We start from the raw sequence: 72089 nt of genomic DNA on the forward strand, positions 1-72089 counted from the left end.
GGGCCGGCAGCCTTGCGAGGGTTAACACGTTTAAATGTTTCACTTACGTCGGCCACGGAGAAGGAGAGCCCACAGTCCTTGGTAGCGGGCTGCATCGGTGGCACTGTGTTATCTTCAAAGCGGGCGAAGAAGGTGTTTAGCTTGTCCGGAAGCAAGACGTCAAATGCATTGTAACAGAGTTTTACTGTAATGTTATACATGTGTTGAAAACAAAAAGTGTTCAGAAAATAGGCCACATGGTTGAACGTTTATTTTCCAGAAAAGGAGGGACGTCATGTACTGGGTTTGGGTTTGGCACCTGTGGGCATCCTTAATGTATGACATCACTATTTGATGTGTGATATTCTGGGACTACGGAAAAAGATACACATTGTGTGCCATGCTGTATAGTGGACATACATGCAGTCATGCGGTCTGAGTGTCACGCCCTGACATAGAGATCTTTAGTTGGTTTGGTCAGGGTGTGAATTTCTATGTGTAAGATCTAGAATTTCTATTTCTATGTTGGCCGGGTGTGGTTCCCAATCAGAGGCAGCTGTCGATCGTTGTCTCTGATTGGGGATCATACTTAGGTAGCCATTTTGCCTACCTTTAGTTGTGGGATCTTGTTTCTGTTTCAGTTTGGCTTTTTGGATGTTTAGCCTTTTGAACTTCACGTTCTGTTGGATTTTGTTATTTTGTCGGTGTTTAAATAATAAATGACTATGTACGCATACCACGCTGCACCTTGGTCCAATCCTTTATACGATGAACGTGACACTGAGTCTTATTTGATTCATTCATGATTTAATTCAGTCCGTCTAATTAAGTATTAAGATGGAGACAAAACAGGAATCATTACCTGATACTCTCCTGTCATTTGGGTGCTCCATAAGACTGATCCTATATCGTCAAACCAACCCCAACAGACTGCTGTGTGTAAGTACCGCATATGTACTGCATAGTGTAGTCGTATAAACACTATCACATTATCCTCTCTCTAAGAACCCAGCATCCCACTGGCAGATCTGAAAATTCCCTCTATGGGTGTCTAGTGTAATGCCTAGAAATTAGCTTCATAGCATCTTATTTATAAACCCCCTCAAATTTTGGTAAATCAATTTTCAATTAAATTGCAGGGCATAATCAGTGTGATTGTCGTTTTTAAAGCCACCTACTGAGTAGGAAAGAGGAGGAGTGAGAGAGAAAGTCTGATTGAAAGAGCAATACAAGGAGGAATCGATATGTAGCTTTTGAAAATACACTAGGCACAAAACACCTTTTAAAGACTTAAAAGGATAGCCTCGAAGCCTCAAAAACAGAATTATGGTCCAGAGCAGGGTCGGTGTAGATGATTGGAACCACGGGTCCACTCCTATGTGGGTCCACTCCCAAGGCTATAAAGTCAGCTACAAAGTCAACAAACACCCCCAGTATCATCAAAGTGTGGGTGTCATCATACAAAAAAAAGTTTGACTAGATTTGACAACATAGCCATAAAGTGTTTTATTTTTATACATCTGAAAGCCTTTTTTCATATTTCATAATTATATTTTTAAAGAAGTGAATAGATTATTTGCATTTCTATGTTGGAAAATATTCAACAGTTTTCTTCTTAATATTCATGTAGCTGTAAATCCCATTTTAAATGAGTGTGTGATGATTCACCAGGGGTAGCAATATACTGAACACTGAGTGTACAAAACATTAAAAACACCTTCCTAATATTGAATTGCACTCCGTTTTGCCCTCAGAACAGCCTCAATTGAACGGGGCATGTGTCACGCTCTGGCTCCGGGACTTTGTATTATTGAGCCAGGGTGTGTTCATTTTTGTTGTGTTTGGGGATTAGTTGGGTTGTTATTGGTGGTTTCATTGTTTGGTCCAGTGACTCCCAATCAGTGGTAACGAGTGTCAGCTGTCGGCTCGTTATCTCTGATTGGGAGCCATATTTAAACTGTCATTGTTCACCTTGGGGTTGTGGGTTTTTGTTCTATGTTCAGTCGTTGTCACTGAGGACTTCATGATCGTGTTTTGTTTTGTATTCTCGTGTATTGCATTAAAGTCAATATGTTCGCTACCAACGCTGCGCTTTGGTCCTACTTCATAGACGATCGTGACAGAAAAACCCACCACAACGAGACCAAGCAGCGTTTCCAGGAGTTGGATGACGAGTGGTGGAGACAGAAGAGCGAAGGTTGGGAGAGGACTATAGAGGCCTGGTCCACGGAGAGGAGAGACCCCCAGAAAATTTTTAGGGGGGGGCTCACGACGTCGGGGCAGCAGGAGTACGGGGTAGAGGAGTGCAGTAGGTTGGCAGAAAAGGCCGCCAGGTTAAGGGGGCCACTGGTCACGAAGGGGAAGGAAGGTGTGGAGGCACGGCGAAGGGTACTGGGGTGTGTTACCAGTCCGGTCCGGCCCGTTCCTGATCCCCGTGTAGGGCCAGGGGTGTGTGTCCTCAGTGCGGTCCTGTCTGTTCCTGTTCCTCGCATGGAGCCTGTGGTGCGCGCCGCCAGCCCGACTCGGTCTGTTCCTGCTCCCTGCACCAAGTCTGTGGTGCGTTTCGTCAGCCCTGTTCGGCCCGTCCCTGCTCCCCGCACCAAGCCAATGGTGCGCGTCGCCAGCCCAGCCCGGCCTGTCCCTGCTCTACGCACCAAGCCAAAGGGGTGCGTCGCCAGCCCAGCCCGGCTGGTTCCTGCTCCACGCATCAAAACTACGGTGTGCGTCGCCGGCCCAACCCGGACTGTTCCTGCCACTCGCACCAGGCTAAGGGTGCGAGTCGTCAACCTGGGTCAGCTCGTTCCGGCTACTCGCACCAAACCAAGGGGGCGAGTCGTCAACCTGGTTCAGCCTATTCCTGCTACGCGCACCAAGCCAGGGAGGCGAGTCCGTCAGCCTGAGGAGGTCCGTTCCGGCTCCACGCACCAAGCCGAGGATGCGTATCGTCAGCCAGGTCCGGTCCGTCCCTGCCTCACGCGCCAAGCTAGGGGTGCGCGTCATCAGTCCGGATCCAGCCAGCTGGGTTGGATCGGACCGGGGCCATTACGGGGGGATGGATGTAGGATGGTGGTCAAGCCCGGAGCCAGAGCCGGAGCCGCCTCCGAGGAGCAACATCCACCCAGCCCTCCCCTATTTGGGTTCTTTGAGGCGCGGTCGCAGTCCGCGCCTTTAGGGGGGGGTACTGTCACGCTCTGGCTCCGGGACTTTGTATTATTGAGCCAGGGTGTGTTCATTTTTGTTGTGTTTGGGGATTAGTTGGTTGTTATTGGTGGTTTCATTGTTTGGTCCAGTGACTCCAATCAGTGGTAACGAGTGTCAGCTGTCGGCTCGTTATCTCTGATTGGGAGCCATATTTAAACTGTCATTGTTCACCTTGGGGTTGTGGGTTTTTGTTCTATGTTCAGTCGTTGTCACTGAGGACTTCATGATCGTGTTTTGTTTTGTATTCTCGTGTATTGCATTAAAGTCAATATGTTCGCTACCAACGCTGCGCTTTGGTCCTACTTCATAGACGATCGTGACAGCATGAGTTCTACAAGGTGCCAAAAGCGTTCCACAGAGATGCAGGCCCATGTTGACTCCAGTGTTTCCCACAGTTGTGTCAAGTAGGCTGGATATCCTTTTGGTGGTTGACCATTCTCGATACACACGGGAAACTGTTGAACATGAAAACCCAGCTGCGTTGCAATTCTTCAGATTAAGTGTACAGGGTTGCAGGTGGTGATTGCATAGTACAGTGAAAATCTTAGGCTCCGAGCTCCAACTGACACACTCAAACCGGTGCACCTGGCACCTACTACCAGACCCCGTTCAAAGGCACTTACATCTTTTGTCTTGCCCATTCACTCTCTGAATGGCACACATACACAATCCATGTCACACTTGTCTCAAGGCTTAAAAATCGTTCTTTAACCTCTCCTCCCCTTCATCTAAACTGGTTAAAGTGGATTTAACAAGTGACATCAATAAGGGATCATAGCTTTCACCTGGATTCACCTGGTCAGTCTATGTCATGGAAAGAGCAGATGTTCCTAATGTTTAGTACACTCAGTTTATAACATTTTAAAGAGATAGCTTGGTTTGGGTTTGATGGTGAAAGATATATGAGTTCCTATAGCTTCTAGAACGGCTGTGTTTTACTTAACAGTGAAAAGATTATAGGCATGGCTTTAAATTAACATGAGGTTGGTCAACTATTTTGCAACAACTCTAACCTAACCATTTCTTAGCAATTGTTGTGTTTTTCAACCTTTGCTCTTGAAATTCCAAACCAATGTCAACTTTTACAATTATCTCTGTAAAATGAGTGTTACGAAGGCGCTAAGAGTTCATCCTGCTCCTCTGTTTCCCAGGGAGGTGGCTAGGGTGAATCACACACTAGATTAGTTCCTTTGTGTTTTAAATTGCTGGTTTAATATTAAACTATTAATTTGCTATTATAATGTATTCCTCAGTGTAGTCATTCTTATTGAGGAATGGGATAGTTATAATGAATTACTGGTGCATTAGTAATACAGTATCTAAGCTTGAATTATTAATTACACACCATCCTGCCGAGGGTTTTTACGAGAGTTGCTGAAGAGCAGAGTAATAGCACTTTAGACTCAGTGAGATATGTTGGAATAGTGTCTGGTTGGTCTGGGAGCATGCTAATGTGAAATGGGATAGCAGGCACTTTTATTGAAGGCATCACACCCACTGAACTCTGATGTTGCGAGCACCACGCTCTAACCAACTGAGCCATCAGCAGCACAATGTGTCAGTGTTTGTGAGTGTGGCACCTGTGTACAGTATTCTGTGTGTTTGTGGTCCTGTATAATGCCTGTATCGGGGCCACAGTGGGCATGGATGCATTGATTTCACAGGGATCTCTCTTTCTCTCTCTGAAAAGGAGCAGATAGCAGGAATAAGAGCAAGGGAGATGAGCAGCAAAGTGAGTGGAAATGAGCTAACCCCCCCCCCCCCCCCCACCCCCCTCGGCCGTTTAGGTCAATGGGCTAGGTGAGCCTATTATCATCATGGTCTTTACTGATACCCATCATTCAGGCTGTATACAGGTTGATTCTATCATCCATGGTTTACAGATCAATCTGTTTGAGCACGTGCCTGTGTGCGTGCGTGTGTATGAGAGAGAGAGAGAGAGAGAGAGAGAGAGAGAGAGAGAGAGAGAGAGAGAGAGAGAGAGAGAAGAGAGAGAGAGAGAGAGAGAGAGAGAGAGAGAGAGAGAGAGAGAGAGAGAGAGAGAGAGAGAGAGAGAGAGAGAGAGAGAGAGAGAAGAGAGAGAGAGAGAGAGAGAGAGAGAGAGAGAGAGAGAGAGAGAGAGAGAGAGAGAGAGAGAGAGAGAGAGAGAGAGAGAGAGAGAGAGAGAAGAGAGAGAGAGAGAGAGAGAGAGAGAGAGAGAGAGAGAGAACCAGTATGACTAGAATATATTTATAGGCTCTACACTGACTGAGAAACAGATCAAATTAAGGGAAGTGGAAATTGTGTTTCTCCTCTCCACATATGCCATATATTCCATTGGCTTCGGTTGTGAGGTAATAACAGCAATCATCTTGATAGCTAGCTTTCCCGCTCTTTCTCTCTTTCCCGCTCTTTCTCTCTTTCTCGCTCTTTCTCTCTCTCTTTCTCTCTCTCTCTCTCTCTCTCTCTCTCTCTCTCTCTCTCTTTCTCTCACTCTCTCTCTCTCAGAGTGGAATTTAAGATTTAACAGTGATTGATGAGTTGTCCCCAACTGTCTCTGATATTTGGTATTTAAAACTTGAAATCCTACAAATGAGATACTTACCATTCTCTGATAGCGTTATCTGGAATGATGCTGGTAAGAGAAGACTGAATCATAATCTCTTACGAGTGTCATCAGCGCCCATAGACAACCCACCATATGTCACTCCAAGATAAATCACAGTTTCAATTCTGAGCCGCTATCAAAACGACAGTAGCCTATATTGCATTACATTTACATTATTTAGCAGACGCTCTTATCCAGAGCGACTTACAGTTAGTGCATACATTATTCTTTTTTATTTTCACACTGGCCCCCCATGGGAAACAAACCCACAACCCTGGCATTGCAAACGCCATGCTCTACCAACAGAGCTACCTCCCTGCCGGCCATTCCCTCCCCTACCCTGGACGACACTGGGCCAATTGTGCGCCGCCCCATTGGTCTCCCGGTTGCGGCCGGCTACAGCAGAGCCTGGATTCGAACCAGGGCTAGCACTGCGATGCAGTGCCTTAGACCACTGCGCCGCTCGGGAGGCATTCATCCTAAGAACATTGAGAGGGGGGTATTTCTGTGCACCCTGAATGGGGAAGTTGAAATGCGGTTGGATATCTTGTCAAATCCCTAATTTCTCCCTAAAATGCAGTATGTAAATCAGTTAATATCCTGGGCTGGTTAATGTGATATCATGTTCCAGTGTCTGCTGGCCTAGTCTGTTTGAGAAGCATCTGCCAAATATGGCAGTTACTAGTGAATTGTTATGTTTTACTACTGTCTGTTGAGGGTTTGTAGATGCTGTTTTGCTGTCTGTGCTTACTGCAATAGGAAAAAGTCAATCCAAAACGATGAGTTTCTTTTGCACTAATCTACCAATACAAAACCTCCCAGATGAACTGCTAAAAGACAAGGCAGATACTGACCTCTGGTGGTGGGATGCCTATAGAGCCTACTTCTCTTGAGTGAGGCGTGACACAGCTTTTTACTATAAGGACAGAGAGACCTGCATAGCTGCATTTACCACCAATGGTTAAGTTGCTTGGATGTGATAATCAAAGCACCAACTACTCTCAAAATGTCCATGTTGATGTTTATTTGTCCTTTTGGCAACACATTACATAGGCCTTATACCAGGGTAACTACCAGTAGAATAACATGTTCCATAACATAATAATGGAATAACAGTATGTTACATTGGATTACCATAAGGTCATGTAGGTATCTGTAAACCTATCTTGATTAATGCCACAATACCACTGAATCAACAGTGCTAACTACAGCGTAATTGTCTGTTCCACTTTGTACAAGGTAATTACCCTAGTTATTCCCTTATAGTTATCCCTTGAATAACGGCTACGTAATAGCTATATTGCTCTATTTTGGGGGGAAAACAGCTAACTTCCTGCAATTCTTTTTTTAAATGTATTTATTAGCATCTGCTTTTGATGTTATAGAAAATCTTGTCCAAAGGGATGTAGCTAGATATTGTATTTATCCAGTGTGTTAGAGTAGGGGGACTGTCTGATTTCTAGAATAATGTTATGTATTTATTTGCTGCGAGCATTGACATATCAATATATTTTGCTGATACTTGTTCCATGGATCTAGATTACTAGCACAAAGCAGACACAATCGAGGCATGAGGGGGATAGAAATCTGTAAACATTCTGAAATTGTGTTGATTACTGATTCCCAAAACATTGAAATAAGATTGCATGTCCAAAATATGTGATAAAAAGTAACCGTTTGCCTCTCACAGCGCCGACAAAGGAAAGTCATTTCAGTATTCATTTTGTGAAGTTTTTCTGGTGTATAATAAAATCTGAGAATAGTTTTAAACTGGGAGAGCTTGTGTCTGAGGTTGTAGGAACATCTTTGCGCTTTCTACCCCCAAGCCATAAGACTCCTGAACAGCTAATCATGGCTACCCGGACTATTTGCACCCCCACCCCATCTTTTTACGCTGCTGCTACTCTGTTAATTATTTATGCATAGTCACTTTAACTCTACCCACATGTACATATTACCTCAACTACCTCAACTAGCCGGTGCCCCCGCACATTGACTCTGCACCGGTACCCCCCTCTATGTATAGCCTCCCTACTGTTATTTTATTTTACTTCTGCTCTTTTTTTCTCAACACTTTTTTGTTGTTGTTGTTTCATTTTACTTTTTTATTAAGAAATAAATGCATTGTTGGTTAAGAGCTGTAAGTAAGCATTTCACGGTAATGTCTACACCTGTTGTATTCGGCGCATGTGGCAAATAAAATTTGATTTGATTTGAACATATATAAAACCATTCTTCTCTGCTTATTTCAACCTGTAAATCTTGATCAACAATCTAGTAGCATCTGTGTCTACTGGCATATGATAAACAATTGATAAACCTTAGAAATACACTTGACAGTTGTTTCACTATTATTCAGTAAGACATCAAGTTTAGATGATTTGGGTTCCACAAGAGAACCATGTTTCAATTGAACCATACACTGAGTGTACAAAACCTTCGGCGGGACGGTGTGTAATTAATAATTCAAGCTTAGATATTACTAATGCACCAATAATTCATTATAACTATCCCATTCCTCAATAAGAATGACTACACTGAGGAGTACATTATTATAGTAAATTAATATTTAAAACACAAAGGAACTAATCTAGTGTGTGATTCACCCTAGCCACCTCCCTGGGAAACAGAGGAGCAGGATGATCTCTTAGCACCTTCGTAACACTCATTTTACAGAGATAATTGTGAAAGTTGACATTGCTCTTGAAATTCCAAACCAGAGGTTGAAAAACACAACAATGGCTAAGAAATTGTTAGGTTAGAGATTTGTTTGCGAAATAGCTCCCCAACCTCATGTTGATTTAAAGCCATGCCTATATTTCTTTCACTGTTAATGCGATTACATTTTTTAGTGAAAGTGAAAACCAGCAGTTCTAGATGCTATAGGAACTCATAATATCTTTCACCATCAAACCTAAACCAAGCTATCTCTTTATAATGTTATACACTGAGTGTACTGTACATTAGGAACATCTGCTCTTTCCATGACAGACTGACCAGGTGAATCCAGGTGGAAGCTATGATCCCTTATTGATATCACCCGTTAAATCCACTTCAATCTGTGTAGATGAAGGGGAGGAGACAGGTTAAAGAAGGATTTTGGGCAAGACAAAAGATTAAAGAAGGGTGAATGGGCAAGATTAAAGAAGGGTGAATGGGCAAGACAAAAGATTTAAGTGCCTTTGAACAGGGTATGGTAGTAGGTGCCAGGCGCACCAGATTGAGTGTGTTAAGAACTACAATGCTGCTGAGTTTCTCACGCTCTACAGTTTCCTGTGTGTTTCAAGAATGGTCCACCACCCAAAAGACATCCAGCCAACGACAGGCCAGTGGTAAAAAATGGGTCATTGATGAAAGAGGACAAAGGAGGCAGACACAAATTGTGCAGAGCAACAGACGGGCTACAGTTAGTCAACTGACAGTCCAGTACAACATTGGTGCCCAAAGACCCATAAAATTATGCACAGCCCGTCGTACCTTGACACGAATGGGGTATGGCAGCCGACGACCTTACAAAGTTCCACGTCTTTCAGCAAAAAACAAGAAACTGAGATTGCAGAGGGCTAAGGAATGAAAACACTAGACACTGGCGAATTGGAAAAACATTGCCTGGTGTGATGAATCTTGGATCCTGATGTTTCACTGTGATGGGAGGACTAGGGTATGGAGAAAACCAATAGTACATGCATCCATCATGCCGCATGTCAACATTGCAGGCTGATGGTGGTGGTGTGAGGGTGTGTTTTCATGTTACACATTGGGAGAAACGTTTGAATGACGCAGGATATCTGAACATAATTGCCAATCAGGTGCATCCCTTCATGTCAGCAAATAGTTTTTTCAGCAGGATAATGCCCCGTGCCACAAGGCTAGGTTTGTTCAGGAATGTTTCCACAAACATTAATGTGAATTCAGCTTACTGCAGTGGCCTGCCCAGTCACCAGATTTCAATCCAATTGAGCATCTGTGGGATGAGATGGAACGAGCTATTCGGAGTAGAAATCCACTACCAGCCAACTTGACACAACTGTGGGAAGCATTGGAGTCAACATGGGCCAGCATCGCTGTGGAACGTTTGACACCTTATAGAGTCCATGCCCCCGACGAATTGAGGCTGTTATGAGGGCAAAAGTGGGTGAAACTCAATATTAGGAAGGTGTTCTTAATGTTTTGTACACTAAGTCTATGTCAGACTTCAAGAAAATCTAAACAAATAGGTAGATGGAATAAAGAATTTCTCTCCTACTTGTTGAAAACAACAAAAAGTACCATCCTGGAAGAGATGGTACATTTCCCTTATACCCTTGTTGTATCAGGATTTAAATGTATTATCGTTAAAACATGATGAAAAGCAAGGATTACTCCACATGGGAGAGAGATACATTGTAACACAGTAATTTCTGTGTTGCTTTCCATACTTGTATACTGTTCAAAATTACTGGGTTATTCTTCTTTATCTCTTGCAGGCCAAAATAGGGCAGGTACAGTATTTCAATGCATATGGTAATATGTCAAAGGATTCTGGTCTTGCCCAAGAACTTAATGAGGGAGAAAACCATTGCTTTACTTGGGCAAGTTGGGCTGCCTAATAGTAATGTTTTAGGTCATGTAAATTCAAACCACCTGCCTTATATGGAAGATACAGGGCCTGCAGACGAATTCTGAGTGATTCGTTATTCCAAATAAATGATGAAAAGAGGCTCTGCATGATTTTGGAAAAAAGGTGGTGGACGTGCATTGGAATATTCTGAAATAAATAAAGACATTTTGGTAATATTGACATGTTGATGACAGTAGCTTTGCCAATAAGATAAATGGGAAGTAAGTTGATCCCTTTCATGTCATTGGTAACCTTTTCAATACTGGAATGTAGTTAAAGTTATACAAATCATGTGCATTACTGCATGGGTTCTCAAAGTGGGGTCCGCGGACAGGTACTGCTGGGAGTCCACGGCAAGATCTCAAAATAGATGTTTTTATCTAAAAAATGTTTTACATAAAAAAATGTATTAATATTACTAACAACAACAGATTAAACACATTTTGGCCAAGGGATCTGTAGAGAAAGTTTAGAGGGTGTAATACAATACAATGTAATATACTTAATCTACAATGTCTATTCTTAACCCGGGGCAACATGGGCCTGGTAGGCTCACAGGGATATTGTTCTCTCTGCCAAAATGTGGCAAAATGTGTTGAATTGCAGGATATTAGCTTTAAAGCTGCAACAACAACAAAAATATATCTGCCCCATGATGAAATATGTACAATTGCAGGGAAAACTACAAAATGTTCTATCCAATGCCTAGAGACGGTCCTTTAAAATGTTCCCGCAGGGCCTGAGATTTGCTTCGTCCAGCCATGCACTGCCGAAGTCATAGTAAATGCTATTTTTATCTAACTCGAGTTGTGTTCTGATTATGAGTGGGGTCCCTGATGAATTTGTTATCCCAAAAGTGTTCCCCGACCCAAAAATGTTTGAGAACCCCTGCATTACTGGGTATGACAATTCCTAAGTACTTCATATTCTTCAAGGACCACTTCCATTTGAATTGGTCTTGTAAAGGTTTTGGGTTGAAGGTAGATATAGGCATAATCTCTGTCTTGGACCAATTGACTTTGTTAAAAACCCTCTCTCCTTAACCCTCTCTCTGGCCCTGGGAGTGACACAAACTTTGTATATTTTTACTGCTGACGCAGGAGAGAGACATTTTGGATCTTTACACAAGTCAATATTCCCCCCATGGACTTAACGAAGACTTTGCACTATCTCCCGTTCTATAACTTACACACCTCCCATCTTACATGCCTCATTACATTTATGAGCTATTTGATCTGAATATCAGCTTTATATCTAAGCAATGTTTTTGATCCACTTTATTACCACCTTCATTTTTATTTTATTTAAGTGTTTTACTTTTCATGGGCCCCATATTCTATTTTTTGTGAATGACACCTGTGGGTGATTGTTATGGGTGCCCCTCCCATTGGGATGGCCTTATTGGTTTATTGGTTTATGACATTGTTGAATTGTATTTCTTTACTTTTCTCACCACCAATAAGAGCTACACTCCTTTCACCAGGTACCCTTAAGCCTGTGTGGGCGAAACCTTTGTCCCTAATGGAATAAACCTTGTCATTTATCATTGCAAGTGAGTGTGGCGGATACCTTTTTCTGGCTTTATCAGGTCGACGCACCACAAACTTCACTGCAACTTAGTCAGTGCGCTAGGTGTTTAGCTTATTTTACAGGCTACCTCAGCCTAACCCCATTGTCAAGTGACCTGTTGTCTCGCTGCACCTCTGTATTAGGGACCAGGTTGCCAGGGAACTGAGTCAGCTGACCTGGTCAGCCAATCTCAGGCCCTATCAGGTGGGGTAACAGACCCCTATTCCTGCCTGTTCTTTAGTTGGACACAGAGGTGCAGAGAGACAACAGGTCAGAAGAACTTTGCACCACCTCAACACAACTCACCACTGGACCCTTCCTACTAGGAGAAGCCTCCACCCTGGACTTCCCAACTGTATGTTAGTGCGTCACTGACCATGTAAGTGGACTTTGTTAGGGTTCATGTGTATATTCTGCCTCTGTATATAATAGGCCCTTGGTACTGTGTAATTACTGCGTAATTACTATCTTGTGCTTCTTCATTTGAGGGTTACATGTTACCATCTCATGCCTGTGTACTAGCCACACTACGTTCTCCTGTTTATCTGGCCCTTATGGCATAGTTCAGGGTAGGCTTGGGCAGTATACCGTATACTGTATATCGTATACCAGGGTATATTTGTAGCTACTGTTTAAGTTAATACCTGCAGTCAACTTGTGCAATATGTTAGAAGATAAAGAAGATATCCTTCTTCATTTCACCTGTCACAATTTTTCATTATGAAGCTTACTAATAGTCCCCAGTCACATGGTGTTTGTCTGTCCTGAAATAGTTTAGGTCAGAAACTGTATAAAAATGTTTGCAATGCGCTCATTAGCATTTAATTACCATTCTCTATAGGATTTTGCATGTACTTGTTAGCATTGCTAATCTTCGGATAATAGAGACTGTGGCGTTGGACAATAGCGCCCCTTGTGTTCAGTGCCGTTATTACCGAATATCCCGGTATGGCAAAAGGTCTGTATGAAGGTATGACAATCTGAATACCGCCCAAGCCTAGTTCAGGGGTACTTTACATGTTCAGGTAAACTCTCTCCCCATTACACTCTATGGGTCATGATGGCTGCCAGCCAGTAATTGTATAATCTCACTTCAAATGGCCGACCAGTGACGTCATCACATCCAGAGTCCCTTCCTGGCCTCTACCAACATGGCTGGTGTTTACATGTGTAATGAGTCATAGTATTGTGAGGACAGAGGAAGAGTTAAGAGATGAGTGGTTTGGGGCCATGAAGTCTACATTCCATTATGTCAAAGGAGATTAGTGATGTTTAGGATAGCATGAGTGATGTTTAGGATAGTGACTTGGGGTAAAGAGTGATGAACATCAAAGACAGGGAGTGCCCATGGAGACTTGCCAGATGTATGCCAGGAAGATGGTAATAAAGGGTATATAAGGTAGAGTGTCTTTGTTCAAGTGAGTTCAACTGACGAAGGGCAAAGCCATGTCCATTAGTTAGATGAACCCACAAGCTCGTGATTCAATAAATACTTGGTATGAAATCTCCACAGAATGTCTAAGTATATCCTTGCATCCTTGATTCTTTGATACCCGAGAAACTCATCATAACATCATGTTAGCATGCTAGCATGCTACCGCTAATGCTACTCCTAGCCGCTAGCTGTACATACCCTTTCTACGGTTTGCTAGGCCGGCCTATAGCCCAAGGCCTACTATCCTGTAGTCTAGCGTGCTAGCCTACAACTATTGCCTATGTTTATCACTGCCCTTGGTCTACTAGCCTAGTGTGCTAGCTTCTACTGTATGTATTGTGTGCTAGGTTAGTCTAGCCCCATGTACATAGTGTGTTTATTCTGTGCTACATCCTGCTTATTAGCCCAGTGATATTAGCCGCTACATGCTAATCCCTTGCCATTACATTGTGTACATTACTGCTATATATCTGTGCTATTACTGTTAGCCTATGCTACACGTTACATTGCTATTAGCCTTCACTGTTAGTACTGTTGTGTAATATATTCCCTGTTAATTCTGTTCCAGTACAGAAAACCACTACAACACTATCACTTCCACCATTACTCTTTCTTGTTTGCCGTTTGTGTGTGGTAATAAAGTGTGAGTTGTATCCCTGTCTCCTGCTGCTCATTTCCATCCTCTTACGGGGGACGACAGCTGCACCTATACCTAAACCAGCACCTCTATCCGAGACCACAACAAGGTGGCACTCTTTTTCAGACATCATAACCAGATAGTTTACCAAAATATTCAAGCAGTGACAGGAGGACTGGAATTGAGTAAGAAGGGTCTTGGAGATAGACTATAACATCATACAATGATATAACATGGTATTCTTTTCCTATTGTAATTCTGTAGCTCAGCTGGTAGAGCACGGCGCTTGTAACGCCAAGGTAGTGGGTTCGATCCCCGGGACCACCCATACACAAAAATTTATGCACGCATGACTGTAAGTCACTTTGGATAAAAGTGTCTGCTAAATGGCTTATTATTAATTCATTTCATTTGGTAATGTGATCTAATGACTAACTTCTTGTTATCCTACACATTTTACCATTGGGCAGAGAGAAAAATTGACCGTTTTATAGCTAATCTCTTGCTATTTTACAAATTTTGCCATGAGGCTGAGAAAAAGTTTTGCCGTTTTACAGCTAATTTCCTGCAATTCTACATATTTTGCCATGGGGCAGAGAGAAAGATTTGCAGTTTTATAGCTAATTTCATGCTATTCTACACATTTTACCATGAGGCTAAAATAACACCACCAGGTCGGAGCTGACGTCTTCATATGCTACATGCTATCTGGGGGGGCCCCGACCACCAGGTTTTTGGGGGGGTTGGGGGCTCCCTGGAGGTCGGGGCCCCAGGGCATGTGCCCTGCATGCCCGGTGGGCAATCTGGCCCTGCCTCAACTGGCCTTTTCTAAGTACCATTAGCATGATAAATGTCCCCAGTTTTACACATGTTGATGTTTATATGTCCTTTTGGCAACACATCACATACAGTTCCAGGGTAACTACTAGGAGAATAACATGTTCCATAATGAAAAAGAGTGACCTGGTTCTACGTATTCTGCTGGTTTGTGACTACCAGTATTCAGACCCCTTGACTTTTTCCAAATGTTGGTAAATTACAGCCTTGGATTAAATAAATGTTTATCCTCATCGATCTACACAATACCCCAAAATGACAATGCGAAAACAGGTTTTTAGAAAATTTAGCAAATTAATAAAAAGTAATAAAAAGAAATACCTTATTTACATAAGCATTCAGACCCTTTACTATGAGACTCAAAATTGAGCTCAGGTGCACCTGTTTCCATTGATCATCCTTGAGATGTTTCTAAAACGTGATTGGAGTCCACCTGTGGTAAATTCAATTGTTTGGACATGATTTGGAAGGGCACACACTTGTCTATATAAGGTTCCACAGTTGACAGTGCATGTCAGAGCAAAGACCAAGCCATGAGGTCGAAGGAATTGTTCGTAGAGCTCCGAGACAGAATTGTGTTGACGCATTGATCTGGGGAAGGGTACCAAAAAATGTCTGCAGCATTGAAGGACCCCAAGAACACAGTGGCCACCATCATTCTTAAATGGAAGAAGTTTGGAACCACCAAGACTCTTCCTAGAGCTGGCCTCCCGGCCAAATTGAGCAATTGGGGAGAAGGGCCTTGGTCAGGGAGGTGACTAAGAACCCGATGGTCAATCTGATAGAGCTCTAGAGTATCTTTGTTTAGATGGGAGAACCTTCCAGAAGGACAACAATCTCTGCAGCACTCCACCAATCAGGCCTTTATGGTAGAGTAGCCAGACGGAAGGCACCTAAAGGACTCAGACCATGAGAAACAAGATTATCTGGTCTGATGAAACCAAGACTGAACTCTTTGGCCTGATTGCCAAGCGTCACGTCTGGAGGAAACCTGGCACCATCACTACGGTGAAGCATGGTGGTGGCAGCATCACGCTGTGGGGATGTTTTTCAGCGGCAGGGATTGGGCGACTAGTCATGATTGAGGGAAAGATGATTGAGCAAAGTACAGAGAGATCATTGATGAATACCTGCTCCAGAGCGCTCAGGACCTCAGACTGGGGCGAAGGTTGATCTTCCAACAGGACAACAACCCTAAGCACATAGCCAAGACAATGCAGCAGTAGCTTCGGGACAAGTCTCTGAGTAGCCCAGCCAGAGCCCGGACTTTAACCCGATCGTACATCTCTGGAGAGACCTGAAAATAGCTGTGCAGCGACACCCCCATCCAACCTTACAGAGCTTGAGAGGATCTGCAGAGAAGAATGGGAGAAACTTCCCAAGTACATGTGTGCCAAGCTTGTAGCGTCATACCCAAGAAGACTCAAGGCTGTAATCGATGCCAAAGGTGCTTAGTCCCCTATAGCTCAGTTGGTAGAGCATGGCGCTTGCAATGCCAGGGTTGTGGGTTCGTTTCCCACGGGGGGGGCAGTATGAAAATGTATGCACTCACTAACTGTAAGTCGCTCTGGATAAGAGCGTTTGCTAAATAACTAAAATGTAAATGTAAATGTGCTTCAACAAAGTACTGAGTAAAGGCCCTGAATACTTATGTGATATTTCCTGTTTTTTGTAAATATAAATTTGCAAACATTTCTAAGTACCTGTTTTTGCTTTGCCATTATGGGGTAGTGTGTGTAGATTGATGAGGGGGAAAAAACAATTTAATCAATTTTAGAATAAGGCTGTAATGTAACAAAATGTGGAAAAAGTCAACAGGTCTGAATACTTTCCGAATATACATACATACATTCATACAAACATACATACAGTGAGGGAAAAAAGTATTTGATCCCCTGCTGATTTTGTATATTTGCCCTCTGACAAAGAAATGATCAGTCTATCATTTTAATGGTAGGTTCATTTGAACAGTGAGAGACAGAATAACAACAAAAAAATCCAGAAAAACGCATGTCAAAAATGTTATAAATTCATTTGCGTTTTAATGAGGGAAATAAGTATTTGACCCCCCCTCAATCAGAAAGATTTCTGGCTCCCAGGTGTCTTGTATACAGGTAACGAGCTGAGATTAGGAGCACACTCTTAAAGGGAGTTGTTACCTGTATAAAAGACACCTGTCCACAGGAGCCATACTCCACTGGACCTCAGGTGGGCAGTGTGGAAAGTATCCTTTGTGGTCTCTGTGGACCGGCATAATGTAGTGGCACCTGAGAAAAAGTACCCAATTGTCATACTTGAGTAAAAGTAAAGATACCTTAATAGAGTAAAAGTGAAAGTCACCCAGTAAAACCCTACTTGAGTAAAAGTCTAAAAGTATTTGGTTTTAAATATACTTAAGTATCAAAAGTAAATGTAATTGCTAAAATATACTTAAGTATGAAAGTAAAAATATAAATCATTTCAAATTCCTTAGATTAAGCAAACCAGACAGCACAATTTTCTAGTTTTTTTAAATTTACAGATAGCCAGGGGCACACTCCAACACTCAGACATAATTTACAAATGAAGCATGTGTTTAGTGAGTCCGCCAGATCAGAGGCAGTAGGGATGACCAGGGATGTTCTCTAGATAAGTGTGTGAATAAGACCTGACTTTGCTAATACCTACTTATTGGGGAAGATTTTTTGCTTAATATGACTGTGATTTGCGGTTGTCTCTCTTAGCTACCTGAATGCACTAACTTTAAGTTGCACTGGATAAGAGTGTCTGTTAAATGGCAATGTACAGTATTTTTGACTATTGTTTTTCTGAAGAATACAAATGTTATTTGTCACATGTGCCGAATAAAACAGGTGTAGACCTTACAGTGAAATGCTTACTTACAAGCCCTTAACCAACAATGCAATTTTAAGAAAGAATACCAAAAAAAATGAACAAAAAATCATTACATAAAAAAATAATAAGAAATTAAAGAGTCTTATTGCTTGGGGGTAGAAGCTGTTTAGAAGCATCTTGGACCTAGACTTGGCGCTCCGGTACTGCTTGCCGTGCGGTAGCAGAGAGAACAGTCTATGACTAGGATGTCTGGAGTCTTTGACAATTTTTAGGGCCTTCCTCTGACACCGCCTGGTATAGAGGTCCTGGATGGCAGGAAGCTTGGCCCCAGTGATGTACTGAGCCGTACGCACTACCCTCTGTAGTGCCTTGCGGTCGGAGGTCGAGCAGCTGCCATACCAGACAATGATGCAACCAGTCAGGATGCTCTCAATGGTGCAGCTGTAGAACCTTTTGAGGATCTGAGGACCCATGCCAAATCTTTTCAGTCTCCTTAGGGGTTTCTTGGTGTGCTTGGACCATGTTAGTTTGTTGGTGATGTGGACACCAAGGAACTTGAAGCTCTCAACCTGCTCCACTACAGCCCCGTCGATGAGAATTGGGGCGTGCTCGGTCCTCTTCCTTTTCCTGAAGTCCACAATGTTTTCCTTTGTCTTGATCACGTTGAGGGAGATGTTATTGTCCTGGCACCACACGGCCAGGTCTCTGACCTCCTTGCTATAGGATGTCTCGTCGTTGTCGGTGATCAGGCCTACCACTGTTGTGTCATTGGCAAACTTAATGATGGTGTTGGAGTCGTGCCTGGCCATGCAGTCATGGGTGAACAGGGAGTACAGGAGGGGACTGAGCACGCACCCCTGAGGGGCCCCCGTGTTGAGGGTCAGCGTGGCAGATGTGTTGTTACATACCCTTACCACCTGGAGGCAGTCCGTCAGGAAGTCCAGGATCCAGTTGCAGAGGGATGTGTTTAGTCCCAGGGTCCTTAGCTTAGTGATGAGCTTTGAGGGCACTATGGTGTTGAATGCTGAGCTGTAGTCAATGAATTGCATTCTCACATAGGTGTTCCTTTTGTCAAGGTGTGATAGAGCAGTGTGGAGTGCAATAGAGATTGCATCATCTGTGGATCTGTTGGGGCGGTATGCAAATTGGAGTGGGTCTAGGGTTTCTGGGATAATGGTGTGATGTAAGCCATGATCAGCCTTTCAAAGCACTTCATGGCTACAGACATGAGTGCTACAGGTCGGTAGTCATTTAGGCAGGTTACCTTAGTGTTCTTGGGCACAGGGACTATGGTGGTCTGCTTGAAACATGTTGGTATTACAGACTCAGACAGGGAGAGGTTGAAAATGTCAGTGAAGACACTTGCCAGTTGGTCAGCGCATGCTCGGAGTACACATCCTTGTAATCCGTCTGGCCCTGCGGCCTTGTGAATGTTGACCTGTTTAAAGGTCTTACTCACATCGGCTATGGAGAGCGTGATCACACAGTCGTCCGAAACAACTGATGCTCTTATGCATTTTTCAGTGTTACTTGCCTCGAAGTGAGCATAGACGTAATTTAGCTCATCTGGCAGGCTCATGTCACTGGGCAGCTCGCGGCTGTGCTTCCCTTTGTAGTCTGTAATAGTTTGCATAGTCACTGGTGCTTCCTGCTTTAGTTTTTGCTTGTAAGCAGGAATCAGAAGTATAGAATTATGGTCAGATTTGCCAAATGGAGGGCGAGGGAGAGCTTTTTATGCATCTCTGTGTGTGGAGTAAAGGTGGTCTAGATTTATTTTCCCTCTGGTTGCACATTTAACATGCTGGTAGAAATGAGGTAAAATTAATTTAAGTTTCCCTGCATTAAAGTCCCCGGCCACTAGGAGCGCCACCTCTGGATGAGCGGTTTCCTGTTTGCTTATTTACATTTACATTTACATTTACGTCATTTAGCAGACGCTCTTATCCAGAGCGACTTACAAATAGGTGCATTCACCTTATAGCCAGTGGGATAACCACTTTATAATGTTTTTTTTTTTTTTTTGGGGGGGGGGGGGGGGGGGGGGTGGAGTAAAGGGGGGGGGTGGGGGTAGAAGGATTACTTTATCCTAAAGAGGTGGGGTTTCAAATGTCTCCGGAAGGTGGTGAGTGACTCCGCTGTCCTGGCGTCGTGAGGGAGCTTGTTCCACCATTGGGGTGCCAGAGCAGCGAACAGTTTTGACTGGGCTGAGCGGGAACTATGCTTCCGCAGAGGTAGGGGAGCCAGCAGGCCAGAGGTGGATGAACGCAGTGCCCTCGTTTGGGTGTAGGGACTGATCAGAGCCTGAAGGTACGGAGGTGCCGTTCCCCTCACAGCTCCGTAGGCAAGCACCATGGTCTTGTAGCAGATGCGAGCTTCAACTGGAAGCAAGTGGAGTGTGCGGAGGAGCGGGGTGACGTGAGAGAACTTGGGAAGGTTGAACACCAGACGGGCTGCGGCATTCTGGATGAGTTGTAGGGGTTTAATGGCACAGGCAGGGAGCCCAGCCAACAGCGAGTTGCAGTAATCCAGACGGGAGATGACAAGTGCCTGGATTAGGACCTGTGCCGCTTCCTGTGTAAGGCAGGGTCGTACTCTCCGAATGTTGTAGAGCATGAACCTACAGGATCGGGTCACCGCCTTGATGTTAGCGGAGAATGACAGGGTGTTGTCCAGGGTCACGCCAAGGCTCTTCGCACTCTGGGAGGAGGACACAACGGAGTTGTCAACCGTGATGGCAGGATCATGGAACGGGCAGTCCTTCCCCGGGAGGAAGAGCAGCTCCGTCTTGCCGAGGTTCAGCTTGAGGTGGTGATCCGTCATCCATACTGATATGTCTGCCAGACATGCAGAGATGCGATTCGCCACCTGGTTATCAGAAGGGGGAAAGGAGAAGATTAGTTGTGTGTCGGCAGCATAGCAATGATAGGAGAGGCCATGTGAGGATATGACAGTGCCAAGTGACTTGGTGTATAGCGAGAATAGGAGAGGGCCTAGAACTGAGCCCTGGGGGACACCAGTGGTGAGAGCACGTGGTGCGGAGACAGCTTCTCGCCACGCCACTTGGTAGGAGCGACCGGTCAGGTAGGACGCAATCCAAGAGTGAGCCTCGCCGGAGATGTCCAGCTCGGAGAGGGTGGAGAGGAGGATCTGATGGTTCACAGTATCAAAGGCAGCAGACAGGTCTAGAAGGACAAGAGCAGAGGAGAGAGAGTTAGCTTTAGCAGTGCGGAGAGCCTCCGTGACACAGAGAAGAGCAGTCTCAGTTGAATGACCAGTCTTGAAACCTGACTGGTTTGGATCAAGAAGGTCATTCTGAGAGAGATAGCAAGAGAGTTGGCTAAAGACGGCACGCTCAATTGTTTTGGAGAGAAAAGAAAGAAGGGATACTGGTCTGTAGTTGTTGACATCAGAGGGATCGAGTGTTGGTTTTTTGAGAAGGGGTGCAACTCTCGCTCTCTTGAAGACGGAAGGGACATAGCCAGCGGTCAAGGATGAGTTGATCAGCGAGGTGAGGTAAGGGAGAAGGTCACCGGAGATGGTCTGGAGAAGAGAGGAGGGGATAGGGTCAAGCGGGCAGGTTGTTGGGCGGCCTGCCGTCACAAGTCGCAAGATTTTATCTGGAGAGAGAGGGGAGAAAGAAGTCAAAGCATATGGTAGGGCAGTGTGAGCAGGACCAGCAGTGTCATTTGACTTAACAAACGAGGATCGGATGTCGTCAACCTTCTTTTCAAAATGGTTGACAAAGTCATCCACAGAGAGGGAGGGGATTCAGCAGGGAGGAGAATGTGGCAAAGAGCTTCCTAGGGTTAGAGGCGGATGCTTGGAATTTAGAGTGGTAGAAAGTGGCCTTAGCAGCAGAAACAGATGAAGAAAATGTAGAGAGGAGGGAGTGAAAAGATGCCAGGTCCGCAGGGAGTCTAGTTTTCTTCAATTTCCGCTCAGCTGCCCGGAGCTCTGTTCTATGAGCTCGCAATGAGTCATCAAGCCACGGAGCTGGAGGGGAGGACCGAGCCGGCCGGGAGGATAGGGGACATAGAGTGTCAAAGGATGCAGAAAGGGAGGAGAGGAGGGTTGAGGAGGCAGAATCAGGAGATTGGAGGGAGAAGGATTGAGCAGAGGGAAGAGATGATAGGATGGAAGAGGAGAGAGTAGCGGGAGAGAGAGAGCGAAGGTTGTGACGGCGCATTACCATCTGTGTAGGGGCAGAGTGAGTAGTGTTGGAGGAGAGGGAGAGAGAAAAGGATACAAAGTAGTGGTCGGAGACTTGGAGGGGAGTTGCAGTGAGATTAGTAGAAGAACAGCATCTAGTGAAGATGAGGTCAAGCGTATTGCCTGCCTTGTGAGTAGGGGGGGACGGTGAGAGGGTGAGGTCAAAGGAGGAGAGGAGTGGAAAGAGGGAGGCAGAGAGAAATGAGTCAAATGTAGACGTAGGGAGGTTGAAATCCCCCAGAACTGTGAGGGGTGAGCCATCCTCAGGAAAGGAACTTATCAAGGCGTCAAGCTCATTGATGAACTCTCCAAGGGAACCTGGAGGGCGATAGATGACAAGGATATTAAGCTTAAATGGGCTAGTGACTGTGACAGCATGGAATTCAAATGAGGAGATAGACAGATGGGTCAGGGGAAAAATTGAGAATGTCCATATACAGTTAATTGAGAGCGGTCTTAGTGCCAGCATCGGTTTGTGGTGGTAAATAGACAACTACGAAGAATATAGATGAGTGGTAAGTACAGTGTAAGTGTCTGTTCCACTTTGTACAAGGTAATTACCCTGATTATTCCTTTATAGTTATCCCTTGAATGATGGTTACGTAATAGCAATATTGCTTTCTTTTATCATACTATGCCAGTGCACCATTTACTGTAAATGTGTTTTGTATTTTTCCTGTGTGGGAATTGTGCACCTGAGAGTTCAGCACAGGGGCACTGTGATATTAAGTCAGAGCCAGAGTAGCAGCTTCGTAATTCTCACACACATCACCTCAAGTACCGTTATCATGATCAAATGTCCCCAGTTTTACCTTTGAGAGAAAAAGTACAATCAATGTTTAACTAGAGCATGTGTACATGAAGAGGGCAATCGGTATCACAAGCCACTCGAAGCTAATTAAATTGAAGTAGAGCTGAAGATAAGGGCTGTTGTAGTGTGGCTGGTGTTGGTGATCTCTCAATGTGGAGCACAGGCATAGATAAAGGTCAGTGAAGATGAGACAAGAAGAAATGAAGCTGGTGCCTCTGACAAACAGACAACCAGCCAAGCTGACATCTGGACTGAGCTGAGAGCAGTAGTGAAGAAACTAGGGGCTGTGGCAGTGGAGCACAACATGGAGTTGACAGCCGCTAGGTCACAAGTGACAGCCCTGGGGGCTAGACTAAGAGCTAGTGAGAGTCAGGTGGAGAGTCAGAAGAGCTGAGCATCACCCACTCTGAGCTGAAGGCAATGGAGGCCAAGTTCGAGACGGGCGAGAGAGTGCTACAGGAGCACAGCACCAGCATGGTTGAGTTAAAAATGAAGCTGAGCATTGCACAGATGCAGCTGCAAGCTGGGAAGAAGTAGATCGAGGAACTCAGGAATGACAACTCCGGTATTATTTATATTATCAACAATATTGCTGTTGTAATTGTTGCTATCATTATCCATTGTTTGATCCTGCCACTGCCATGTTCATGTCTATTCTATTTTAGAGCAACACCATTCCATTCGTAAATTGACTGAATTTTATAATTAAGTTCAGGGTACCAAAACTTTGAAAAGGTAGCTTTTTAAGTGTGCTTACATTTTTTTCTGATCCATTTCAGCCTTGGGAACAAGGTTAATGTCCAATGAGAGACAGTTGAATGAAATTAAGAAGGTGACTGAAGGTAATGTACATAGAAAATAGAGAAGATACAGTGCAGCAAAATGTAAATGGTTACCTCACAAACTGAATCAATCATTATATTTTTAGCCCACATGGTTGAACAGGGGCACTTGCAGGGCAGACTGAAGGCCAGTGAGACTGCTGTGGAGGAGGTGAAGAAAGAGAACAGAGGTAATCAACTATGTTTAAAGACATGAACTGATGGGGAGATTTATGTTCTCTTTACATGTAGAAAGGGAAAGAGGGATACCTAGTCAGTTGTACAACTGAATGCATTCAACTGAAATGTGTCTTCCACATTTAACCCAACCCCTCTGAATCAGAGCACAATAATTTGTCATGACTGTAATTTCAGCTCAAAGCTTGGTACTGGAGGACCTTTATGCTAGGTCAAACAGCACTGAGACCCAGGTGGGAGAACAGGGGGTGGATTTGACCGAGCTGAAAGCTGAGGTGGAGGAGCTGAAGAGAGTGGGTGAAGGTACAGTATGTTGTTTATAATAGCCAACAGTCATTACATTGTACACAGAGGTTGATTAAAGGTCAGGATGTTGTGATCTGGAAAAAAATTATTTTATCAGGGGGGCACATTTATTAAACTGCCTCAAGGCCATCCAATTTCTGTTTCCACTCACTGTGGCTGCTTTCTAATGGAACCCATATAAAGCTCAATCAGACGAACTGGAGGCCCTCACCATGAGGTCAAACACTACCGAGACCCAACTGGAGGAACAGAAGATTAAGGTGGTGGAGCTGACAATTGAAGTACTCAATCTGTGGAGGGAGGATGAAGGTAGGAAAGTTATAATAGCAAGAATGATTGGTAATTTGACCTGTGAACTTGAGGCTATTATTTAAGGCTATTCAGCTGATTTCAGGTCAAGCCCAGGAACTTGTGGTCCTTGATGTCAGGCTGAACAGCACTGTGACTGAGGTCGGGAAACAGAAGAAGGACCTGACACGTCAGAAAACTGAAGTAGTGCAACTGTGGAGGGAGCATTTTGGTACGTACACACAGTACAGACCCTCTTGTTTACAGGTCTACAATGTCCTCTGACAGTGACAATACAAAGTATGTTACTGATGAAGAGAACAAATTAAAGGATTAATGTCTCAAAACAAACACCATGGTTTTTGGAAATGTTGTCGTGGGAGTTAGTGTATTAATTGTGATATATTTCCTTTAGGTCAAGCCCGGGAACTGGAGGCCCTTAATGCCAAGTCAAACAACACTGAGATCCAGCTAGAGGAGCAGGGGACAGACGTGGAGAAGCTAAGAGCTGTGGTGGATAACCTGAAGAAAGTTGAAGTAGTAGCACTGTGGAGGGAGCATTATGGTACGTGCTCTTTTACATTTAAGTCAAATATTACCTCTGTCATACAAATAAAAAGGTCTGTGGTACTGCTAAAGAGAACAAAACATATATTATTAACACAGTTATTTGGTAATGTTGTCATGGCAGTTAGTGTGATATATTTTCCTTAGCTCCGCAAACTGGAGGGCCTTACTAGCAGGTCAAACAACACTGAGATCCAGCTACAAGAGCAGGAGTCAGAGGGGGTGGAGCTTAGAGGAGAGGTTGACGAGCTGAAGAAAGCAAGTTCATGTACGGCGAAGTGTACACACTACAGAGCCATCATTACATACTGTATATAGCGCTTTGAGTTGTTGACTTCACAGTAGCGTAACAATCCGTGCATCGATAATTAGTTTGCCACTGAAAATGTTTAAATTGCGATGACATTGTGTTCACAGACACACCAAAGCTGGCATTCTCTGCATCTTTAGGAATTGATGGCTACTTTGGACCCTTCCTCAATGATATTTACTATTATGACCTGATCTACAAGAGAGTACATATGCTTACAGTACATACACAGGTACACTGCTGCATTTATATGTGTATTCCCATTCCATTGTTGAGTATTTCTTATACAGCAAATATTGCAGAATTTCAATTCTTTATCAAATATTAGGCTATATCTTCTTGCTGTGGGTATAATCTACACAGCATATCATGTATTCATAAGGACCTACCCGGATGAGTATCTTGAGTCACCACAATGAACTTCAGAAGCACTGGACTTTCAATTACAGCACATGAAAATATAGCACAGTAGCCCACATTGTTGGATTAAGTATGGTGGTTATGTCTCCTCTCTGATACAGGTAAATTCACCGCACCAGTGAGAGGAGCATACTACACTGCTCAAAAAAATAAAGGGAACACTAAAATAACACATCCTAGATCTGAATGAATGAAATAATCTTATTAAATACTTTTTTCTTTACATAGTTGAATGTGCTGACAACAAAATCACACAAAAATTATCAATGGAAATCAAATTTATCAACCCATGGAGGTCTGGATTTGGAGTCACCCTCAAAATTAAAGTGGAAAACCACACTACAGGCTGATCCAACTTTGATGTAATTCCTTAAAACAAGTCAAAATGAGGCTCAGTAGCGTGTGTGGCCTCCACGTGCCTGTATGACCTCCCTACAACGCGTGGGCATGCTCCTGATGAGGTGGCGGATGGTCTCCTGAGGGATCTCCTCCCAGACCTGGACTAAAGCATCCGCCAACTCCTGGACAGTCTGTGGTGCAACGTGGCGTTGGTGGATGGAGCGAGACAATGTCCCAGATGTGCTCAATTGGATTCAGGTCTGGGGAACGGGCGGGCCAGTCCATAGCATCAATGCCTTCCTCTTGCAGGAACTGCTGACTCACTCCAGCCACATGAGGTCTAGCATTGTCTTGCATTAGGAGGAACCCAGGGCCAACCGCACCAGCATATGGTCTCACAAGGGGTCTGAGGATCTCATCTCGGTACCTAATGGCAGTCAGGCTACCTCTGGTGAGCACATGGAGGGCTGTGCGGCCCCCCAAAGAAATGCCACCCCACACCATGACTGACCCACCGCCAAACCGGTCATGCTGGAGGATGTTGCAGGCAGCAGAACGTTCTCCACGGCGTCTCCAGACTCTGTCACGTCTGTCACATGCTCAGTGTGAACCTGCTTTCATCTGTGAAGAGCACAGGGCGCCAGTGGCGAATTTGCCAATCTTGGTGTTCTCTGGCAAATGCCAAACGTCCTGCACGGTGTTGGGCTGTAAGCACAACCCCCACCTGTGGACGTCGGGCCCTCATGGAGTTTGTTTCTGACCGTTTGAGCAGACACATGCACATTTGTGGCCTGCTGGAGGTCATTTTGCAGGGCTCTGGCAGTGCTCCTCCTGCTCCTCCTTGCACAAAGGCGGAGGTAGCAGTCCTGCTGCTGGGTTGTTGCCCTCCTACGGCCTCCTCCACATCTCCTGATGTACTGGCCTGTCTCCTGGTAGCGCCACCATGCTCTGGACACTACGCTGACAGACACAGCAAACCTTCTTGCCACAGCTCGCATTGATGTGCCATCCTGGATGAGCTGCACTACCTGAGCCACTTATGTGGGTTGGAGACTCCGTCTCATGCTACCACTAGAGTGAAAGCACCGCCAGCATTCAAAAGTGACCAAAACATCAGCCAGGAAGCATAGGAACTGAGAAGTGGTCTGTGGTCACCACCTGCAAAACCAGTCCTTTATTGGGGGTGTCTTGCTAATTGCCTATCATTTCCACCTGTTGTCTATTCCATTTGCACAACAGCATGTGAAATTTGTCAATCAGTGTTGCTTCCTAAGTGGACAGTTTGATTTCACAGAAGTGGGATTGACTTAGAGTTACATTGTGTAGTTTAAGTGTTCCCTTTATTTTTTTGAGCAGTGTACTTCAGATTTACTGTTGCAGGGGCTGACAGTGCATCTGGCAGGGGTGCAGCACTTAAGATTTTTACATGCCACAGTAGCACGTCAAAATTTGCTGGGTTTCTCAACCGGGATACAAGCTTCAGTTGGGTCATTGGAAACAGGATATGAGGTTTATGCGTCAACTCAAACACAATAATTGAGTACCCTGAACAATAACATATTGGTGTGCATGTAAACGTGGTCAGTAAGTTTATAACCTTGGCTTAGAAACCTAAGCCGTATGCACCTGTGCTCTGTAATGTCTGAAACAATAGTTCTGTCACGACTTCCAAGGCTGCCTCCTCTCCTTGTTCCGGCGGGCTTCAGCATTCGTCATCACCGGCCTTCTAGCCACTGCCGCTCCTCATTCCATTTGTTTTGTCTTGTTTATTACACAGCTGGTTCATATCCCCTCATTAGTACCTGTATAAGTGGTCCCTCTGTCCCCTTGTCTTTGTGTGGGATTGTTTGTGGATCAATAAGCTCGGTTGAGCTCCTTCTGTCACTGGGTTATTTTCCCGGTGTGCTTTGTTGGTTCCAGTGTGCCTGTTTTGACGCATTCCTGTGTAACTCCATTCCGGAATAAAGCCAGTTATTTACCCTCCTGCGCCTGACTCCTTCCAAGCACATCCCACTTTGGTACCAAGAATGTTCATTTAACAGACCGTTTGAAGAATAAACCCAAGCATATCATCCACGTCTGAGTTTAGGGTTTTATTCATATTAGGAAAGACAAGGTAAATGACACTTGTGAATTGAACTTCAGTTTCATCATAATTCATGGCATGGTTGAGAGATCAGCCCTGAGCATAAAACAGATTATTTCTATGGAGAGAGAGCAAAGAAAATTCAGTAGAGGGCAGCAAACCAAATGCAGGCTTGTCAGATGATCAGGACATTCTGCTTTCAGGAAACAAAGATGAAAGTGTCTTCTCCCATCCTGAGGAAAAAATAAATAAACTAGGCATCAAAAAACTAAATGGAATACAAATATGCTTAATGGCCATTTCATAAATAGGAATTACCTCTAAAAACATTAGGGTTTTACCTCTAGATCTCATGTCAGTGGGCTTTTAGTGATGGCCGGTTGTGTTTCACAGAAACACCCCCCCCCCGTCCTCCCAGGCCTACGCTAAGTAGTGAGGAGCTGTAGGCTACCTGGTACTCTTCCAGTTGTCTGCAGGGCATGAAGCCACCGAGCGCAGCATCCACAGGGTCTTCAGAACTCGCTTCCCATCTGGCAGTTGGAAACACTGACCAACCCAAGAGCTACAGGAACCTTGGGGACAGGAAATAGAATCAATTGCATCATAACATTGGCATTTGACCGGTCGCAGCCATTGTTACAGTCAAGGTCATTCAGATGGGAGACCAGGGCCACATTGTGGAATGTAAATAGAACTGGAGTAATTAGTGCTACACTATGTTTCCCATCCAAGCATTAGTCCTTGCTGAACACATCCCAGGTTTTACACACTCACCTGCCTCCCATAACACAGAGAAAGCAACAGAGGTTTGCAGACCCCGATTGCTGATCACACCCAGTAGCTTGGCCTGTTGTTCTGGACCGGTGACTCCTGGAGCAGTTTCTACTGCACTCTGATAGAGGCCTCGGAGCTCAGAACCAACCGCCTCAATATGAAGCACAGAGCCCAGCTCATTTCGCCACACTCCCGTCACATTGCATGAGATTGCCTGGAAAAACATGCAAAATAAGGTCTCCACTACAGTGTCAATAATAGCAGACATACTTCATATAGTATATTTAAACAGGAACTAAACGAAAGTCAGATTTCTATCTACTACTTGATCTGTATTGTTACACTGTTCACATTGTAATAGTGCGCTCAGAAGTGAAGCCCACTGACTCATTTTATTTTTACCTGAGCTAGCAGCAGTCCCAAAATCACAGCATGGACACCAATATACTTTGTAACAAAACTCATCATGATAGATTACTTAAAGTTGCTCAGATGTACAGCTCATTCACTTCTTATACTGATTTACCAAGTTACTATACACTCCCCCAAGCCAATCAGCACCTGTCGTTTCTAACAAGACTTAATTGAGGAACAGGGTGTAGATCTCAATAGTCTAGCTGTCACTCCTTAACAGCAGTTAAAAGTCAATGCAGATGGAGGAAAAGAGTCACTATTGACTATTGAAATGCACCCCTAATTTGAAAATTAGCAGCAGGTGTTCCTTCTCTATCAAACCAAGTCCTTTCACAAGAGTTTAGTTTATTGGCTGTAGGTTAACCTATTGGCCAATGAAATGTACATCCATCTAGACAATTCTCAAACATGAACCAGGTTTCCATCCAACCTTTTAATGTGAGTAAAGTATGTCTGATAGAAAACGTAATGACAGGCCTGATGGAAACCCAACATTTTGTAGGTAAACCTTCACAATGTAGACAAAACAAAATAAGCTACACAAGGTGGGATCTTTTGTGTCGGTAAAATTAACTATGCGAAAAATGTCGGTGGAAACAATTTTATGCTAAAATATTAATACAATAACCATCATATCGAAGTAAACTTGGAGTCGCGATGATATGGTGTGTGGTCCTCCCACTATTACTCGTCGGGAAAGCATGCCATCCAGGACCATCATAATGGCGCCGGAGGGGATGGCTGCCGTTTTATGCTCCTAACCAACTGTGCTATTTTGTGTGTTTTTTCGCATTGTTTGTAACTTATTTTGTACATAATGTTGCTGCTACCGTCTCTTATGACCGAAAAGAGCTTCTGGACATCAGAACTCACCTTGAACTGGACAAATAATTTTTCTTTAATGAGTCGGATGAGAGGGATTTGCTCAAGACACCTGACAGGGCCCTCATCCCTGTCATTCGCAGTAGAAAGAAAAGGAGATCGGGGTGCTTGGTAAGGAGCCGGAGACGAGTGGCTAATCTGCCTTTGCCATCGATATTATTGGCCAATTTACAATCGCTTGATAATAAAGTGGACAAACTACAAGCACATATATCCTACCAATGGGACATTGAAAACTTTAATATCTTAGGTTTCACAGAGTCATGGCTGAACGAAGACATTAATAAAATACAACTGGCGGGTTATACACTGTATCGGCAGGATAGAACAGCAGCTTCTGCTAAGACAAGGGGTGGCGGTCTATGTATATTTGTAAACAACAGCTGGTGCACAATATCTAAGGAAGTCTCGAGGTTTTGCTCGCCTGAGGTAGAGTATCTCATGATAAGCTGTAGACCACACTATCTACCAAGAGAGTTTTCATCTATATTCTTCGTAGCTGTTTATTTACCACCACAAACCGATGCTGGCACTAAGACCGCACTCAATGAACTGTATACGGCCATAAGCAAACAGGAAAACGCTCATCCAGAGGCGGCGCTCCTAGTGGCCGGGGACTTTAATGCAGGGAAACTTAAATCCGTTTTACCTCATTTATACCAGCATGTTAAATGTGCAACCAGAGGGGAAAGAACTCTAGACCACCTTTACTCCACACACAGAGACACGTACAAAGCTCTCCCTCGCCCTCCATTTGGCAAATCTGACCATAATTCTATCCTCCTGATTCCTGCTTACAAGCAAAAACTAAAGCAGGAAGCACCAATGACTCGGTCAATAAAAAAGTGGTCAGATGAAGCAGATGCTAAGCTACAGGACTGTTTTGCTAGCACAGACTGGAATATGTTCCGGGATTCTTCCAATGGCATTGAGGAGTACACCACATCAGTCACTGGCATCATCAATAAGTGCATCGATGACGTCGTCCCCACAGTGACTGTACCTACATACCTCAACCAGAAGCCGTGGATTACAGGCAACATCCGCACTGAGCTAAAGGGTAGAACTGCCGCTTTCAAGGAGCGGGACTCTAACCCGGAAGATAATAAGAAATCCCGTTATGCCTTCCGACGAACCATCAAGCAGGCAAAGCGCCAATACAGGACTAAGATCGAATCGCACTACACCGGCTCCGACGCTCGTTGGATGTGGCAGGAGTTGCAATCTATTACAGACTACAAAGGGAAGCACAGCCGCGAGCTGCCCAGTGACACGAGTCTACCAGACGAGCTAAGTAACTTACAGTGAGGGAAAAAAGTATTTGATCCCCTGCTGATTTTGTACATTTATCCACTGACAAAGAAATTATCAGTCTATAATTTTAATGGTAGGTTTATTTGAACAGTGAGGGACAGAATAACAACAAAATAATCCAGAAAAACGCATGTAAAAAATGTTATAAATTGATTTGCATTTTAATGAGGGATATAAGTATTTGACCCCCTCTCAATCAGAAAGATTTCTGGCTCCCAGGTGTCTTTTATACGGGTAACGAGCTGAATTAGGAGCAAACTCTTAAAGGGAGTGCTCCTAATCTCAGCTTGTTACCTGTATAAAAGACACCTGTCCACAGAAAAAATCAATCAATCAGTTTCCAAACTCTCCACCATGGCCAAGACCAAAGAGCTCTCCAAGGATGTCAGGGACAAGATTGTAGACCTACACAAGGCTGGATTGGGCTACAAGACCATCGCCAAGCAGCATGGTGAGAAGGTGACAACAGTTAGTGTGATTATTCGCAAATGGAAGAAACATAAAAGAACTGTCAATCTCCCTCGGCCTGGGGCTCCATGCAAGGTCTCACCTCGTGGAGTTGCAATGATCATGAAAACAGTGTGGAATCAGCCCAGAACTACACGGGAGGATCTTGTCAATGATCTCAAGGCAGCTGGGACCATAGTCACCAAGAAAACAATTGGTAACACACTGAAATCCTGCAGCGCCCGCAAGGTCCCCCTGCTCAAGAAAGCACATATACATGCCCGTCTGAAGTTTGCCAATGAACATCTGAATGATTCAGAGGAGAACTGGGTGAAAGTGTTGTGGTCAGATGAGACCAAAATGGAGGTCTTTGGCATCAACTCAACTCGCCGTGTTTGGAGGAGGAGGAATGCTGCCTATGACCCCAAGAACACCATCCCCACCGTCATGGAGGTGGAAACATTTTGCTTTGGGGGTGTTTTTCTGCTAAGGGGACAGGACAACTTCACCGCATCAAAGGGACGATGGACGGAGCCGTCAAATCTTGGGTGAGAACCTCCTTCCCTCAGCCAGGGCATTGAAAATGGGTTGTGGATGGGTATTCCAGCATGACAATGACCCAAATCACACGGCCAAGGCAACAAAGTAGTGGCTCAAGAAGATGCACATTAAGGTCCTGGAGTGGCCTAGCCAGTCTCCAGACCTTAATCCCATAGAAAATCTGTGGAGGGAGCTGAAGGTTCGAGTTGCCAAACGTCAGCCTCGAAACCTTAATGACTTGGAGAAGATCTGCAAAGAGGAGTGGGACAAAATCCCTCCTGAGATGTGTGCAAACCTGGTGGCCAACTACAAGAAACGTCTGACCTCTGTGATTGCCAACAAGGGTTTTGCTACCAAGTACTAAGTCATGTTTTACAGAGGGGTCAAATACTTATTTCCCTCATTAAAATGCAAATCAATTTATAACATTTTTGACATGCGTTTTTCTGGATCTTTTTGTTGTTATTCTGTCTCTCATTGTTCAAATAAACCTACCATTAAAATTATAGACTGATCATTTCTTTGTCAGTGGGCAAACGTACAAAATCAGCAGGGTATCAAATGCTTTTTTCCCTCACTGTATATGCTCAAGCTCATCACTAAGCTAAGGACCCTGGGACTAAACACCTCCCTCTGCAACTGGATCCTGGACTTCCTGATGGGCCGCCCCCAGGTGGTAAGGTTAGGTATTAACACATCCGCCACGCTGATCCTCAACTCGGGGGCCCCTCAGGGGTGCGTGCTCAGTCCCCTCCTGTACTCCCTGTTCACTCATGACTGCATGGCCAGGCACGACTCCAACACCATCATTAAGTTTGCCGATGACACAACAGTGGTAGGCCTGATCACCGACAACGACGAGACAGACTATAGGGAGGAGGTCAGAGACCTGGCCGTGTGGTGCCAGGACAACAACCACTCCCTCAATGTGATCAAGACAAAGGAGATGATTGAGGACTACATTCTCATCGACAGGGCTGTAGTGGAGCAGGTTGAGAGCTTCAAGTTCCTTGGTGTCCACATCACCAACAAATGAACATGGTCCAAGAGGGCACGACAAAACCTATTCCCCCTAAGGAGACTGAAAAGATTTGGCATGGGTCCTCAGATCCTCAAAAGGTTCTACAGCTGCACCATCAAGAGCATCCTGACTGGTTGCATCGCCACCTGGTATGGCAACTACCCGGCCTCCGACCGCAAGGCACTACACAGGGTAGTGCATACGGCCCAGTACATCAAGCTTCCTGCCATCCAGGACCTCTATACCAGGCGATGTCAGAGGAAGGCCCTAAAAATTATCAAAGACTCCAGCCACCCTAGTCATAGACTGTTCTCTCTGGGACCGCATGGCAAGCAGTACCGGAGCGCCAAGTCTAGGTCCAAGAGGCTTATAAACAGCTTCTACCCCCAAGCCATAAGACTCCTGAACATCTAATCAAATGGCTACCCAGACTCTTTGCATTGCACATATTTTTTTTTTTTTGGGGGGGGGGGTAAAACTGCATTGTTGGTTAAGGGCTTGTAAGTAAGCGTTTCACTAAGGTCTACACTTGTTTTATTCTGCGCATGTGACAAATACATTGTGATTTGATTTGAGATTAAATAAATGAAGAACTTTACAGGGTGGTGAAAGTGCACGGTATGAGCTTGATGCTCCTTTCCAATAAATATCGAGGGTGTTATTCTGGTGATATCATTGCTTGGCTACCATTTGACAAATCAAAATTATCTCGCTCTTTTGTCCATAATAATCTCACGTAGGCTATACCCGCACTGAATCTGCGTTCGGCTAGAGCGCACGTGCCAATACCAGAATGAGCAACATTTTTAGTGACAAAACCATCAGTAGAGTTGAAAATGCAACGGGAACCCATTTAACTTGTATTTTTTATTCGGTACATGGGAATTTAACTGCAAAAGTTATTTTATGTGCTCTATGTCATCACGCACAGACTTTTATCCTCAACAAGTCAATTTGATGTAAACACGTCTCTGGTGGGAAAATGCCCATATTGTATTCATGCGGACTTTAGAATATTCGCATGAAAATCTGTCGTCAATTGTATGGAAATCTAGCCATGGACGATGATAAATTCAGCGCTATATCATCCTGGGCATATATTTTATTTGCATGATCAATTCACTCCATACATCAAACAATGTGTTATGTTGATCACTAGAGGGTGCTATTTTATAAGACATGAACAAGGTCACGCCATCACTCCATGAGAGCTGGAAAGCATAATTGTCAACAACCTATAACAAACTGTAAACAACTGTGTGCCCTAGTGAATTTAAGACTGGACTAACATTGTTTATGTATATCTTCCTCACATAGGTAAATCATTCTTAAATCTGTCTTTGAAATTGGTAGGCCACTACAGCAATGTAATTTTGATTCACAGGTAAATGGACCCTCTCAGATAAATTCCTTGGTCGCATCACTTCACCATTACATGAGGTTAATCCTGTGGTGATGTGGTTAACTATTTTGGGACAGCTTATCCAATATCAAAATTATGATCAATGGGATTTTCACTTTTTCATTACTAAACCCCATACCAGACACTCTCCTTTGGGTTATATTCTACTGAAGGCTTGATGGGTAAATGTGTCAGTCAGAGTAGAGCAGTGAGCACATTGTGAAAGCAATACAGATTTGCCAGTCACCTTACGCAATCAACACAATGGGAGAATCTCAAATGCATACTCCTACCATCCTCTCTCCTCGCATCATTCTCAAAACCCATTGGATGAGAAAGCCAGAGGTCCCTCACCTCTGACCTTATCCTCCAATGGGCTTTGAGCAGTAGGAAGGAGTATGCTATTTAGATTTTTTCCATGACTAGGCATATTCTACCCCTTCTAAAGAACTGTGACTTTTGAAATAGATGGTGGTTCTTTTGTGCTTGATGGGTTGTAATTGGACATTTACACTGACATTCAATATCCTGTCTTAATTTAACTGACGGAAATTACACATTATGGTTTTATGGTCTTGCTGATAAAAAACTCAATATATTTTAATGCGTGAAACACACTAGACTGGCCTCACATGGGTCAATTATTTTATTATGATGATCAAACTTTATTGCTTCAGGTGTACCTTGTGTGTGTGTGCACGTACGTCCATCTGTGCGTGCGTGCGAGGGTGTGTGCCAGACAGGTTCCTCTCAGACACACAGAAACAGCATTATAATCGGTGATGGGGTTACAGAATCATGTGAAGCTGGAATACTGAGCTTTTTGTGTATTGTTATGTGGTAGTTTAGTTACATTGTCTTTCGATACTCAAAGACGATCTTCAAAATATTCATTATGCAGCTTAGTTAATTTTAACTATCAGGCATTCTGTGTCTATCCATGTTTACAGCATGTAGGCCTATCCCACCATTACACATTATACATTTTCCCATAGCCCAGAGATCTAACATATGTTAAGTAGCCTCCATTGATATTATGATACTCTGTTTCATAAACTTCAAATGTTCACTCTAATTTTGTGGGAAATGTTTTCCTGGACCTCCACAGTAGCCAGAGCACCTTGGTATCCAGGCACGGAGGGCTCTCCATCAAGCAGCATTGAGCGGTGTGGGTGTTCAACATTCGTGACAGAGGTGTTCCTCCAGTAATCAAAGCCATTGATCCTGGCATCTAATGGTCATGCAAGGCCATTGATTAGGCTAAACCAGAGGGATCGCATAATAACCTGGACTCAGATTATCTGAACTCTGTTGTTTTTCACTGATTTGCCCAGCACATTATTCTGTACTTTTCCTATTTTCTTTGTCAACTTCAATGATTTTTATTCATTACAGCTGCATTTATGACCCATACAGGCACAGATTTGTTATTCTAATCTAATTCACTGAAAATAATTACATGAATGGGTGCCACTGACATACCACTAATATATACATACATATATATTTTTTAGTTGTTAATTTGTTAGGGGCCCCCTGGAGGTCGGGCCCCCTCCCCAATATGAACAGGTCATAAGCCATGGCAAAATGTTTAGAATTACAGGAGATTAGATTTAAAACTGCAACATTTTCTCAGCAGTTAGCTGTTTTCCGCAACAACAACAAAACAATTCCACAGAAAAATACAAAATATATTTTTTGGGGGAGTGGGGTTTGCTCAGACATTGCGGGGGCCTTGCGAAACGGCATGATATGCCACTGATGGGTGCAAGGAAGATTGCATACACATTATGATTTGCTATCAATTCTCACACAAGACAAGATCAGTGCCCAACCACATAACATTCATGTAATAAATCTAAATACAACCTTCGGCAATTAAATATCTCTCAATCCTCAATGCTGAAAGGAGAAAGCTTTACGGCCAAATGAGTTACATTCTCTGGCATAGACCTTATAGTGTTAGCGTGGATGGTGTGTCACATTAGACTAGCATAATGTGCTACCTGCTGCACTACAGAACACACCAGTCTTGAAAGCCCTGTTTGCTCTTTTGAAGTGGATCAAAGCCCAAAAATAGGATGTTGGGATTCAACAGACAGCCCCAATTAATCATAGAAGATTTGGCAGTTCACAGAAGCCAATTATTGCACCTGACATGTTATATATGGGTACCTGCTCCACTAGATCACACAACAGGGATTGAGTCTGACATGTTAAAAGGGTCTGCTCCATTACAGATCACACAGGAGTTTAGTTTATGTCAACCTTTTTGGAGACGAGTTGATGAAAAATATAAACCCGTTTTGATTACCACTAGCTGACAGACAAAAGGGTCTCAATTGATTTGGATTGCAGTTTAGACCAGATGTATATCCATTGCATAGAGTGAGTGAGATATTTGCTCTCAAATTATTGTGACTGCTCAAGAGTGATTTATTAGTAGCTATTTGGTGCATCTTTTTGTTTCAGAACCAGGACTTCAAATTATTGTGACTGCTCAAGAGTGATTTATTGGTAGCTATTTGGTGCATCTTTTTGTTTCAGAACCAGGACTAGACTAGGAGAAGACTGTTGGAACCACCCTGAAGCCACACACTCGTGATGAGAGCAGCGGCGGTTTCCTCCCCACCCAATAGAGACGAAGGCCATGAGAGCGCACCTGAGCAGTGGGAGGTTGATCCACAACCGTTACCATCCACTGTTGTCGATGATACCCCGCTTTTAAATCCCCCAACTTTAACCCGATGTATGACTCTTTCGGATGCTTTGTACAGACGACGAGAGAATCCGAGAGGAGAGTGGTATGATAACACGGTATACAGCGACGCCGACAATCACGACCAAGAAATCGTGTCGATGAATACATACGAGGACCACAACGGTGCATATCATACTCAAGTAGAAGAAATCCCTAGGACTTCAGATGTCGGGGCCCACGATTTCGAAAGTCAGTGGGATCATTCTGAGTTTGATCACAGCAACTTACCTCAGAAAACGTAAGTGCGACACTTGGGAGATAAATAACCATCATAATAGAATCAGGACATTTTGTCCTATTAGCAAGAATAGCCCTTATACTTCAGGGTGGCTCAGTGGAGAAGTCACTTTGATTTTTGTTCGACATTTGATATGAAATCAAAGGAACAAGCTTGCCATTTATAATGAGCAAAATGTCAATGTTTAAAGGTGCAATATGTAACTTTTTGGGACCCAACCAAATTCACATAGAAATCTTTGTAATAGATCTGTCATTATCGTTGAAAGTCTAAGAAGGGGTAGATATGTTCTATGAGCACTATTTCTATGCTTCCTTTTCTCAAGTTTCGTTTTTGTGTCTTTAACTTTTGGTTTTGTATGCCAGCATCAAACAGCTGAAAATATATATATATTTGGTTATGGAAAGACATTTCACAGCGGTTTAAATGGTAAAATGATTCTCTACATTATACTTGCTTCTTTTGTCACATAAACTGAAATTAAGAGAAGGGGTAATCCCGAGTGGCGCAGCGGTTTAAGGCACTGCATCTCAGAGCTAGAGGCGTCACTACAGACCCTGTATCACAATCCGGCCTTGATTGGGAGTCCCATAGGGCGTTGGACGGGGTAGGCCGTCATTGTAAATACGAATTTGTTCTTAACTGACTTGCCTGTTAAATAAAGGTTAAATAAAATAAAAAATAAAACAACTATTAGAATTTTAGCAACCAGGAAATGGGGAAGCGATTTCTGCATCGTGCCTCTTTAAATTAATAATTTTTCTTGGTTGTTTTATATGGCAGGCTACACCGCCTTCTTGAAATTCTTAATATTAATACAATGCACAATCTGGGATATGTCGTGCTGTTCAATGGTCTTATAATGTAATATAGGATAGCCATATTCCTGAATAATAACATATACAGTTGAAGTCGGAAGTTTACATACACTTAGGTTGGAGTCATTAAACCTCGTTTTTTCAACCACTCCACACATTTCTTGTTAACAAACTATAGTTTTGGCAAGTCGGTTAGGACATCTACTTTGTGCATGACACAAGTCATTTTTCCAACAATTGTTTACAGACAGATTATTTCACTTATAATTCACTGTATCACAATTCCAGTGGGTCAGAAGTTTACATACACTAAGTTGACTGTGCCTTTCAACAGCTTGGAAAATTCCAGAAATTATGTCATGGCTTTAGAAACTTCTAATTTGAGTCAATTGGAGGTGTACTTGTGGATGTATTTCAAGGCCTATCTTCAAACTCAGTGCCTCTTTGCTTGACATCATGAGAAAATCAAAAGAAATCAGCCAAGACCTCAGAAAAAAATGGTAGACCTCCACAAGTCTGGTTCATCCTTGGGAGCAATTTCCAAACGCCTGAAGGTACCACGTTCATCTGTACAAACAATAGTACGCAAGTATAAACACCATGGGACCATGCAGCCGTCATACCGCTCAGGAAGGAGACGCATTCTGTCTCCTAGAGATGAACGTACTTTGGTGCGAAAAGTGCAAATCAATCCCAGAACAACAGCAAAGGACCTGGTGAAGATGCTGGAGGAAACTGGTACAAAAGTATCTATGTCCACCGTAAAACGAGTCCTATATCGACATAACCTGAAAGGCCGCTCAGCAAGGAAGAAGCCACTGCTCCAAAACTACCATAAAAAAGACAGACTACGGATTGCAACTGCACATGGGGACAAAGATCGTACTTTTTTGAGAAATGTCCTCTGGTCTGATGAAACAAAAATAGAGCTGTTTGGCCATAATGACCATCGTTATGTTTGGAGGAAAAAGGGGGCCGCTTGCAAGCAGAAGAACACCATCCCAACCGTGAAGCACAGGGGTGGCAGCATGATGCTGTGGGGGTGCTTTGCTGCAGGAGGGACTGGTACGCTTCACAAAATAGATGGCATCATGAGGAAGGAAAGTTATGTGGATATATTGAAGCAGCATCTCAAGACATCAGTCAGGAAGTTAAAACTTGGTCGCAAATAGGTCTTCCAAATGGACAATGACCCCAAGCATACTTCACATGTTGTGGTAAAATGGCTTAAGCACAACAAAGTCAAGGTATTGGAGTGGCCATCACAAAGCCCTGACCTCAATCCTATAGAACATTTGTGGGCAGAACTGAAAAAGCATGTGCGAGCAAGGAGGCCTACAAACCTGACTCAGTTACACCAGCTCTGTCAGGAGGAATGAGCCTAAATTCACCCAACTTATTGTGGGAAGCTTGTTGAAGGCTACCCAAAAAGTTTGACCCAAGTTAAACAATTTAAAGGCAATGCTACCAAATACTAATTGAGTGTATGTAAGCTTCTGACCCACTGGGAATGTGATGAAATAAATAAAAGCTGAAATAAATAATTCTCTGTACGATTATTCTGACATTTCACATTCTTAAAATAAAGTGGTGATCCAAACTGACCTAAGACAGGCAATATGTACTAGGATTAAATGTCAGGAATTGTGAAAAACTGAATATATAGTATCTCACAAAAGTGAGTACACCCCTCACATTTTTGTAAATATTTGAGTATATCTTTTCATGTGACAACACTGAAGAAATGACACTTTGCTACAATGTAAAGTAGTGAGTGTACAGCTTGTATAACAGTGTAAATGTGCTGTCCCCTCAAAATAACTCAACACACAGCCATTAATGTCTAAACCGCTGGCAACAAAAGTGAGTATACCCCTAATTGAAAATGTCCAAATTGGGCCCAGTGTCAATATTTTGTGTGGCCACCATCATTTTCCTGCACTGCCTTAACCAGTTCACCAGAGCTTCACCAGAGCTTCACAGGTTGCCACTGGAGTCCTCTTCCACTCCTCCATGACGACATCACGGAGCTGGTGGATGTTAGAGACCTTGCACTCCTCCACCTTCCGTTTGAGGATGCCCCACATATGCTCAATAGTGTTTAGGTCTGGAGACATGCTTGGCCAGTCCATCACCTTTACCCTCAGCTTCTTTAGCAAGGCAGTTGTTGTCTTGGAGGTGTGTTTGGGGTCGTTATCATGTTGGAATACTGCCCTGCGGCCCAGTCTCCGAAGGGAGGGGATCATGCTCTGCTTCAGTATGTCACAGTACATGTTGGCATTCATGGTTCCCTCAATGAACTGTAGCTCCCCAGTGCCGGCAGCACTCATGCAGCCCCAGACCATGACACTCCCACCACCATACTTGACTGTAGGCAAGACACACTTGTCTTTGTACTCCTCACCTGGTTGCCGCCACACACGATTGACACCATCTGAACCAAATAAGTTTATCTTGGTCTCATCAGACCACAGGACATGGTTCCAGTAATCCATGTCCTTAGTCTGCTTGTCTTCAGCAAACGGGCTTTCTTGTGCATCATCTTTAGAAGAGGCTTTCTTCTGGGACGACAGCCATGCAGACCAATTTGATGCAGTGTGCGGCGTATGGTCTGAGCACTGACAGGCTGACCCCACACCCCTTCAACCTCTGCAGCAATGCTGGCAGCACTCATACGTCTATTTCCCAAAGACAACCTCTGGATATGACGCTGAGCACGTGCACTCAACTTCTTTGGTCGACCATGGCGAGGCCTGTTCTGAGTGGAACCTGTCCTGTTAAACTGCTGTATGGTCTTGGCCACCGTGCTGCAGCTCAGTTTCAGGGTCTTGGCAATCTTCTTATAGCCCAGGCCATCTTTATGTAGAGCAACAATTCTTTTTTTCAGATCCTCAGAGAGTTCTTTGCCATGAGGTGCCATGTTGAACTTCCAGTGACCAGTATGATGGAGTGTGAGAGCGATGACACCAAATTTAACACACCTGCTCCCCATTCACACCTGAGACCTTGTAACACTAACGAGTCACATGACACCGGGGAGGGAAAATGGCTAATTGGGCCCAATTTTGACATTTTCACTTAGGGGTGTACTCACTTTTGTTGCCAGCGGTTTAGACATTAATGGCTGTGTGTTGAGTTATTTTGAGGAGACAGCAAATGTACACTGTTATACAAGCTGTACACTCACTACTTTACATTGTAGCAAAGTGTCATTTCTTCAGTGTTGTCACATGAAAAGATATACTCAAATATTTTCAAAAATTTGAGGGGTGTACTCACTTTTGTGAGATACTGTAAATGTATTTGGCTAAGGTGTATGTAAACAAATATGGTTTCTACTGACAATTGAGATGTACAAACTATGGCATAAGGGGACAACGAGCAGATAAGAGGCAATCCGTAATTTCAATGAAGACATTAATTAGCGAGCTAAGATGGATGTAGTCAATATAACTATTTGTTCAGCACTTTTGAAATGTACAGTGACAGAATTCAGAACATGGGCCGTTCTTACAGTGTTCTCCCTGTACACCAAGTCAGAACCGTAGGATAAATAAAGGGGGCATATAAGCAGACAATGAACAGGAAGGTGGCATGTTGGTCCTTGTGGGAAGATTTTGTCATCAAAGTCTGGCATCCTCTGGATTTATGGTGCTTTCAAGACAGCTGGGAAAAAAACAAGGTCGAATCATGACGTCTGTGATCTTCAGGTCGGAGCTCTAGTGTTCCCGACATGGAATTCCTAGTTGGATGACCGTTCAAAACGTATTTTCCCAGTCGGCGCTCGTTTTTTTCTGAGTTCCCAGTTGTTTTTTAAACGTGGCAGAAGTCATGCTGTATTGACAGCATGGCCAATGCATTTAACCTTTTCTGGCCCATTGTGTTGAATGTTTATCCTTTTAAGCTTGGAAAAGAGACCTTTAAACCCAGACTTGGACCACACACCCACTCCACTGAATAGCAGGCTAGTGATTGCTTTGCAACGCTTGCAGTTAGCCACTGAATCCTTCCAAACCACTCATTGTTGAATTTGTGATTTCCAACTTGTTGTGTAATATTTATGTCCTATGGCCGATGAGCATTGATACGTTTATCTATAATTTATCTTCATATGACAAGGATTGAAAAGGATTTGCCAGTAGATTGTCGACTTGATTCATGATGATGACTACTTGTCTAGCTTGCTAGCTAAGATTTTGAAAGTATGATGTTGACATGATCAGCCCAATCAAAGCTACGGTAGATATAACGTGATTTGACGTCCTTTTATCTGTGGCCAATGACCTTGAGCCTTCTTGGATGGACACTTCTAATGTAAGTCTATGGCAGCACCCAAGGGGCTTGAATTTTAGAGCTCTCCCCAGAGGTTTTGCGGTGATGTAGTGTCCCCATGAGTGACAGAACACTGAGCCAATCACGGCGCAACTAGAGCACATTACCAACCCCTCGCTCCGTATTTTCCATTGGCTGCCCCTCCACCACAGAAAGCACTGAGCTAGGCTGAAACACCTGCATTTTGGAGCTGCCTTACTCAAGAAAGCAAAACAGAGACCATGTTTGTATGCGGCTTTATTAACTCAATGATTTTTTTTTTTTTACATTGTTTGCAAACTGATATGTGACACGTATTAATGTCAAAATAACATGCAAAACAGAAGAAATGAAAAAATACGATGACGGGTCGCCACTGCTCATCAGTCTAGTACAACTATCTTCCTACACCTGTCTTACCTTTATATAACCCAAATTATGAGTAGGCCTGTTTATGATATTCATATTATTTATAACACTCCCATTTGGAGTATTTGCAAACAAACATAATATAGCCAAATATGTGTAAAACTATTGTATCCTGTTGATCGCATGGACTGTCAGGCCATGCATCCATAGCCCCATTTATGAAATTTAGAGTGGTAACATTTCCCCGGGCCCATCCTTCCGCTTCATTTAACAAGTAGCTGGGCAGCTGTCATTGGACTGAAACAGATTGGACAGCTTTCTGAGTGTAGGTTACTTGAAGAACACCATGAGGCTGCATTTATTTAACTGGGCATATGAACCCTATATAGAGAGGACTGGATTGAGACAGAAGTCCCCATCAGTGACTTCAGGATATGTTTTGCTTAGCTAGTAATGTACAACAAACATCTGGCTTTCAATCAAAGCCGTCAGAATTCAACAGATGCCGATCACACCTCTCTCCATAGAGAGACCGACACCTGTCATACAATGGCTCAATAAAAAAACTCAGCAGACCAAGGATGTTGTGTATTATAAACTGGGTGGTTCAAGCCCTGAATGCTGATTGGCTGACAGCTGTGGTAAATCAGACCGTATACCATGGGTACGACAAAATATTTATTTTTACTGCTCTAATTACGTTGGTAAACAGTTTATGATAGCAATAAGGCACCTCTGGGTTTGTGGTATACAGTGAGGGAAAAAAGTATTTGATCCCCCACTGACAAAGAAATGATCAGTCTATAATTTTAATGGTAGGTTTATTTGAACAGTGAGAGACAGAATAACAACAAAAAGATCCAGAAAAACGCATGTCAAAAATGTGATGAATTGATTTGCATTTTAATGAGGAAAATAAGTATTTGACCACTCTGCAAAACATAACTTAGTACTTGGTGGCAAAACCCTTGTTGGCAATCACAGAGGTCAGACGTTTCTTGTAGTTGGCCACCAGGTTTGCTCACATCTCAGGAGGGATTTTGTCCCACTCCTCTTTGCAGATCTTCTCCAAGTCATTAAGGTTTCGAGGCTGACGTTTGGCAAGGTCTGGAGTTGGCTAGGCCACTCCAGGACCTTAATGTGCTTCTTCTTGAGCCACTCCTTTGTTGCCTTGGCCGTGTGTTTTGGGTCATTGTCCTGCTGGAATACCCATCCACAACCCATTTTCAATGCCCTGTCTGAGGGAAGGAGGTTCTCACCCAAGATTTTACGGTACATGGCCCCTCCATCGTCCCTTTGATGCGGTGAAGTTGTCCTGTCCCCTTAGCAGAAAAACACCCCCAAAGCATAATGTTTCCACCTCCATGTTTGACGGTGGGGATGGTGTTCTTGGGGTCATAGGCAGCATTCCTCCTCCTCCAAACACGGCGAGTTGAGTTGATGCCAAAGAGCTCAATTTTGGTCTCATCTGACCACAACACTTTCACCCAGTTCTCCTCTGAATCATTCAGATGTTCATTGGCAAACTTCAGACGGGCATGTATATGTGCTTTCTTGAGCAGGAGGACCTTGCGGGCGCTGCAGGATTTCAGTCCTTCACGGCGTAGTGTGTTATCAATTGTTTTCTTGGTGACTATGGTCCCAGCTGCCTTGAGATCATTGACAAGATCCTCACGTGTAGTTCTGGGCTGATTCCTCACCGTTGTCATGATCATTGCAACTCCACGAGGTGAGATCTTGCATGGAGCCCCAGGCCGAGGGAGATTGACAGTTATTTTGTGTTTCTTCCATTTGCGAATAATCGCACCAACTGTTGTGCGATTATTCGTGGTTATCCCACTGGCTATAGGGTGAATGCACCAATTTGTGAGTCGCTCTGGATAAGAGCGTCTGCTAAATGACGTAAATGTGCCCTTGAGCAAGGCACTTAACCCTAATTGCTCCTGTAAGTCGCTCTGGATAAGAGCGTCTGCTAAATGACTAAAATGTAAATGTAAATGTTGTCACCTTCTCACCAAGCTGCTTGGCGATGGTCTTGTAGCCCATTCCAGCCTTGTGTAGGTCTACAATCTTGTCCCTGACATCCTTGGATAGCTCTTTGGTCTTGGCCATGGTGGAGAGTTTGGAATCTGATTGATTGATTGCTTCTGTGGACAGGTGTCTTTTATACAGGTAACAAACTGAGATTAGGAGCACTGCCTTTAAGAGTGTGCTCCTAATCTCAGCTCGTTACCTGTATAAAAGACACCTGGGAGACAGAAATCTTTCTGATTGAGAGGGGGTCAAATACTTATTTCCCTCATTAAAATGCATATCGATTTATAACTGGATCTTTTTGTTGTTATTCTGTCTTTTTGTTGTTATTCTGTCTCTCACTGTTAAAATAAACCTACCATTAAAATTATAGACTTATCATTTCTTTGTCAGTGGGCAAACGTACAAAATCAGCAGGGGATCAAATACTTTTTTCCCTCACTGTATGACCAATATACCATGACTAAGGGCTGTGTCCAGGCACAGCTCTTAGCTGTGGTATATTGGCCATATACCACACTTCCTCGGGCCTTATTGCTTAATTATACATGCTGAAATTACATAATCATGCCATTGCAGAAAACAAAAAGTATCCAAGCACTCCTTGACTATCATTTTGAAAAGTGTAAACATCTGCACTGAATGTTGTGTTTTTTTCTCACTTTTCTCTTCAATTCCTGTGATTTTCCTTGTGGTCTGAATAGTTTTTTTTCACCGTCTTTCTCCATTCAGAGTTGAGACCATGCACCATAGAAAAACTACTGTGCGAGAGAAGGGTCGTCGGCAGGCTATCCGTGGGCCAGCCTACATGTTCAGTGAGCGGGGCACCAGTCTCACTACAGAGGAGGAGCGCTTCCTGGACGCTGCTGAGTACGGGAACATCCCAGTGGTGCGTAAGATGCTGGAGGAGTCCAAGACCCTCAACGTCAACTCTGTGGACTACATGGGCCAGAATGCACTGCAGTTGGCCGTGGGTAATGAGCACTTGGAGGTAACAGAGCTGCTGCTGAAGAAGGAGGGTCTGGCTCGTGTGGGCGATGGCCTCCTATTGGCCATCAGTAAGGGCTATGTGCGTATCGTAGAGGCTATCCTGGCCCACCCTGCATTCAGAGGTGGGCTGCGCCTCACCCTAAGCCCCCTGGAGCAGGAGCTACGAGATGATGACTTTTATGCCTACGACGAAGACGGCACGCGTTTCTCCCATGACGTGACCCCGGTCATCCTGGCTGCACACTGCCAGGAGTATGAGATAGTCCACACTCTGTTGATGAAGGGAGCGCGTATCGAGAAGCCCCATGACTACTTCTGTAAGTGTAGTGAGTGTCATGACAAGCAGTGCCGTGACTCGTTCAGCCACTCCCGCTCCAGGATGAATGCTTATAAAGGGCTGGCCAGCGCTGCCTACCTGTCCCTGTCTAGTGAGGACCCTGTATTCACCGCTCTGGAGCTCAGCAACGAGCTGGCTCGCCTCGCCAACATCGAGACTGAGTTCAAGGTGAGAAACATAAAGAGAAGCTTGAGGATTGAAAGAAGTGGGTTTACTGCTAAAGGATATTTTCATCTGTGTAATGTATTGGCTTGCTTTCTCTCTCATATGCTCTCCTCCCGCTCACTAATTTTGCAATATGGGCTCAAAGCTTTGTGTAGATATTTCTGAAAGCCCTAGAGCTGATTTCAGTCTTTTGATCACACAGGCATGATTAATTGGGAAGAGATCAAATCAGGTAGTACATGTGCACTACACTCAAATATTATTGGAGTGTTGACACACTTATATTATTGGAACCCGCTTTGAGAAAATGAAGATTGGGAACACGCTCAAATGAGTCATTGGGTATGAATGTAGACACACAAATACAGTATCTCCTCTTTCTACATTTTAATAATTTAGCAGACACTCTTATCCAAAGCATACATTTTCATACTTTTTTTCTTTTCGTACTGGTCCCCCGTGGGAATTGAACCCGCAACCCTGGGGTTGCACGCACCATGCTCTACCAACTGAGCCACACAGTACACAAACACACACGCACACCAACACACACAGACGCACACACACAGGTCATTCTCGTTATAAAGAACCATTATGTGTGACAAACACAAACATTGGAATGCAAACTCACACTCTCACACCCTGCCTTAATGAAATATACACAGTGTTTGTCAGTGCAGAAAAGGTTGGTCTCTGGTTTTCCAGGTTTTTATTGGAATATTTTACATGCAGACCAAAAAGTGAGAGACTGACACGTGACCCCTAGGGTTTGCCTCATTTAAATAATTCTCACACATCTCTTTCCCTTTCCCTCTCTCTCTAGATGTAGTTAATGTACAGTACACTCCCACAAATGAAACACTCTTATATTATTGGATCCCGCTCTGAGAAAATGAAGATTGGGAACACGCTCAAATCAGTCATTGACCTTGTGACATGGGTTAGAAATTATCACGATGTCTAGCCAAATTTTAACATACAGTATATTTTTTAGCACAGACCTTTATTATAGCCTACTGCTCAAAGAGAGGGAAAACAGGGGTGGGCTGTAGATCATGTAAATCAGCTAATTAGCTAGCTAGTTAGCTATTCTGTTGAAACAATCTAACTAGTCTTTAGATTGAGATTTAATTGGGATCCCCATTAGCCGACGCCATTGGCGACAGCTAGTCTTCCTGGGGTCCGACACATAAGAGAATCAGTGATTGGAATTTGTTCTGCTGCTGACATTTGCCTTTTAGGCCTACTAACAAACAGTTAAATTAAAGCCTTCCCTGTTCCTGACTGTGAGATGACACGTAATTTAAAAGGTAGTAACTACTACACTACCGTTCAGCGCCGGTAGCTTCTGCCTGCAGGACGAGTGCAGTGGGCACTCCTAGATTCAAAAATGAGAAATTACTATAGCTAGTTTGATGGGCAATGTATTGAATTAACAAGAGAGAAAATAGACTATAAGGGAAATAAAAATTTAATAATTTAAAATGCCACCAATCTGAAGGGCACTTTTCTCATAGGAGGGCAAAAGGACAGATGCTCAGGCACCCTTAGACCTCTATCTGTGCATGTGCCTGTAGATAAGCCACCTGCACTCAAAGGGGAATTCAATTCTGGGAATCAGTGAGAGAAGAACAAGTCTAATCAAGGATTTTCATATCCAGTCTGTTGACTCCTGGCAGCCTTTTTTGGGCCCTAAGTAATTTTTTTTCTTCAGTTTTAAAGCAAGTTTGCTGCAATACTACACATTTTGCTATGGGGCGGAGAGATTTTGCAACAACGAAAAATGGTGGGGGGCCCTAAGCAGTCGCTTATACCTAGGGCCGGCCCTGAATCCTCCTGTTATTGTATGAGGGAGCTGTTAATTAAAAGTAATCCACAGAGAGTTCAGTCTAATCTTTTTGTTATTTTGTCCTGATTACTGACCTCTCAGTAATCAGGCTAATCAAACAAAAAGATAGTTTGGGTTGAGGATTAACATGGGTATGAACTTAGCCACAAAGACACACACACACAGCCTCAGAAAGACATGTAGAAATGTGTGCGCACAAACACACAATGTATGCTCATTATAAAGAACCAAAATGTGTGACAAACATTGGCATTCAAACTCACACTCTCACACACCCTGCCTTAATGAGAGAAGATAATATATGCAGTATTTGTCAGTGCAGAAACGGTTGATCTGTGGTTTTCCAGGTTTCTATTAGAATATTTTGCATGCAGACCAAAAAGTGAGAGACTACCATATAACAATCCATCAAAAGATGTGACCCCTGGAGTTTTTTCAATCATTCTTACAGAATTCTCTCTCTCTCTCTTCTCTCTGTGTAGAATGACTACAGGAAGCTGTCCATGCAGTGTAAGGACTTTGTGGTGGGAGTGCTTGACTTATGCAGAGACACGGAGGAGGTGGAGGCCATTTTGAATGGGGATGTGGACCAAGCTCTGCCCGGCGATCACAGTCGACCCTGCCTCAGTCGGGTCAAACTGGCCATTAAGTACGAGGTCAAGAAGGTTAGCTGAATCACTCAACCTGAAATCAAACATTATATATTTTTCAAAAGGCCATTTAAAATGTTAATCTCCCTCTGTAGTCCAGTGTAGCTCAGTTGGTAGAGCATGGCGCTTGCAACGCCAGCGTTGTGGGTTCGTTTCCCACGGGGGACTAGTATGAAAATGTATGCACTCACTAACTGTAAGTCGCTCTGGATAAGAGCGTCTGCTAAATGACTAAAATGTAAATGGGGTTTATGTCTTTGTGCGTCTCTGTAATTGTGTCTTTAACACAATTCTTAATTTGAATAGCAATCAATCTCAAGGGCACAATGAGAAACACACTTTTGATTACATTATCCCATTCTACCCGTCCCCTATAAAGGGTTTATTATAAAGAAAAACTGGAATGGGACCTAAATGAAATAGGTGTTTTACAGCTGTTTAACAACCATCAATGTAGGGATTCTACAACGACAAAGCAGTCACCCTCTGCCTCTGGTTATCAATGTTGTAGTATGTCAAAGTTATTTTTCATCATGTCTCTAGTTTGTGGCCCATCCTAACTGCCAGCAGCAGCTCCTGACCCTGTGGTATGAGAACCTAGCTGGACTTAGGCAGCAGTCTGTTGGGGTGAAATGCTGGATAGTCCTGGGAGTGGCAATCGGCCTTCCTTTCATCTCAATGGCATACTGGATAGTGCCCTGCAGTAAGGTACATTCACAATCCCCTTTCTATCGTTTTCTCAGAATCACTCATTAACACGTTTTATATTACAAAAATATGATATGTTTATATCATGAGGTTGATGGTTGCCGTTTATGTGGTTGATTTCCTCTGTATCAGTTCGGTCAGATTCTCCGTAGCCCCTTCATGAAGTTTGTGGCCCATGCTGTTTCATTCACCATCTTTCTTGGGCTGCTGGTAATCAATGCCTCGGACCGCTTCGAGGGGGTCAAGAACCTTCCCAACGAGACTATAACAGACCACCCTCTTCAGGTGTTCAGGGTCAAAACCAGTCAATTCTCCTGGACTGAGATGCTCATCATGAATTGGGTGATTGGTAAATTACTCTGATTTACAAACAGCTGCTTTTGTGGGAGAGACATTATTATCCAGTCTATTCATATCTCCTTGGTCATATCTCTTTACCACGGTATAATCTGAATGAAATCTGAATGTACTGAAATAATTTCACTCGTATGCTCCAAACAGAGGGCTTTTGCACCAACTGAAAAGCCCTCTTCTCTTTGTTAGGGATGATCTGGTCGGAGTGTAAGGAGATCTGGGCTGATGGGCCAAGGGAGTACATCATGCACCTGTGGAACGTGCTAGACGTTGGCATGCTGTCCATCTTCGTGGCATCCTTCACGGCTCGGCTCATGGCCTTCCTGAGGGCCTCTGAGGCCCAGTTGTATGTGGATATGTATGTGCCCAACATGCCCAACATAGACCTGAGTAACGCCTCACTGCCTCCAAATGTAGCATACTACACCCATGGTCAGTGCCAGTGATACGTTATGATTAAAAAATGATTATAATAATAGCATTGGTTCAACTCTGTCTACAGACAAACAGGGTGTGTATGTAGCATTACAGTAACCTTAGTGTCATAAAACGAACAAGTGCTGCCACCCCTTGGTAAGGACATTTAATAGTAACCACCGTTTCTCTCTCTCAGCCAGGAACAGGTGGTTACCCTCCGACCCTCAGCTCATCTCCGAGGGTTTGTACTCCATTGCAGTGGTGCTCAGTTTCTCCCGCATTGCCTACATCTTGCCTGCCAATGAGAGCTTTGGCCCACTTCAAATCTCCCTAGGCCGGACGGTCAAGGACATCTTCAAGTTCATGGTCATCTTCATAATGGTCTTCCTGGCTTTCATGATTGGCATGTTCAATCTATATTCCTATTACCTTGGTGCCAAGTACAACCCTGCCTTCACCACGTAAGTACCCTCCTGCCTCTTCCTGTAAATTAAATGCTTTAAGTAGAGATGTACAGTGCCTTGCAAAAGTATTCATCCCCCTTGGCGTTTTTCCTATTTTGTTGCATTACAACCTGTAATTTAAATTGATTTTATTTGGAGTTCATGTAATGGACATACACAAATTAGTCAAAATTGGTCAATTTAAGTGTCGATTTATGTGCAATCTAAGTGTCACATGATCTCAGTATATACAGTATATACCTGTTCTGAAAGGCCCCAGAATCTGCAACACCACTAAGCAAGGGGCACCACCAAGCAAGCGGCACCATGAAGACCAAGGAGCTCTCCAAACAGGTCAGGGACAAAGGTTTGGAGAAGTACAGATCAGGGTTGGGTTATAAAAAAATATCAGAAACTTTGAACATCCCACGGAGCACCATTAAATCCATTATTAAAAAATGGAAAGAATATGGCACCACAATAAACCTGCAAAGAGAGGGCCGCCCACCAAAACTCACGGACCAGGTAAGGAGGGCATTAATCAGAGAGGCAACAAAGAGACCAAAGATAACCCTGAAGGAGCTGCAAAGCTCCACAGCGGAGATTGGAGTATCTGTCCATAGGACCACTTTAAGCCGTACACTCCACAGAGCTAGGCTTTACGGTAGAGTGGCCAGAAAAAAACATTGCTTAAGGTAAAAAATAAGCAAACGCGTTTGGTGTTCGCCAAAAGGCATGTGGGAGACTCCCCAAACATATGGAAGAAGGTACTCTGGTCAGATGAGACTAAAATTGAGCTTTTTGGCCATCAAGTAAAACGTAATGTCTGGCGCAAACCCAACACCTCTCATCACCCCGAGAACACCATCTTCACAGTGAAGCATGGTGGTGGCAGCATCATGCTGTGGGGATGTTTTTCATCGGCAGAGACTGGGAAACTGGTCAGAATTGAAGGAATGATGGATGGTGCTAAATACAGGGAAATTCTTGAGGGAAACCCGTTTCAGTCTTCCAGAGATTTGAGACTGGGATGGAGGTTCACCTTCCAGCAGACAATGATCCTAAGCATACTTCTAAAGCAACACTTGAGTGGTTTAAGGGGAAACATTTAAATGTCTTGGAATGGCCTAGTCAAAGCCCAGACCTCAATCCAATTGAGAATCTGTGGTATGACTTAAAGATTGCTGTACACCAGCGGAACCCATCCAACTTGAAGGAGCTAGAGCAGTTTTGCCTTGAAGAATGGGCAGAAATCCCAGTGGCTAGATGTGCCAAACTTATAGAGACATACCCCAAGAGACTTGCAGCTGTAATTGCTGCAAAAGGTGGCTCTACAAAGTATTGACTTTGGGGGAGTGAATAGTTATGCACGCTCAAGTTTTCTGTTTTTCTTGTCTTATTTCCTGTTTGTTTCACACAAAAAAAATATTTTGCATCTTCAAAGTGGTAGGCATGTTGTGTAAATCAAATGATACAACCCCCAAAAAAAATCAATTTTATTCCAGGTTGTAAGGCAACAAAATAGGAAAAATGCCAAGGGGGGTGAATACTTTTGCAAGCAACTGTAGATGTATTTATTCATTTGTGTGTTATTTCTAAATGTCAGGGTCCACGCGTATACCGCTCGTGTGTGTTTGTGTGTTAGTCTGTGTGTGTTGTGTTTGATTATTTATGTTTACATGTGTTCACAGAGTGGAGGAGAGCTTTAAGACTCTATTTTGGTCCATCTTCGGCTTGTCTGAGGTTATCTCTGTGGTCTTGAAGTATGACCATAAGTTCATAGAGAACATTGGTTATGTTCTCTTTGGCGTCTACAATGTAACCATGGTAATCGTACTGCTCAACATGCTGATTGCAATGATCAATCACTCCTATCAGGAGATTGAGGTGAGACTAGGAACCAATAGGCCTAAATACCACTAGGGAATTCACAGGAAATCAAAAGTCAATAATCACTGTTTTGAGGTCAAAGGGAAATAATGTGTGTGAGTATGTGTGAGTATTATACTGTTATGTTTATGTTGTATTCATGTACCATTTTATGAGTGTACTGTTGCGAGCAGTTCTGGTAAAATGATCAGACCATACTAGATGAATTCAAATGAAAATAAATGAGTCATTGCCTCTCTCATATCACTCTCCAGTTATGCTCACACTGGTGGTCTGTCTCAATCTCAACAGGAGGATGCTGATGTGGAGTGGAAGTTTGCCCGTGCCAAACTCTGGCTGTCCTACTTTAACGAGGGACATACTCTTCCCCCACCATTTAACCTGGTTCCCAGCCCCAAGTCCTTCTACTACCTAGCCCTGCGCACAAGGGCTTGTCTGGTGAGGCTGTGCAAGGCCAAAGCCTGTCTCCAAGACAACCAGCAGGATACGGCCATGATCAATTTGCGATTTAAGGTCAGAAGTCTGCTTTGAGGGAGTGGCTGTAGCCAGATGTATATCTGCCTCGTTAGATGTTGTCAGTCTTTAATGGATTTTTTAATGGGTGTGTGGTTTCTGTTCTGTTTCAGCTCAATCAGTACAGACCTCAAACCAGGACACCAGGGCAGGATGACTTCACTATTAGGAAAACCATCAAACATCCTACTCGATACCAGGTACTTCCTCAATACCAGTCAATTTGATTAATTAGCAAGATCAGACGATACTCAGAAGTGCTACATTTTGAACTGATGTCTCTAAAGTTAAGATTCTCTCTCTTTTCTTGACAGAAACTTATGAAGAGGCTTATTAAGCGATATGTGCTAAAGGCTCAGGTTGACAGTGAAAATGACGAAATCAACGAAGGTGATTTATGATTCATATCCATATGTAAGATCAGAAAGCTGTTGTGCCCGCTTAACGGAAGACTGATCATTCTTACAACTGCAAGGCTGTGACATGGATCTGTAGTGGATTGAGTGATTAATAACCTGTGGTGCATCCCTTGCAGGGGAGCTGAAGGAGATAAAGCAGGACATCTCCAGCCTGCGATATGAGCTTCTGGAGGAGAAGTCTCAGGCCACAGAGGAACTAGCTGACTTGATCCAACAGCTTGGTGACAAGCTTAGCAAGAACGCCATGAAACCCTGATGGGAATTGAGTGGGTGTCCTCTGTATAAGAGCTTTGTATAAAACCTTCAAACTTAGATTCATAGTGTGTTGTTAGATTCTGGGATTGCACTCCACATTGAGGTAGGGTAGGCTACCTGTAGTTGTGTTCCTCCATAGATTTTATATATTCACATTAATCATTCTGACTGAAAAATAGTAGGATAACCTAGGCGTTATTTTGATGGGATGTGTGTAGACAATAATATTTAACTTTTTTTTCTATATATATATAAAAATGTTTGTATTGGAATATTTAGAATTTTAGTAATAAAATCATTATTATTGAGTAGGCCTGCCTGTATTATTGACGCTATCAATAAACATGAATATGAGGAAATCGTAATGAACTAGTAGGCAAGCTACACTACATGACCAAAAGTATGTGGACACCTGCTTGTCAAACATCTCATTCGAAAATCATGGGCATTAATATGGAGTTTACACCACTCCAGCCGACACTTGGTATTGCGCAAGGCTTGTGTGCGGCTGCTCGGCCATGGAAACCCATTTCATGAAGCTCCCGATGAACATCCTATGATGGTGCCACATTGAAAGTCATTGAGTTCTTCAGTACGGGCCATACTACTGCCAATGCCTGTCTATGGAGATTGCATGGCTGTGTGCTCGATTGTATACACCTGTCAACAATGGGTGTGGCTGAAATAGCCGAATCCACAAATTTGAAGGGGTGTCCACATACTTTTGTATATATAGCGTATCTAATGTTAAATGAATAATATATTTTCTGGCAGCCCAAACTGACCGTTGCAAACAATATACACATTTATCTATCTACATTCTCCCAAGAGACATTTCATCCGGAACATAACTTTATTAGAGAAACAATACTACTTTCAACTTGCCCTACTCCAGATCTAGTACATTTTGTTTTTCAACAATACATTGTTCTAAGACAAAACACAAGATCTGTGAGGATCGAAGTGTAGATTACAGCAAAGATTTTGGAAAATATTACTGAACAGCTTACTCTCTGATTACAGGTACATTTCAGGTATGGTTAGCATGAGTATGTCATAGGGGCGGCAGGTAGCTTAGTGGGTAAGAGCGTTGTGCCAGTAACCGAAAGGTCGCTGGTTCTAATCCCCGAGCCAACTAGGTGAAAAGTCTGTCGATGTGCCCTTGAGCAAGGCACTTAACCCTAATTGCTCCTGTAAGTCGCTCTGGATAAGAGCGTCTGCTAAATGACAAAAAAAAAAAAAAAAAAAAAAAAAATATCATATATCCAGTTATTGGGCGCGTTCGAGTGGATACATTTTGTCCAGTTGGTGACCATCGTTGGTCCCCGCCTTTCAAATTGTGTTTTGCATTATGGGGAGAAAAATTGTCCGACTTTCAAATTGTGTTTTGCATTATGGGGAGAAAAATTGTCCAACTCCGTTTTTTATTAAGTCGCCTTCAAGTCGCTGCAGTTGCTTCTCACCAACTGCACTATGCAGCCGTCGCCTGGCTAGTGGGAGGCACAATTTGTCAACCAATCCCAGTCGGCAAAACCTGGTTGACGTCTTTTTATGATGTCTAATTCTGGTCGCAAACTGGTTTTTGAAACTGATTTTTCTGACCACCATACAACCAGTTGGCCATAACTGTGACCTCAATTTGACCAGCTTGTCATAATTCTGACTACTATATTATGTGCTATATTATGTAGCCTTCTGGTCATAGTTAAGACCTCATCATAACCTGGTAATGACCACCTGACTACAGCTTATTACCTACACTCTTAGAAAAAAGGGTTCCAAAAGGGTTCATCGGCTGTCCCCATAGGAGAACCCTTTTTGGTTCCAGGGAGAAGCCATTTTGGTTCCAAATAGAACCCTTTTGGTTTCCATGTAGAACCCTCTGTGGAAAGGGGCCTACATAGAACCCAAAAGGGTTCTACCTGAAACCAAAATGATTCTACCTGGAACCAAAAAGGGCTTTTCAAAGTGTTCTCCTATGGGAACACAGAAGGTGATCTGGAGCGTAGTGGCCCTCTTGAAGAGTCGTGTGATGGGTCAGATCTGCAGTGAAGAGAATCAGCGCATTACAACTTTATCAATTTTAAAAGCAAACTAGAAAAGGACATTATTGAAGAAACTTTGTAGAGTAGTATTTCCATGGTACAAGTTGACGAATTTTGTGGCAGTTATAGCTTAGAGATGTCTTTAAAAAAGGGAAACTTGCTCATATAGATACTTTGCATCCTTCTCCACCACGGCGGTCAGGGGTATATTTTAGGACTTTCCAGAGGGCCCGCAACACATCAACCTCCTGAGTTTTCTGGCTTCTTATGATACTTACTGTAAGAATAAATAAATAAATAACGATTGGTATAATGTGGGCAAGCAGGACACGACAGAACAGTAACACAGTAGAATCTACTAAAAGTCAGAACAGTCAGAATCTACTAAAAGTCAGAACAGTCAGAATCTACTAAAAGTGGTAGTAAAGGCATGTTTGCTCTTCTGTCCCTTCATATTGAAGTGGGACATCAATTCATTGGTCCTCAATGTGAAACGTTTTAAGAAAGAGGATATAAAAATTTGACAGTAATTGGATAATTACACATTTGAACTAATCTCTAAATAGTCACCTTATGCTTAATCCTAATACATGTTGTAATATTCAAACAACTTTTTATAAACACACCGCTCCATAATCCTGAGGACGCTGTCCCTGACAGAGATTTCCACAATTGAGGACAGCTTGGCAGTCTTAAAAAAGAGAGCTAAATGCAAAAATGTAAGTATGTGCAAAGCGGCAATAGAGACAATAAAAATATATTAAAGTTGTGTCTGTCATATCATTCCTATAACAAACATTTTTAGAAATGGGTGTATTTCACAAATCTCTTCCTCTTCTCTGCAAATGTGCACGTGTGTGAGTTTGAGTGAGCTACAGGGAGAATGAGCAAGAGAGAAATGGGAGAAACTTTCCATGACGCACCAAGGGAGGTGTCTGTTGAATCAGGACACAAGGGTTTGCATCTGAAAAAAAAAAGTGAGTTAAAATTGGATGATTTGCTTTACAAACGTATATTATTAGAATCGGTGCTATTTCTATTGGATCTACTTACACTACACTCTTAGAAAAAAAGAGTTCCAAAGGGGTTCTTCAGCTGTCCCCATAGGAGAACCATTTTGGGTTCCATGTAGAACCCTCTGTGGAAAGGGTTCTATATGGAACCCAAAATATACGGAACAAAAATACAAATGCAACATGTAAAGTGTTGGTCCCATGTTTCATGAGCTGAAATAAAAGATCCCAGAAATATTCCATTCGCACAAAAATATTATTTCTCTCAAATTTGGTGCACAAATTTGTTTACATCCCTGTGAATGAGCATTTCTCCTTTGCCAAGATAATTCATCCACCTGACAGGTGTGGTATATCAAGAAGCTGATTAAACAGTATGATCATTACACAGGTTCACCTTGTGCTGGGGACAGGAAAAGGCCACTCTAAAATGTGCAGTTTTGTCACACAACACAACACAATGACATATGTCTCAAGTTTTGAGTGAGCATGCAACTGACATGCTGACTGCAGGAATGTCCACCAGAGATGTTGCCAGATAATTTAATGTTAATTTCTCTACCAAAAACTGCTTCCAATGTCATTTTAGAGAATTTGGCAGTACGTCCAACCGGCCTCACAACCGCAGACCTCCACATCCGGCTTCTTCACCTGCGGGATGGTCTGAGACGAGCCACCCGGACAGCTGATGAAACTGTGGTTTTGCACAACTGAATAATTTCTGCACAAATTGTCAGAAACCGTCTCAGGGAAGCTCATCTGCATGCTCGTCGTCCTCACCAGGGTTTTGACCTGACTGCAGTTTGGTGTCGTAACCAACTTCAGTGGGCAAATGCTCACCTTCGATGGCCACTGGCATGCTGGAGAAGTGTGCTCTTCACAGATGAATCCCGGTTTCAACTGTACCGGGCAGATGGCAGACAGCATGTATGGTGTCATGTGGGCGAGCAGTTTGCTGATGTCAATGTTGTGAACAGAGTGCCCCATGGGGCAGTGGGGTTATGGTATGGGCAGGCATAAGCTACGGACAACGAACACAATTGCATTTTATTGATGGCAATTTGAATGCACAGAGATACCGTGATGAGATCCTGAGGCCCATTGTCATGCCATTCATCCGCCGCCATCGCCTCATGTTTCAGCATGATAATGACCGGCCCCATGTCGCAAGGATCTGTACACAATTCCTGGAAACTGAAAATGTCCCAGTTCTTCCATGGCCTGCATACTCACCAGACATGTCACCTATTGAGCATGTTTGGCATGCTCTGGATTGACGTGTACGACAGCGTGTTCCAGTTCCCGCTATATCCAGCAACTTCGCACAGCCATTGAAGTGGAGTGGGACAACATTCCACAGGCCGCAATCAACAGCCTGATCAACTCTATGCAAAGGAGATGTATCGCGCTGCATGAGGAAAATGGTGGTCACACCAGATTCTGACTGGATTTCTGATCCACGCCCTATCTTTTGTTACCAACAGATGCATATCTGTATTCTCAGTCATGTGAAATTCATCGATTAGGACCTAATGAATTTATTTCAATTGACTGATTTCCTTATATGAACTGTAACTCAGTAAAATCTTTGAAATTGTTGCATGTTGCGTTTATATTTTTGTTTAGTGTAGTTCTACCTGGAACCAAAGGGTTCTACCTGGAAACAAAAAGGTTTCTTCAAAGGGTTCTCATATGGGGACAGCCGATTAACAAATAGCACAACTTTTCTCAGTGTAGTCTACAATGATTTTCAATGGTAGATGCGACAGAGCAGGTAAATGTTGAACTGGACCGCAAAAATGCGCTGGCCTGGTCGGTGCTGCTGCTTTGAACATGGTGACTTCTGAAAAAGTACTGGGGCAAATGCTGTCTCGCCACAGGAATGAAGTGGGGGGAGATGCATCTGTGACAGACGAAAGTCAGACACTGATGTGGTTTTCCAACAGCAAGGCTCAATGCAACATGGCATAAACATTTTGTTTATAAACATTGGCTTTGTTTATATACATATAAAAAAATTTAAGGGGATTAGAAATTATGCAGGTAATATTATTTGATAGACTTCAATTATATCTGCTAATTTCATAGTTGATCTATCCCCTAAAAAAACAAACATATCACTCACAAACTGCCTACATTATAGGCTACTATCAATTGGTGAGAGAGAGCCTCAAATATAACATTAATTTGTACATATCCACTGTATACATGAATCGTGGCAAAGTTGGTTCTTGTTTCAGTCACATCTTTGGTCACGTTCACGTGGGTCAACCAAACAGCCTAATGATTCACAGTGGGCATACCACATGACATATTTTACTGGTTGAAATCTGGTCTGGACGTCATACTACCAGATCACAACCAGATTAAGACGTCTTTTACATGACGTCTTTTTGATTGATATCTGTTTTTTGGTTGAAATCTGATTGAACTACTGAGCAATGCTACTCAATTAATAGAAACCAATCTATATAAACATGTGCATAGTGTTTGTGGGCCATGCACCCATTGCATATAAGGCACTAGAACCATAACAATTATTAAAATTGGAGTAACGCTATTTTTCAGCAGGGTTTGCATGATTCAGCTTAGCACTCTTGGCAAACAACAGCTGGCATAGTGCACCAAAGTGGGTTAGGGTCTCTTGGCATACTGTACCCAGTCAACACACTGGGATCGGGCCTATTCCGTTTGAGACCCGGGGGACATGGCATGGACTCGGACTCAGGTGGGGTGCTCGTTCGACTTTTGAATCGGATTTGACACCATACTTCTGTAGACTACTGCTCTACTGATCAAGTGCTGGAGAGGGTGTGACTCGCGGGAGTATAGTAGTGCTTGATTGACCGTTCAATCATTATGCTCAAATATGGTGTCAAATCCGATTCAAAAGTTGAACTAGCAGTAGATGGCGCGCGCGAGCAAGACGAAACATCATTGCGTGAGAAAACACTGAGTCGAGAGAGAAGAAAATGGTGAGTGAGCAGAAGACGTGAGTACCCAGGCCAGTCACGAGTGCAAATAAAACTTGAGAGCTTGCAAGTGTGACTTTGAGAGAGCAGAACATCATTGTCAAAGATCAAAAAGAAAGATGTCTTAAACAGTACATCTAGCACTGTAAGCAAAGAAACGTGATTCAAATGTGTACAAAATGTAAATTGTCCACCAGCGTGTAAGCATAAAATTGTCCACCAGCAATACCCACTTGTCACTGTCAAGTTTTCGCTCTCAATTTCTCAAATTGCTCTCTCTCAAGTCTTGACACCTTTGGGTTTGGATTTCAAGCTGATGGGGGGGCGGGCTTAAAGGCGTGTGTGTGTCTAGAAACCTAAGACTGGTCACTAACAAATTCCTGCCATTGGCCAGTCCAGTGTTGTGATTGGCTATTAGGAGTCTTCTGTTTGCTCCAGGATTTTTGGAGTCGACTCCGACTCCTTTGGTTGGAGTCGACTCCGACTCCTTTGGTTGGAGTCGACTCCGACTCCTTTGGTTGGAGTCGACTCCGACTCCTTTGGTTGGAGTCGACTCCGACTCCTTTGGTTGGAGTCGACTCCGACTCCTTTGGTTGGAGTCGACTCTTGCTCAACTCCAAATCCTGTGGTTGGAGTCGAAGGAGTCGATTCTTGCTCAACTCCCAAAACACGCTGAAACGGATGCACACACGTACACATCACCTCATTATAGCAGAATCCTACTAGGAAGACTACATTTGCGTTCTAGAGGACTGACATGAGCATGATGATGCCCATTTCCCCATGAACTTAGCCTATAAAATGCCTATTTTGTTTGAATATAGAAGGTGATGTGTAGGAACTAGAATATTTCAGTGATATTGCTGTTCACAGCCTTGACGGATCCCTTGAGAGGAAGTGTTTTTTAAGTATAATGCAGTGGATTTGCGATGATAACACAAACATTATATTAAGCAGGACATTCATGCGAGCCTTAAAATCCAATTATAATCCAAAAGTAGTGTGAAATGCACTCATAAGCAACATGTACAGTGGGGAAAAAAAGTATTTAGTCAGCCACCAATTGTGCAAGTTCTCCCAATTAAAAAGATGAGAGAGGCCTGTCATTTTCATCATAGGTACACGTCAACTATGACAGACTAAATGAGGAAAAAAAATCCAGAAAATCACATTGTAGGATTTTTAATGAATTTATTTGCAAATTATGGTGGAAAATAAGTATTTGGTCAATAACAAAAGTTTCTCAATACTTTGTTATATACCCTTTGTTGGCAATGACACAGGTCAAACGTTTTCTGTAAGTCTTCACAAGGTTTTCACACACTGTTGCTGGTATTTTGGTCCATTCCTCCATGCAGATCTCCTCTAGAGCAGTGATGTTTTGGGGCTGTCGCTGGGCAACACGGACTTTCAACTCCCTCCAAAGATTTTCTATGGGGTTGAGATCTGGAGACTGGCTAGGCCACTCCAGGACCTTGAAATGCTTCTTACGAAGCCACTCCTTCGGTGTGTTTGGGATCATTGTCATGCTGAAAGACCCAGCCACGTTTCATCTTCAATGCCCTTGCTGATGGAAGGAGGTTTTCACTCAAAATCTCACGATACATGGCCCCATTCATTCTTTCCTTTACACAGATCAGTCGTCCTGGTCCCTTTGCAGAAAAACAGCCCCAAAGCATGATTTTTCCACCCCCATGCTTCACAGTAGGTATGGTGTTCTTTGGATGCAACTCAGCATTCTTTGTCCTCCAAACACGACAAGTTGAGTTTTTACCAAAAAGTTATATTTTGGTTTGATCTGACCATATGACATTCTCCCAATCCTCTTCTGGATCATCCAAATGCACTCTAGCAAACTTCAGACGGGCCTGGACATGTACTGGCTTAAGCAGGGGGACACGTCTGCAATGCAGGATTTGAGTCCCTGGCGGCGTAGTGTGTTACTGATGGTAGGCTTTGTTACTTTGGTCCCAGCTCTCTGCAGGTCATTCACTAGGTCCCCCCGTGTGGTTCTGGGATTTTTGCTCACCGTTCTTGTGATCATTTTGACCCCATGGGGTGAGATCTTGCGTGGAGCCCCAGATCGAGGGAGATTATCAGTGGTCTTGTATGTCTTCCATTTCCTAATAATTGCTCCCACATTTGATTTCTTCAAACCAAGCTGCTTACCTATTGCAGATTCAGTCTTCCCAGCCTGGTGCAGGTCTACAATTTTGTTTCTGGTGTCCTTTGAAAGCTCTTTGGTCTTGGCCATAGTGGAGTTTGGAGTGTGACTGTTTGAGGTTGTGGACAGGTGTCTTTTATACTGATAACAAGTTCAAACAGGTGCCGTTAATACAGGTAATGAGTGGAGGACAGAGGAGCCTCTTAAAGAAGAAGATACAGGTCTGTGAGAGCCAGAAATCTTGCTTGTTTGTAGGTGACCAAATACTTATTTTCCACCATAATTTGCAAATAAATTCATTAAAAATCCTGCAATATGATTTTCTGGATTTTTTTCTTCTCAATTTGTCTGTCATAGTTGACGTGTACCTATGATGAAAATTACAGGCCTCTCTCATCTTTTTAAGTGGGAGAACTTGCACAATTGGTGGCTGACTAAATACTTTTTTCCCCCACTGTATATAGAGGCTTTTTTTGCTAGCGTTCTATAAAGAACTCCCCCCTGTTCTTCCACGGTGCCACCAACATGCGCGCATCGCCCTCGTGCGGCAATGTTCGCAAACACAGAAAGGGGTCTATAGCTCAGCCTACTCATTGATACATTTACATTTACGTCATTTAGCAGACGCTCTTATCCAGAGCCCCTACTTTAGTGAATGTACGCGAGACATTGCAAGCCAACAAATTGAGAGATACAGCATTGCGAAAGCCTATACAGCTTTTGATTACCGATGCACGGTTCTGACTGTCTGCCTTGGTGGTGGCCGACAGGCCTATATGCCTGGCTGTGCCTCTCCCTCCCTCCCGTGCTAGCTCGCTCTGTCTTTGCTGTAAAAGTTGCGAGAGTTTGTATTCTCGGAAGTAGGCTACGGCAACTAGTTTCCGCCATTGCAAAAATATTGAATCTTTGGAGTCGAGTAGTAAGCTTGACACCAAGAAATGGGAGACGACGGGCAAGAAATCGAGAAATCAATTATTTTGGAGTCGACTCCCCACCACTAATGCAGAGCCGTCTGTTTAGCTAGCTAGCTAGCTGGTTTTAGCAATAAGCGCTGAACGACTTGGGAAACCCAGCAGCTTGAAAAACAAATTAATTGTGACGTGTTCTCTCATTTGTGTCTGCAAGTAAATCGCCAAGTAGCATACTATGTATGGTGGTGAAACGGACAGCACTCTCCAAGGTGCTGATTATTTCAAATCATTTTAGACGTCACTGCAGTATGCCCACATGCTTGAGTATAGCTGCGGGTCTTACACAAGTCCGAATTTCTTATTGCGTAATTTTGTAGACATCAATAGACAGCAACATTTTTAGACGACACTGCAGAACACCCGCCATATGCATATGCACACATACTCAGCTGTGGGTCTTACAAGACCTGAATTTCATATAATTTTCAAGACATCAATGTAGCTGTAGAACAAATATCACAATATCGGAATATAACTTCAAATACAATAAATCAATGTAGGCTACAGCAGAACACACATATGAGAATATATAGGCCTCCTGCCTATGTGATAATATGAAGCACATATTCAGATTACCTTCACAGTACAGAACAATTTTCTAATGGAAAAAAAATGTCCTACCTTAGTTTTCAAAACCTCCCACAATGACTCTCCCCATGTCAAATCTATTTAACTCATAAGAGTCCATTTCTTGCTCAAAGCCATGAGCGGGCTTCTAAGGCTGTTCTGAAGACTCTGGCTGTAGTGTCTATTTTTTTTCTTCATTTTGAGTGTTAACCTGGGTGGCCTCTTTAGCCTTGTCTACATTGATGCCACCAAATGTGCCTTAGTTCAGGCATGTTCAAAAACCTTTTTCTGAGGGCTCTTTGTTGTTTGTTTTTTAACGTCTGATGCATAGGATGTTCATTTACTGTACATTCCACCCACTCTTTTGCTAGTTTAATCCCTCCAGTCGTTTCTAGACCCAAGCTCCCTACCTTTATGCATGTTGTACAGCCCAACTTTGAATTCTGCATGACAGGGTTACATGTTTGCTTGCTCTTGAACTGCAAATTGCACCTGCTCCGAACACTTCCTCGGTGGATGCACTGCCCCCCTCCCCCCCAGCTCGCTCTCCAGCTGAGTCTGACTCGCTAGTAGGCCTACTAGGTGACTACCTCATGAAGCTGGTTGAGGCAATTTTTTGGTTACTACATGATTCCATGTGTTATTTCATAGTTTTGATGTCTTCACTATTATTCTACAATGTAGAAAGTAGTAAAAATAAAGAAAAACCCTTGAATGAGTAGGTGTGTCCAAAATTTTGACTGGTACTATATATTATTTTGAAGGAACAGCCGCACCTGAACTTTTATTTTGAAAGAATACCGCCGCACCGCTTATTGCTGCTGACTTAACACAACGTTACAGCTACACAGAGGCGTGCCTGCGCTGCGCTGCTTATTGTTGCTGACTTTACACGTGCAGCGCGTCCGCAGTGATGAAATGGCTAGCTACGTTCAGACTCAGAGGGTTTTCGCGCTGCACACTCACTGACCAATACAATAATGTTCTCGCCCCACACACACAACCTGATCCAATACAAATTTCATTCTGCAACATTGTTTTGTTTTAAATGTGACAAGTCCAATCAGATACAGATCTTCTTCTGACAGCTGGCTTGATTGACAGCTAACAATGCAGATGTGTTCTGCAGGCATTGCACATGTGGATAGTTAGCTGTCATTTAACTCATGTAGGCTAGCTGTCAGAGTAAAATCATGGACACCTTTTTAAAACGTGCAGCTCCCTCTTCATCTACTGCTGCTTCCTATGTCAACAAGGCAGACAACCCGGTCCCTGTCAAGAAGAGAAAATACGACCCCCGACTTCAAATATGGTTTTACATAGAAGACAGGCAGGGTGAGTGTAGACCGCTGTGCGTCCTATGCAACGAGCTGTTAGCTAATGAGAGCATGAAACTCTCCAAAATGAAAAGGCACCTGGACACCAAGCATCCAAGCCACAAAGATAAGAAAGCTGACTTAAAAAAATAAAAATAAAAGTCAATATCTGGAGGCCTCACAAGATTAATTGAAGGACGTATGCACGGTACAAGAAAAGGCACTTCAAATCAAATCAAATTTTATTGGCCACATGCGCCGAATACAACAGGTGCAGACATTACAGTGAAATGCTTACTTACAGCCCTTAACCAACAGTGCATTTATTTTTAACAAAAAAGTAAAAATAAAACAACAACAAAAAAAGTGTTGAGAAAAAAAAGAGCAGAAGTAAAATAAAATAACAGTAGGGAGGCTATATATACAGGGGGGTACCGGTGCAGAGTCAATGTGCGGGGGCACCGGCTAGTTGAGGTAGTTGAAGTAATATGTACATGTGGGTAGAGTTAAAGTGACTATGCATAAATAATTAACAGAGTAGCAGCAGCGTAAAAGGATGGGGTGGGGGGGCAGTGCAAATAGTCCGGGTAGCCATGATTAGCTGTTCAGGAGTCTTATGGCTTGGGGGTAGAAGCTGTTGAGAAGTCTTTTGGACCTAGACTTGGCACTCCGGTACCGCTTGCCGTGCGGTAGCAGAGAGAACAGTCTATGACTAGGGTGGCTGGAGTCTTGACAATTTTGAGGGCCTTCCTCTGACACCGCCTGGTATAGAGGTCCTGGATGGCAGGAAGCTTGGCCCCAGTGATGTACTGGGCCGCACGCACTACCCTCTGTAGTGCCTTGCGGTCGGAGGCCAAGCAGTTGCCATACCAGGTGGTGATGCAACCAGTCAGGATGCTCTCGATGGTGCAGCTGTAGAATTTTTTGAGGATCTGAGGACCCATGCCAAATCTTTTCAGTCTCCTGAGGGGGAATAGGCTTTGTCGTGCCCTCTTCACGACTGTCTTGGTGTGTTTGGACCATGATAGTTCGTTGGTGATGTGGACACCAAGGAACTTGAAGCTCTCAACCTGTTCCACTACAGCCCTGTTGATGAGAATGGGGGCGTGCTCAGTCCTCTTTTTTTTCCTGTAGTCCACAATCATCTCCTTTGTCTTGGTCACGTTGAGGGAGAGGTTGTTGTCCTGGCACCACACGGCCAGGTCTCTGACCTCCTCCCTATAGGCTGTCTCATCGTTGTCGGTGATCAGGCCTACCACTGTTGTGTCGTCGGCAAACTTAATGATGGTATTGGAGTCGTGCCTGGCCATGCAGTCATGGGTGAACAGGGAGTACAGGAGGGGACTGAGCACGCACCCCTGAGGGGCCCCCGTGTTGAGGATCAGTGTGGCAGATGTGTTGTTACCTACCCTTACCACCTAGGGGCGGCCCGTCAGGAAGTCCAGGATCCAGTTGCAGAGGGAGGTGTTTAGTCCCAGGATCCTTAGCTTAGTGATGAGCTTTGAGGGCACTATGGTGTTGAATGCTGAGCTGTAGTCAATGAATAGCATTTCACGTAGGTGTTCCTCTTGTCCAGGTGTGAAAGGGCAGTGTGGAGTGCAATAGAGATTGCATCATCTGTGGATCTGTTGGGGCGGTATGCAAATTGGAGTGGGTCTAGGGTTTCTGGGATAATGCTGTTGATGTGAGCCATGACCAGCCTTTCAAAGCACTTCATGGCTACAGACGTCAGTGCTACGGGTCGGTAGTCATTTAGGCAGGTTATCTTAGAGTCCTTGGGCACGGGGACTATGGTGGTCTGCTTGAAACATGTTGGTATTACAGACTCAGTCAGGGACATGTTGAAAATGTCAGTGAAGACACTTGCCAGTTGGTCAGCACATGCTCGGAGTACACGTCCTGGTAATCCGTCTGGCCCTGCGGCCTTGTGAATGTTGACCTGCTTAAAAGTCTTACTCACATCGGCTACGGAGAGCGTGATCACATAGTCATCCGGAACAGCTGGTGCTCTCATGCATGCTTCAGTGTTGCTTGCCTCGAAGCGAGCATAGAAGTGGTTTAGCTCGTCTGGTAGGCTTGTGTCACTGGGCAGCTCGCGGCTGTGTTTCCCTTTGTAGTCTGTAATAGTTTTCAAGCCCTGCCACATCCGACGAGCGTCAGAGCCAGTGTAGTACGATTCAATCTTAGTCCTTTATTGACTCTTTGCCTGTTTGATGGTTCGTCGGAGGGCATAGCGGGATTTCTTATAAGCGTCCGGGTTAGAGTCCCGCTCCTTGAAAGCGGCAGCTCTACCCTTTAGCTCAGTGCGGATGTTTCCTGTAATCCATGGCTTCTGGTTGGGGTATGTATGTAAGGTCACTGTGGGGACGACATCATCGATGCACTTATTGATGAAGCCAGTGACTGATGTGGTGTACTCCTCAATGCTATCTGAAGAATCCCGGAACATGTTCCAGTCTGTGCTAGCAAAACAGTCCTGTAGCTTAGCATCTGCGTCATCTGACCACATCTGACCACTTTGCGCATCATACCTTGTGGCCTAGCGCATTACTAAGTGCAAAAAAGCCCACACCAGCACAGAGGATCTTATACTCCCTGCTGCGAATGCTATGTGTACTGAAATCTTGGGAGAGTCAGTCGCCAACAAACTTAAAACCATACCCCTATCCAATGACACCATGAGGAGGAGAATCCAGGACATGTCTGAAAGCATAACGCGCCAGACATCAGAGCGCATCAGTGCAAATATTACGCACTGCAGCTTGATGAATCCACAGGTCTGGCTAACCATGCAATTCTAATGTTCTATGTCAGACACGTCTGGGATGATTACTTCGATGGATACCGGACCCCTTTCGAGTGGAGATGGGAAGCGTCATGTTGCCAAGCAACGAATAGGATCAGCTGGTGTCGTTTGATCGCGGACTGAGCATGCGCTTCCCGGAAATGACACTGCCACAGTTCTGGTGCAGCGTAGTGGGAGAGTATCTTCCTCTCGCCTGTCATGCGATCAGAATCATACTACCGTTCAGCACTACCTATCTGTGTGAAAGTGGCTTCTCTGCTATGGCCGTGCTGAAAACTAAAAGCAGAAAGAAACTGAACAGCCAGCATGACCTCCAAGTTGCGCTGTCATCCATCACCCCAGACTTCAATAAACTTATCAAACTGAACAAACACCCCCAGTTTACCCACTGATAGGCCACACACACTACATAAATAAACAGGTAAATTAGTTATTGTTCAGTATGTTTATTATTGGTAATTAATTCTGACATTCATATTACATTTTATTAAACTGGTTAAAAACGTACACCTTTAAAACAACTTTTCAAGGTTGTGAAACTATTCACATGGTAATTGGTGATTACAAAATCCTAATGATTGTTGTTTTTTCTATTTTGAACACTGGTATGTGTTACTGTTTATTAACAGTATTGGACTGGTTTTGATGTCATGTTCTGAGTCTGATCATTTATTACACCCCACTCCTGAACTGGTCACCTAATTAAATGGCTTATTCTCTTGAATTGATAATAAATGTTTGTTAAGTTGATATGTCTGTGTAATGACTTTTAATGCCATAATAGCATCCCATTGAGACAGAGTCTATTTTGCTAGTGAAGCCTGCCCAAGAAGGCAGCTGCAATACAACATTACAAAATGTAATCATCAACAGTCCATAACATTGGGTCGCGACTCAAATGACATTGTCAATTTTGGGTCCCCAGGCAAAACCAGTTGAGAACCACTGAGCTAGTGGATGTGCGGGTGGTGATGCTGAACTGGCGGGATTAGCAACGCTGCTAGCTAAGGCATCGCCATCAGGAACAGTTTGCCCCTCACTCCTCTCCTCCGGCACGGAGTTCTCTGGCTCGTTCTAGGTTCGATTCACCATCTTTCTCTGGATTTTTTAACTTGAAAAATGTCATCAAACTCGATTGCCTTTTCTTATCCATTTTTTATTTGGCTTTCCAAGTCTGGAATCAGTGTGGCAAGATAGGATGATTACACAGAAAGATCACCGCGCTTTTACATCCCAGCTAACTAAATTACGTTCCAGTATTTTAGTCCCTACATAAGTCATGATAAAGTTATTGTGAAACGTTCCTTCTATGTAGCTGTGGTGTCCGCTGACAAAACCTTTGTCCCAAGTATTTTCAGGACGTAGAAATGTATGGGATTTTAAACAGTAAATAACGTTATTCAGTAACATTATAAGAGATGTCCTTGAATCTTCCATGAACGTGCACACTGTTACCTGCCTTATTGGTACTGTAGGTACCCACTGACGAATGTTACGTTCCCAGTGGTTACCAGAAACTGCATTTTATGGGGCTCTCAACGTACTTTCTGACATTTAGCAACATGAGGTTGACCTAAAAATACACATACAGTGGGGAGAACAAGTATTTGATACACTGCCGATTTTGCAGGTTTTCCTACTTACAAAGCATGTAGAGGTCTGTAATTTTTATCATAGGTACACTTCAACAGTGAGAGACGGAATCTAAAACAAAAATCCAGAAAATCACATTGTATGATTTTTAAGTAATTAATTTGCATTTTATTGCATGACATAAGTATTTGATACATCAGAAAAGCAGAACTTAATATTTGGTACAGAAACCTTTGTTTGCAATTACAGAGATCATACGTTTCCTGTAGGTCTTGACCAGGTTTGCACACACTGCAGCAGGGATTTTGGCCCACTCCTCCATACAGACCTTCTCCAGATCCTTCAGGTTTCGGGGCTGTCACTGGGCAATACAGACTTTCAGCTCCCTCCAAAGATTTTCTATTGGGTTCAGGTCTGGAGACTGGCTAGGCCACTCCAGGACCTTGAGATGCTTCTTACGGAGCCACTCCTTAGTTGCAGAGGCTGTGTGTTTCGGGTCGTTGTCATGCTGGAAGACCCAGCCACAACCCATCTTCAATGCTCTTACTGAGGGAAGGAGGTTGTTGGCCAAGATCTCACGATACATGGCCCCATCCATCTTCCCCTCAATACGGTGCAGTCATCCTGTCCCCTTTGCAGAAAAGCATCCCCAAAGAATGATGTTTCCACCTCCATGCTTCACGGTTGGGATGGTGTTCTTGGGGTTGTACTCATCCTTCTTCTTCCTCCAAACACGGCGAGTGGAGTTTAGACCAAAAAGCTCTATTTTTGTCTCATCAGACCACATGACCTTCTCCCATTCCTCCTCTGGATCATCCAGATGGTCATTGGCAAACTTCAGACGGGCCTGGACATGCACTGGGTTGAGCAGGGGGACCTTGCGTGCGCTGCAGGATTTTAATCCATGACGGCGTAGTGTGTTACTAATGGTTTTCTTTGAGACTGTGGTTCCAGCTCTCTTCAGGTCATTGACCAGGTCCTGCCGTGTAGTTCTGGGCTGATCCCTCACCTTCCTCATGATCATTGATGCCCCACGAGGTGAGATCTTGCATGGAGCCCCAGACCGAGGGTGATTGACCGTCATCTTGAACTTCTTCCATTTTCTAATAATTGCGCCAAAAGTTGTTGCCTTCTCACCAAGCTGCTTGCCTATTGTCCTGTAGCCCATCCCAGCCTTGTGCAGGTCTACAATTTTATCCCTGATGTCCTTACACAGCTCTCTGGTCTTGGCAATTGTGGACAGGTTGGAGTCTGTTTGATTGAGTGTGTGGACAGGTGTAATTTATACAGGTAACGAGTTCAAACAGGTGCAGTTAATACAGGTAATGAGTGGAAAACAGGAGGGCTTCTCAAAGAAAAACTAACAGGTCTGTGAGAGCCGGAATTCTTACTGGTTGGTAGGTGATCAAATACTTATGTCATGCAATAAAATGTAAATTAATTACTTAAAAATCATACAATGTGATTTTCTGGATTTTTGTTTTAGATTCCGTCTCTCACAGTTAAAGTGTACCTATGATAAAAATTACAGACCTCTACATGCTTTGTAAGTAGGAAAACCTGCAAAATCGGCAGTGTATCAAATACTTGTTCTCCCCACTGTATATAACTGTTTAAAATCCTCCACATTTCTACATCCTGAAAAGACTTGGGATGTAAGTTTTGTCAGCAGACACCATAGCTACGTAGAAGGCACGTTTCACAATAACGTTATCATGACTTATGTAGGGACTAAAATAACTTTGTGGTCAAGTCCTGGAACGTAATTTTGTAGCGACACCTGTGGCAGGCCGGGCGCATGCACACCATAACGTCGCTAAACGTCAAAGTACACAGAGAGCCACACAAAATGCGGTTTCTGGTAACTACTGGGAAGGTAACATTTGTCAGTGGGTACCTACAGTACCAATAATGCAGGTAACAGTGTGCACGTTCATGGAAGATTCAAGGACATCTCTTATAATGTTACTGAATAACGTTATTTACTGTTTAAAATCCCACACATTTCTACGTCCTGAAAAGACTTGGGACGTGACTCATCATAAAGTGTTATTTTTAATCATACCCTTCTCTTACTCTTGAGCCGAGCTGGTGCATGTTTGAGAGCGTCTGCTAATTTGTCATCTACCTCTTGCTAGGTAGCCTTGGGGTGTGCTTTCAGGGACGCTCCTATGTTGTGAAAAAGATTTGAAATGGTACATTCCATTTCATATCACTACTTTTCCACCTATGCTGGCTGAGAGAGATTGTGTATTGTCCCTCTCGTCCCTCATAGGCAGTTTTGGCCATGAG

The 72089-nt window shown here is 43.6% G+C and overlaps 2 protein-coding genes across 2 annotated transcripts; one reads left to right on the forward strand and one right to left on the reverse strand.

Annotated features, from left to right (window-relative positions):
• Positions 1-28234: 28234 nt before the first annotated feature.
• On the reverse strand, positions 28235-29277 carry avd (avidin; the record flags this gene model as incomplete). Its single annotated transcript, XM_084169552.1, has 4 exons — positions 28235-28268; positions 28487-28607; positions 28810-29023; positions 29212-29277. 4 exons carry the CDS (start codon positions 29275-29277, stop codon positions 28235-28237), a joined length of 435 nt encoding a protein of 144 aa, XP_084025678.1.
• An 8156-nt stretch (positions 29278-37433) lies between these two features.
• On the forward strand, positions 37434-54351 carry LOC311135540 (short transient receptor potential channel 7-like; the record flags this gene model as incomplete). Its single annotated transcript, XM_084169549.1, has 12 exons — positions 37434-37828; positions 46093-46855; positions 49184-49366; positions 49895-50059; positions 50192-50408; positions 50603-50849; positions 51031-51291; positions 52965-53160; positions 53455-53676; positions 53790-53876; positions 53991-54066; positions 54212-54351. 12 exons carry the CDS (start codon positions 37434-37436, stop codon positions 54349-54351), a joined length of 2952 nt encoding a protein of 983 aa, XP_084025675.1.
• Between the last annotated feature and the right edge of the window lie 17738 nt (positions 54352-72089).

This window comes from Coregonus lavaretus (genome assembly GCF_964263955.1).
Source record: "Coregonus lavaretus genome assembly, chromosome: 10".
Classification (NCBI taxonomy): Eukaryota; Metazoa; Chordata; class Actinopteri; order Salmoniformes; family Salmonidae; genus Coregonus; species Coregonus lavaretus.